The sequence below is a fragment of the Vitis vinifera genome, chromosome 15, assembly GCF_030704535.1.
Source record: "Vitis vinifera cultivar Pinot Noir 40024 chromosome 15, ASM3070453v1".
Taxonomy (NCBI): domain Eukaryota; kingdom Viridiplantae; phylum Streptophyta; class Magnoliopsida; order Vitales; family Vitaceae; genus Vitis; species Vitis vinifera.
Genome location: NC_081819.1, coordinates 6,472,934 through 6,542,640, shown reverse-complemented (window position 1 = coordinate 6,542,640; position 69,707 = coordinate 6,472,934). Strand labels below are relative to the sequence as shown.

The window sequence follows — 69,707 nt, the reverse complement described above, 5'->3', positions numbered from 1 at the left end:
AAATTTATTTTTTTAAAATTTTCTTTCATGAATTATTTATTATATAAGTTAAAAATATATATTATTTAATTCATTTTAACTGACTTATATATATATTGGAAATGTGTCTCAAATTCCTATTTTGAATATGTAATTAGTTTCCTTATAGAATAAGAAAAGTTAGTAGGAATATCTCTATAAATATTATAGGTTATGAAGGGAAAAAGATATGAGACAGAGAGAGAGATGAGATAAAGATGTGAGGAAGAGCGAGAGACACTCGATGAAGTAAAGGGCTCATTAGGGTGTAATGAAAGGCACTATAAAAAAAAATAGATTTTTAACGAAAAATCTTTAGTCACGACCACAAAATATCTTGACCAAATATATTCTTTTGTCACGACTCGGACAAAATTATGACAATATGTGTGTGAGAAAAAAAAACATATTTAGTCGCGGTGATTTTATCAACCGTCACTAAAAGTATTGATGAAAGGGTATTTTAGTCACATTTATATTTGAAACCATGACTATTTGTAAATTTATGGAAGGAAATTTTGGCGCCAATAATTTTAGTCATGGTAGTTTTATCATTCGTGACAAAAAGTGTAACGAAAGGATGTTTTATATATATATATATATTGTGACTTTTAGTCATGCCGTTGATTGATCGTGACTGTATGGTAACCATAGTCACAAATTTCACATTTGACTATGACCAAATGCACAAATGTTTATTTTAAATATTTTGAACCTATGGTCACGAGGTTCACACAATCATGACCAAAGTCTATTATTTATTTTAAATGATTTTTGGGTTACCTATTATAATATTTTTAGAAAATCTTATATATATATATATATGTATGTATGTATGTATGTATATCATAGAAACTATCATTAATAGTAATAATAATAGTTCTTATTAATTATAAAAAGTTCAAAGTTATATTATTATATTTTTTAGTTAAGAAACAAATTGGTGTGTTACCTATTTTTCTTTAGTTAAAATTATTTAATATCCTTGTAATGATTAATGTTTTAATAAGAAGTAAAATAAAGTTTAATATATTAGTTTAAAAATATGATGGTTTAATTTGATATTATTTGATAAAAAGTTTAAATACAAGTGAGTTAGCAAATTAAAAAACCAATTTTGATTTTATATATGATAAATAATTCTTATTGTATTTAAAGTACCAACAAAAGTGATAACTAAATTTTACTATTAACAATTAAGATCAAAATAATCTTCATAATAGGTTTATTAATAATAGGGTTAATGATAATAGGTTTTATATTGTTAATAATAGGTTTTATATGAAGTACCTATTTTTCTTATTGTATGATTGTTAATAATAGGTTTTATATAAAGACATTAAGAATTTGATATTCAATTGATATGTTTTTTTAATTAGGATGATAATAAGAACAATTATTATAAGAACATTTTATTAAATTTTATCATCATTAATATTATTTATCAATTTATAATAATTCAATTCAAATTTATCTCTCTATGTAGTTACTTCTTTTTTTAGTAAACTTAAATTTATTAAACATTGTAGACCCCCTTGGATGGGGGAGATAATTATTTTTCTTTATTTTTTTTCTTTTTTTTCTTCTTCTCCATCAACCCGAGAATGAGTTGTTCTTGAGCAGCCAAGAGAACAGGCTGTATTGGGCGGCTAGATAGGACTGGAAGCGAAAGAAAGCAGCTGATGAGTGAGCTGTCCTTGAGTAGCCAAGAAGACGACGGCTGGAAGTGAAAAGAAAGCAGCTGAGGAAAATGGGGGACACAATTGTTTGGAAAAAGAGGCACAACAAAGCAAAAAATAGACAACTGTTCGGAAAAGAGGGAGCATGTCTATTACTGAGAGGGTAAGGAGCATTTTTGGGACTCGAGAGAAAAAGGCTTGAGCTTAGGGGGGATAGAGGGGAGATAGCTAGAGATGAGGAGAGGGATAACCAGAGAGTGAGAGAGGGGAAGAAGGAGGTTCATTAGTTTTTCGTTGGCTTTGGAAGAGGATAGAGGGCGTTTGAAGTTGATCGGGATTTTACTGGAGAAGGGCATTCTCAGGTATAGATGCATCATATTTATTGTTTGATTCGGATTTTTATTACTCCTCTACGTTTCCTATTGATGTTTGAATGTTTGTAGATTTTTTTGGGGTGGATAAGAAATGCCACTTGATTGCTTGTTGAAATATGATTCAGAATTCCCATTTGCTGAAAATCTTAGATTGCTTTGCCTCTATTGTGAAATACCTGAGGATTATACCCATGGTTGCATTTGATGTGTTTTTTTCTCACCTAATCAGAAGGCTCACTGATAACTCATGAAGTGAAGCCTCTGAAGTTTTTTTTATTTTTTTTATTTTTTTATTTTTATTTGTTTTCCTTTGTGTTCTGTTTTTCCATCTTTCCCTGTTTTTGGTACCTGTTCATGCAATGCATCCTTTTTTTCTCATCTCTGTCCGTGGGAGCAAGGAATTACAAAGGACATATTCTCGGTAGGTGAATGTTTGGTGATTATCTAAACACAAAAGTGACCTATTTGTCACGGTAAGAGGATTTTGAGTGTGTAGTTACTGGGTTGGTGCACTGTTTGAGACTACTGCCATGTAATACAAGAAAAGCTATCTCATCATTTGAAGGGAACCTTGTTGGGTAAAGGAGTTTGCATGCTTTTGAGCCTAGTTTGTCTAAAGACCCTGTAGGGTTTGATCTCATCATTAAGAAGTTAAAGAACCTCGTGCCAGTTTTAATCAATTGTTTTCATGAGTTCCTTCCATTGGTTTGTGCCACCATGCATCTTGATGTTCAATCTTTTGCCTGTATGCTATATACACTTCAGAGCATAGGCTTTGCAATCAGGTTCTTTGACTATGGGACTGGCGAGTCTCGACCAAGGTTATGCTCATCTATACACCTTCATGAAAGACCAGATATGACCGTGTAATATCAAGGTGTCTCACTTGTGGTATTGAAGAAGTTGGAAGTGGGGATATTCAAAGCTTATGAGCAGGTCACTCTTTAAACTATTTGAGTGAGCCATGCTTATGATGTTGGTGGATATAGAGTGTTGAAAGAACCAAAGCCAACAGCTCACTCTACCAATAATGTCCTTCATACCCATTTTTCTCTTACTACCTGTGGCTATACTTCACACCCCTCCCATGTGCATGGTCATCTTCATGCCCACCATACCCATTTCCGGCTCATGCACACACTAGAATCATGCTTCCATCACTATACCCATCACCGTTCACTTCTCACACTACCCACTTCACCCATGATGTCTACACTCTTGATGCCCACCATATCCAAAATCACTCATATCTATCATCTTTCATACCTATGCAATGCCCACCATACTCATTTTTCCCCACCAAACACCCTTCATACATATTTTCCAATACCCATTAAACCCATTCCTCCCACCATTGCATAGCCATGCATGGCCACACAAACCTTGGAAAATGCCTCCACCATTCCCCTCCATTCCTCATATTCCATTTTGCCCATCACCATGCCCGTAACCATACCCACACCTAGGCTCACCACCTCATCATTCCTAACCTTCCATGCATATTAATACTCTCTAACCCACTTCATCCTTCATCTCTCATCCATCCTATCCTCCATCAAACCCATCGCTTCACACCCACCGAATTCTTCATACCCGCTTTCTCTCTTTACATTATCACCTATACCCATTAAACTCATTTTCCTCCCACGTCCCTCTCGCTCAATTTCCCATTCATTCCCTCGCATATTTCCTTCCTTTTCTCCCCATGCATGAAGCTCCACGCATGCATGGCCATATTTCAAATACCCTTTTTTCTCACTAACCCACTCATTTCATACCCCCCATGCCCACACCGCTCTCACCTCCATTAACCTAACCATTTTCTCATACCTATCAATGGCATTGCATTCAATGACGCCATTGATTACTTCATTCAGAAGTCGAAGACGTTGTTTCCAGGTGAGGTACCATTTAGATTTTAAAATAACACTTTGAAAATAACAATTTAAAATATAAAACTTGGTAAATTTGTCATATATAATTATAAAACTTGATAAGCTTGATAAATTTTTTAAAATAACACTTTGAAAATAACAATTTTAAAATATAGAACTTGATAAATTTCTCATATATAATTATAAAATTTAAAATTTTAAAACTTGAAAAAAAAAATTTAAATAAAAATTTTAAAATCTAAAACTTGATAAATTTCTAATATAAAATTTTGAAATTTTAAACTTGATAATTTTAAAACTTGAAAAACTTGATAAAACTTAATAAAAATTTTAAAATAACACTTTGAAAATAACTTCCAATATAAAATTTTTGAACTTTCAAAATTAATAGTTCTAGTTACATTTTAGTAAACATTTTAACCATAAATATTTAAAATACATTGCATAAATGTAAAACAAATTCTCATTGCATTTATAAAGCCTTTATACTATTAATACTTTCAAAATATTTTACACTTGATTACTTTTTGTAACTCATTAATAGTTGTACCCAACCAAACAAAACAAAACCCACTCTTTCTCCCTTCCCAAAATCCACGACCATACAAAAATAAGGCACCATTTCTTCCCCACAAAACCTACCCACAACTGCCATTGCCGGAAAAGCTTATGGAAGTCATGCCCGAAGAAGCCCCATGGAAGCTATGGTCGGTAAAACCGAAACCACCTCCAAGAAACTCCCTTAAAAATCATTTCTCTTTAGGTTTTGGTGAGTTTTGGGAATTTTTTTGTTTTAGGTTTTGTTAGTTGGTATTTTGGAAATGTTTGTTATTAGGTTTGAGATTTCATTGTTATTGAGTTTATTTCTTAGTTGGTGCTTTTGGAAAAATTGAAAATAATATATGTTGTGAGTGTTTGTGGAAATGATTATGGGTTTATCTCAAATGGAAATGTTTTGACAATAACCTCCCTCACCATTTTGATTTTATTCTCATTTAACCTTATATCTTCCACTATTTGGTTGCCTAGAAAAAAAAAGGAAAATGGGTGAAAATCTACGATCTTTGAAAACCCATTCTATCATTTTCTTGCAACTTTTCAGTAACTCCTTTAGAAATACAAAATAATATGTAACATGCACATTTGACTCAATATCCTTTTCCTTTAATTTTTCATTTTCCATAATTGAGGATAAATAATTTCAATTTGAAGTGAACATCAGGCTACCAAAGAATTTTTATAATGATATATGGGGAAAAATAAGTATTATTTTCCATAATTAAGTATTAGTTTTATAGGATAAATAATACATAAATTGATTTGTTATTTTTGTTTTGTTTTTAAAATTGGAATGTAATTTGGAATCATGATATGTATAGGAGCCCACACCACACATTCACATTGTTGGAATCATAATTTGCATATATTTTCTATTTTTATTATAAGCAAACAATAATAAATTATATATTAAATGTAAGAATTCTTTTATAAAACTATGAATTTATTTTATGTTCTTAAAAATTGGTTTTAAAATTTTTTAAATTTGATGTAGTAAAAATGATTTGCTACCTTAATTTTTTTAAGATAAGTCTTTCAAAGTTTATATTTTATGTTAGCATTAATATTTTTTTAAAAATAATAAGCTTATTTAAATAATGCCTTCAAGATTAATTTTAAATTTTTTTATTAGCATATGATGGTTGAATTTAGTGAAATATTTACATTTTTAATTATTGTCAAAAGTAAAAAATAAAAAATAAAAATTTTAAAAGTGATACAAGTAAAATCTATTCTCAAATTTACATCTTTCTTTTTATGAGTTAATTTATAAGTTGTCTTTTTTCTTTTTATTTAAAATAAAGTAATTAGTTTTTAAAGTTTAAAGATAGTAAACTTATATAATATTTTTAATTAAATATGTTCTCAAATAATATTCTACTTCCAAAACAACTTCTCAACAAAAACTAATTTTTATTAAAAGAAAAAAAACAATATCAAACCTATTCTTGAAAAAGAATAGGATTTTTTTTTTTTAAGACTAGTTTCAAAACATCTTCTAATATTTTAAGATTTAGAAAATTTTTGTTTTGTACCCAAATTATAAAATTATGAAATTTCCAATACTTACAATTTTGTGCATATTGAAAATTTGAAAAATACTTATAACTTTGTACATTTTTCACAATTCAATTTTAAATAAAAATTATTGAAAAAAAGAAAAGAGAATAATACCTAAATATAATTTTGATTCCTGAAACTACTTGGGGTGTAATAAAGAGTTAGGATTTTAAGTCCAAATTTTAATTTTGTTCACCCTTAGGATTAGAATTTCTCATTTGGTATTTTATTTAGACTAATTTTTATGAGTGCATACTTGTTAGCCAACTTTGAATTTTTAAGCATGTTTATTGTATTTTGTTTCATCTTATTCATACCTTACCTTTTCGTTACTTCATGATCTAAGATATGCATATGTTGTATCTATTGTGAGGCCTTATCTATGATTTTATATTTTATTAATGTTATCTATGAACCAACCTTCATTGATTTTATGCAATAGAAATGTTATTAATTCATTTCTATAAATTTTCAAATATGTTTAGTCTCATTGTGTGTTTTTATCTATTTCTTTTTCAATATTATGTGTCATTAATTTTATCATTTACTCATTTTCATTTTAAGAAACCCTAGAAATCTCGTTCAAGTATCCTTGTTTGACAAATGTCTCTTTTATCATATACTGAAAACATATAAGTTGTAGAAGTGTGGATATGATTATTTATTATGGTCATATTCAAGTTTTCAACCTATATGTTTTGTATATGATTGGTAGAATTGTCTATGAATGATGCTTGAATTGTCCGTTTAAACAGTTTAGAAATACATCATATTTATGAAATTACATGCTTATGCTTTAGCATATTGATAAGTTTTGACAGTAATTCCCCTTGTTCACTGGGTGCATATTTGGACAAGGTGACATATTGTTAGCAACTTAGTTAAGCTAACTAATAGTATGTTTATACCTTAGCCAATTTGTGTATTTGGAGAACTATGGGGAAATGCCGCTGAAATTTTATCAAAATGAAACTAAGCATGTTAGTGATTGATTCGTAGGGATTATGTATTTCTAAATGGGATAGGAACCACTACCAAATATAGGAATATGAGATGATAAAAAGCATATCACGTTCATTATAAGTTGATATGAAGATTCATTGTTATGTGATTGAAGGGTTTAATTTGTGGAAGTACGAGAAAAATGCCAATAGATAAGAGTTGGGTGTAGAAGTCAAGAGAAGTAGTGAATATCATAAAGGAGTTTTAGAGTTCTTAGACTTTGCCTTTAGCAATGCACCGGGAAAAAAAATGCTCCCATGTCCTTGCATTTGTTGCAATAATTGTCTTATGTAGAAATGAGAAATCATGTATGACCATTTTTTGGACAATGAGATAGCTAGAAATTATGTGCGATGGTTGATGCATGAGGAACATGAGTTTTGCAAACCTACAAATACTAGCACTCATGAGTCGGATATGCATGATGAGATATAAGAAATCTTAAATGATGCATTTGGAATGTCAATGCTAAATGAGGAATCTGAAAGAAGTCTACATGTGCATGAGGAGCTTGAAAAACCAAATGAGGATGCAAACAAATTTTATAATTTGTTAAGGGAAGCAGAGCATAGACTATATCCAGGGTGTAAAAAATTCACAAAGTTGTCTTTTATCATAAGATTATTTCATATGAAGTGTCTTAATGGATGGAGCAATAAGTCCTTTACAATGTTGTTTGAATTGTTGAAGGAGACATTTCTTGAGGGTGAGACATTGCTAAGCAACTATTATGAAGCAAAAAAATTACTTCGTGACCTTGGCCTTCATTATATTAAGATTGATGCATGCCTCTCAAATTGCATGTCGTATTCAAAAGAGCATGCAAATGCAAATGAGTGTGTTGTTTGTGGTGTCTTTAGATGGAAATCAAGTGATGATCATTCTACAGATGAGTTCACTAAGTCATCAAAGAAAAAGAAAATTCCTGCTAAGGTCTTGCGTTATTTTACCTTAAAACCAAGGCTTCAAAGGTTATATATGCCATTTAAAACAACTTCTCACATGAAATGGCATGTTGATGGTCGCATGGAAGGTGAGATGATGAGGCATCCACTGGACTCTTTGGCTTGGAAAAACTTCGATAGCATACACCCTTCATTTGCACTAGAACCTTGAAATGTTAGGCTTGATTTAGCAAGTAACGGGTTTAATATTTCAGGAATATGTCAATTTCATGCAGCATGTGACCTGTGGTTCTTATTCCATATAACTTACCACCTTGGATGTGTATGAAACAAACTTTCGTCATGTTGTCACTACTTATTCCTGGTCCAACTGCACCTGGGAATGGCATTGACATATACTTACAATCATTGATAGATGAGTTGAATGACTTATGGGAGATTGGAGTTGAAACATATGATGCTTCAATAAAACAAAATTTTTGTATACATGCAGCTATATTATGGACCATAAATGATTTTCTTGCATATGCAAATTTTCAGGTTGGAGCACTAAAGGGAAATTTGCTTGTCCTATTTGTAATAAGGATTGTTCTTCATATCGATTACAAAACGGATGGAAATGGTGTTACGTGGGTCATCATCAATTTTTGCTAATTAATCATAAATTTCGACATGATAAAAAGTCATTTGATAGAAATGAAGAGCATAGAGCAACACCTAAACAGTTGTTTGGGGAAGATGTTCTATATCAATTAGATGGAATGGAACATATTACTTTAGGGAAGACATCAAAAAATAAGATGTCAACAAAAAGAAAAAGAGAACATGCTGAACTTGAGCACAACTGGAAAAAAAAGAAAGTATTTTTGTCCAATTGCCATATTGGAAAACCCTCATTTTGCATCGCAATTTGGATGTAATGCATATTGAAAAAAAAATATATGTGACATTATAGTTGGCACTTTGTTGAGTATCGATGGTAAATCAAAGGATAACATCAATAGTCATCTTGACTTGCTAGATATAGGTATTAGAGATCAACTTCACCCCATACAAGAAGGGAGAAGGATTATATTGCTTGCTGCATGTTATTCACTAACTTTAAATGAGAAAAAGGAATTTTGTAAATTTTTGAAAGAAATGAAGGTTCCAGATGATTATACTTTTAACATCTCTCGGTGTGTATAAGTGAATGAAAGAAAAATATTTGGATTGAAGTCTTATGATTGTCATGTTCTCATGCAACAACTCATTCCACTTGCAATTCAAGGAGTTCTACATAAGAATGTTTGTGCTGTTATAGTTGAATTATGTAATTTCTTCAAACAGTTGTGTTCTAAAGTGTTAAAGACTAATCAATTAGAGTACCTTGAGAATGACATAATAGTCACACTTTTCAAATTAGAAAGAATATTTCCTCCATCATTCTTTGATATTATGGTGCATTTACCTATTCATCTTGCAAGTGAGGCAAAGGTCACTGGACCAGTGCAATATCGATGGATGTATCCTATCGAGTGGTATGTTCTCATTTAATTAATCTTATGTATATTAGGTTTAATATGGTTCATAAAACAAATCTATCATGTTGTGGAATGATAGGTATTTACACACATTAAAGTCTTATATATGTAATAAGAGTCGTTTAGAAGGTTCTATTGTAGAGGGGTACATAGAAGAAAAATGTGCAACCTTTTGTTTAAGATATTTGCATGATGTTGAAACAAAGCATGACTGTGAAGAAAGAAATTATGTCATTGAAAATAACATAACAAATGGAGGATTAACCATTTTCAAATGCATGGGATGTATAATAGGAAAGTCAACATCTCGTCTTCTTAGCACAAAAGAATGGTCCCAAACACATTATATGTGTTGACTAATTGTGAGGAAGTGATGTCATTTATTAAGACATTTGAATAAAACTTTATAATAATTCTCATGCAAAAATTTAATTTTGGTCTTTGTGAGCATTATAATAATTATTATTTTTTTATCAGAGAGCATAAGCAATTTATAAGAACTAAGTCTCATATTCGTGCACGAGATGTAGATTTGATTCACACAAGAGAATTCATTAGTTGGTTTGAAGAACGTGTAAGTACATTCATTACATAAATTGTTCTATTATCTAATAAACATGTATGTATTAACATTGTATATTTGAATATATAGATTATACAAATGCGACATGAAGATCCAATTTCTGAACACATACTATCATTATCTCATGGACCAAGTACATTAGTTACATGTTATAGATGATACATCATTAATGGGTTCATATTTCACACAAGAGAACGAGAAAAAGGAAAAAAAACTCAAAATAGTGAAGTTGTTGTGACCGTAGAGGTATTAAGCTTTGCAAGTGCAAGATATATGAACTCAATTTTTGGTCATGTTTCTTATTATGGTGTGCTAACTGATGTAATTGAGTTACATTATCTTAGTGAAAATAGAGTTATTTTATTTAAGTGTGGCTGGTGGGATGTAATCAATATTGGAAAAGAGATAAAGAATGATGAATATGGGTTCACGTGTTTGAATTTTGAATGTAACATATGCATAATTGAACCATTCATGCTTGTATCTCAAGCAAAACAAGTCTTCTATGTTCAAAATTCAAATGAAGAAAATTGGCACACTGTTGTAGAGATACAAACTCGAGGGGTTTATGATATGAATAAGAAAGTATCTACTAATGATCGAGAGCCATATCAACAACCTATTACACCTCATAGTCAACGTGATGTGCATGAGTTGGTCGAGAATGATTTAATCAATTAGGATAGAAATGATATTGCAGGAGAAACTGTCGATGGGGATGTTCTACTATCACGACAAGGAAACATTGTTGAAAAAGATAATGAATTTATTCATGATGATGATATAGATTCTGTGTAGCTAATAATATTGGTAAGCACATAAATATATGTTATTTGAAATACAAATTGTAATTTATTTCATATTATTTATGTAACTTATTTTATATTATATTTTCTAATTTACTTTATTATGTAAGAAATGTCACATCAAAGAGGAAGAGTACAAACAATGTCTTCAGAAGATGAGTTGGACAATCTACAACAACTCATAGACATACAACCCGTTGCAACTACTACTCCTAGTTGTTTTGGTCCTTCTGATTCTACAGATCTTTCTATTGTTGGTATGATTAAGAAGATTATGTTTAACTTTACATATGATAAACGTGTTTACATAAGTTTAATTTCTTGAATGATAGGTTTTTAATGTTTAATTTTATATAAGATAAATAAATTATGTTTCTTTTAATTTCATTATTACTCTAAATAGGTTCCTCCTCTAGCAAAAAAAGGACGTGTGGCCCAACACGCAACTTAGATTTACTTAGCATGAAACCGAGGAAAAAAAACACTACACAATTCAATACCAGAGGGCAAGTTGTTTATGATGGAAAAAGGGAAAAATTGTCAAGCTATATGGGGACATTGGTGCGATCTCAACACAATATACCCATCCAATTTCAAGATTGGAATCATGTTAGTGAAAATGCGAAGGAAAAGATTTGGGCCTTAGTATCGGTATATGCTAGTTACTATTCAATCTAAATTGTAATGCTATTATTTAAAAATGATACCTCTTATTTATACATGACATTTTAAGGCAATACAGGAAAAATATGAACTAGAAGAAACATGTAAGAGCTACATACTCCAATGTTGTGGAAATTTGTTTAGAAGCTATAGAAATAAAATGAAAGTCAAGTATTATAACCCTTATAATACAGATGAGGAGAGATTGCGCCATCGACCTCCACACTTATCGGATGATGATTGGAGGTGGCTCATCCACTTTTGGGGTACACCTGAGGCCAAGGTAAATGTAATGATCTTTTCTTGATAGTGTATCTTATGATACTCATATTCACATAAAAATGATATTTATTAGTTATATCTAACCTAATACTTCATTTATATAACTTTTATTATGCTTCTATTACCTATATAGGTGACATGCTATTTTTTAATTAATGTAGGATGTCTCAGAAAAAAAACAAGGCAAATAGGGCAGAGCAAGTGATAAAGCATACATCGGGATAAAAAAGTTATGCTCAAATTCGATATGAACAGTTTGGAAATTTATTATTAATATGATTTGTTTGTACATAAATAATTCATCATAAATAACTTAATTGTTTTACTTGTAAGAACAGACACAAAAGAAGAAGGATCAAAGTGAGCCTAATAGAATTAAGATGTTTACTTTGACACACAAAAAAAAAAAATGAGACGTTTGTTAATGATCATTCTAAGGAGATTATGGTAATGAAGTAAATAAATTTTATATACTTGTATTTCAATCATAGCCACATACTAAAATTATTTTAAAAGACTAATACTTATTTTTGTTTTTTATAATTTCAGGATCAATTTCAAAAATTATTATCCCAACTTGATGGGACATCTTCTTTTGCATCATCTGGAGCATCTACATCTGTAGATGAGATATATACTCAAGTCATGGGTCCAGAGAGGCATGACCATGTTCGAGGGTATGGATTTGGTCCTACCCCCACCTCAGTCTTTGGTTCTACTAGTAGAAGGCGATCAAGAACTATTCTTTCAACACAACTTGAAAATGCCCAAGAGATGCTAATAGTTACAGAACAAAAGTTTAAAACTGCAACTGAAGAACTCTTAAATGTGAAAGAGGAACTCTCACATGTGAAAGAAACATTTGAAGAGAGGTTGATAGAAGTTCAAAGGAAAACACGAGAACAAGTGAAAGAAGAGTTTGAAGAAAAAATGATGGAAATGCGAAGAAAAATGCAAGCACAAATTCAAGAACAAATGATGCAAATGATGCAACAAGTTCAACAAAGGCAGTAAAAATTTGAAGATTATGTTACATCTTTATATGATAGATTCTCTTAACTTTTTTTGAAGATTATGCTATTTATTTATATGATAGATTCTCCTAACTTTTTTTTTTTTTTTTTTGCATTCTATGACTATTATGTGATGTTTGGTTGGTTGATTTGTTATATTATGTTAGAATGTGAAACTAAATTTGAATCTCCTTTTTGGTTTTTTTGTTATATTATATTTTTGTTATTTAATGACCTATATTGATATATAAGTTCTTAACTAGCTTAGGATAATTGATTGTAATATATTGTACTATATTGAGATTTTGAATTTTGAAATTGTTTAATTTCTTAATTGTATATACAAGTTTAAAATGAGTTTTTTCATGTTTATAAAAGGTTTGGAAAATCTGAATTTATAAAATACCAATGTCTAAATATAACAAATTTTAGTCACGCCCATTAAAAACTTGTGCCCATAAGTTTACTTTTAGTCACAATTCGTAATGAACCATGACCAAAATTTAGTGATTTGGAGGACATCATATGATTAATTTTAGTCATAGTCATTAACAGTTGTGACCATAAGTGTATATTTCATCACAATCACTTAATTAACCGCGACCATAGACCTAACATTTAGTCACAATCACTTAGTTAATCGTGACCATAGACGTACATTTACTCATGATTAACAAATTGACCATGACCATAAGATTACATTTAGTCATAGTCACTTAATTAACCGTGACTATAGACCTACGTTTAGTCATGATTAAGGAATTGATTGTGACCCTAAGATTACATATAGTCCTGGTCACTCATGTAGCCATAATCATAAGTTTACATTTAATCCATAAGTTGACATTTAGTCATTGTAACTTACTTGACCATGACCATAAGCTTACATATAGTCACAGTTGCTAACTTAACCCGTGACTATAACTGTACATGTAGTCACGGTTTATTACTTGACCATGACTATAGGTTAACATATAGTCACGGTTGATTACTTAATCGTGACTAAATCAGTTATAAAACAACAAAATATTCCTAACTTTTGGTCACATTTTTTGTATAACCATCAAAAAAATATATATATATATATATATATATATCATATGGTCACGATCACTTAGGAAACTGTGACCAATATCTTTACCTGTGCCTCCTATTGTGACGCTTAGTCACAGTTTCATAAAACAATGACAATAGGTTTAGGTCATAGATTGATAAGATTTGGTGACGGTTGCTAACCGTCACCTAAAATCCTATTTCTTGTAGTGAAGGCTCATGGTTCAGGGTGGAGATATAAATGGACCAATAGTTATATCTAATTTTTTATTTCCATAATATTCTCTATCATATAATGAAATGTTCTTTCTCATTTGTGGAGTAGACATGATTGTCCGAACTACATTAAAACCTTATATAGCTTTTGTGTGATTTGCTTTATTTTTATATTATTCTTTTAATATGTTTACATTAACACTTCCACTAGTACAACAAGTGGTATCAGAGATTCCACATACTCAACAAGTGGTATTAGAGTTGTGGTGTGAAGATTGTGGGAGAATTGCTTTGAAGATGATGTCAAGGATAGAATATAATATTGACCCTTTTGATGAGAAGAATAATTTTAGTATTTAGCAGAGTACTGTTAAAGATATTTTGGTGTAACAAGAACTTAAAACATTACACGACAAGAAACTTGAGAGGATGATAAATGAAGAATGAGAATAATTAGAAGTAAAATCAATAGGTATTATTCGTTTAAATCTAGATCCAAAAATAAAGTATAGTATTTTGAATGGGAAGTCTCCCTATGATTTATGAGAGAAGCTAGAAAAAAGTTATATGTCAGAATCCTTTACAAATAAGCTATATTTGAAGAAACAACTATTTGAGTTAAAGATGGATGCAAGAATGGATGTTAAGGATCATATAAATAAATTTAATTAATGTATCACCAAAGTATTAAGTGTATAATTTAAGATTGATGAAAAGAATCAAACCATTATTTTATTGGCATCTCTACCAAAATCATGTGAGATAGTGGTGACCACGTTGTTAGAAAAATTAGGTTAATCCAACCTAAGATAATCATCTTAGAGGGGGGGTTGAATAGAGTGATAATCTCTTTTTGCAAATTTAAAATATGTGAATTCAAAATACAATTATATGCAATATCTAATAAAACAATATAAAAACAATTACATATAAAGTAAAAGAGTAGGGAATAAAGAATGCAAACACAAAGTTTTTATAGTGGTTCGACATAATCCACAGCCTACGTCTACTCTCCTCTAGTTTCAATCCCAAGTTTGAGGTTTCACTAATTCAATACTTCCAAACTAAGCTTTCAAGCAATACAATTGGATTATGGTTCCAATCCATCCTCTTGAACTTTTGGCTCCAAGAACCCTTTACAATTCTCAAGAGATACCCCACTCTTGAACAACCCTTTAAGTGATACCCCACACTTGAGAATCCCTAAGTGATATCTCACACTTAGATTCTTCATCTCAAAGATATACAAATAATTTCACAAAATCCTAGTACAAAACTTTAGGCTCAAATCATACAAGAAAACTAGGATTGAATGGTGCACTAAAATTATGCAAGTTTTAGAATAATGACGCTGTAAAAAACACTCTCCCAAGGCTCAAACATATTCAAGAAATGTTTAGAAAGTTTAAGCTCTTGAAACAATGAAGATTTGAGCCTTTTTATAGAGGAGAAAAGACAAACTAGTCGTTAGGGGTTCGACCAGTCAATTTAGGGGTCGACTGGTTGACTAACCGTTAGCATTTAATTGCTTCCTAAGTGACCGTTAGACCTTGACCGTCCCTTGACCGATCCTCGATCAAACCTCGATTGATTGAGGTTCAACCTTGACTGGTTGAACAAGCATTTTGGAATAGAGAGAATGTTTTTACACTCCTTGATTGGTTGAGCTAAACAAGTCGATCGGTTCCTCATTTGGTTCAACTGGTTGAGCCGTTTTTGGATCAACAACTTTCTTTTTCAACTTTAAAATATTTTAAACAAGTTTGGAAAATATTTGACACAAGGTTTTAGTTGAAAACATGAAATCATCAAATTTGAAAGGATTTAAAACAAAATTTACTTTTGGATGATTTTGGTACATAAATTAATAATGTAATGCATGAAAGACCTAGTGCACCAACAACCTTACAAAGAGATCCTTGAAGCTTAAGTCTTGAAAAATACTTCTCTTTGAGGTCTTCTTCGTCTTATTGATTTTTCTTTGACTTGATTTTTTTCTTTGTGATTGCTACTTTGGAAATCTTCTTGCCTAATCACACTTGAAATATAATCATTAGCTCCGAACCTTGTTTTGTTATCATCAAAACCGAGATTAATCAAACCTTGGTTTCACACACGCTTTTAGTTGGAAAGACAACATAAACAGTGGTGACTATGCTTTTAGTTGGAAAAACAATGTTGACAGTGGATGAGGTGTCAACCACTCTTTTAGAAACTGAAAATATTAACCAACCAAGTAGTTTGTCTCATACTTGACAAACTCTTGTGATGAATTTTGAGCCACATTATGGTAGGAGTAAATCATGAGGGAGGAATCATGATAGAAGAGATGATCGTTCCTAATCATGCATATAGAAGGATATGAAGTGTTATTACTACCATAAAAAGGGACATATTGAAGGTATTGTGAAGAATTGACAAAACACTTAGAAATAAGGAAAAATATTGAATCCCAAGAGATTTCAAATTCTACTAATATTGTTGGTGAAGAGTTTGATAAGGAAAGTGATATTTTTTATGTTATAGTTTATGAAAATTTTGCTAACATTTGGATTTCGGATTTTGGATGTTCCTTTCATAAATGCCCATATAAGAAGTGGTTTGATACTTATAAGGAATGTGATGCCAGTACTATTTGAATGAGCAATGATTCAAACTCTAAATTCATTGGGATTGGTTCCATAAAGGTGAGGATGTTTGATGGTGTTGTGAGGACATTGAATAATGCTAATTATGTTCCTAAGTTGAGGAAAACCTTAATTTATTTGGGTCTTTGGACAATTTGGGCTATGATTTTTCTACAATGAAGGGTATTATGAAGATAAAAAAAAAGGTGCTTTGGTAGTTATGAAAGCGAAAAAGGTAAAAAAAACTTATACATTTTGATTGGAATTTTAGTTGAAGCTATGAAAGTGGAGTCACGCTATGAAGAGTCTTTCGTTAGTGTTAAAGAAGTTGTCAAAGTAGAAAAACAAAACAAGATGATCAAGACTCTATTTTTGGTTAAGAGTACTCATTGGCACAAGGAAGAGACTAATTGCAAAAGAAATGAAGTCATGAAGAAGACAAAGATGATTTCTCAAGTAAAGTATGATAAAAGTTTAAATTTGACACATGTTTATTCTCATTAACTGTATAAGCTTGAGATAATTTGAGTCAAGGTGGAGTTTGTTGTGATTTGACTCAAATTACTTATTTTTTACTTTTAGGAAAGCTAATATTTATAGAATTTGTGTTTTGGTAAATTACATTTTTAAATTTGGTTAAAATTAGGAAATAATTGTTTTAGGGGTTAACTCATAGGGCTTTATAACTATGTGGTTTTATATTATATTGATAGAGAGAGAAAAAAAAAAGGAAAAGAAAAAAAAGTAAGAAAAAAGTGAAAAGAGATAGGTAAAGAGTCTATTGGGTTTTGGGTAGAGAAAGGTTGAGAGAGTTTAAAGTGTGTAATCTTGAAGGTAATAATAAATTTGATCTCCCTTTCCCGTGAATGTAGGTGATTACATTGGACAATGTAAATAGTTTGTTTTCTCTATTTTATTTTATTTTTCCTTGTTATGTTTGAGTGTTGTGATTTTTCCCAACAAGTGGTATCAGAGCTTTGGTTGAAGATGTTTAGGAGAGCTGTGGTTGAAAATGTTTGGGAGAGCTTTGCTTGAAGATGTTGGGGAGAGCCTTGGGTGAAGATATCTAGAAGAACCTTGATTAAAGATATCTTAGAGAATCTTATTTGAAGATTTTAGGAAAAGCAAAGAAATTAGAGCATAAAAGAACATTACAATTTTTAAAAAAAAAATTGAAAGTGGAGTCAATTTTTCTATCATCAATAATACAAGAAACAAGAAAATTTTGGCATATGACAAGAACATGGTGCATGAAAGGAACAGTGACACACAAAGAGAGCAACACACACAAGGAAATGATAGATCATGGAGATATGGAAGATTACCTCAATGGAATTTGATTCAGGATGGAGATTGTTGGGAAGGTGTCTCAAATCCCTATTTAGAATATACGTTTTTTTGTAAAAAAAATAATAAATATATTATATAGAACATTTCCTAACTTTATATGTGATTGTAATTAGATTCCTTATAGAATAAGGAAAACTAGTTGAAATTCCTATAAATATTCTAGGTTATAAGGGGAAAAATATATGAGAGAGAAAGAGAGGATAGAAATGTGACGAAGAAAGAGAGACACCTAGTGGAGTAAAGGGATCACTAAGGTGTAGATGTGAGGAAAAGTGAGAAACACCTGGTGGAGCAAAAGGGTTCATGATTCAGGGTACGTGGAGATACAAAGGGACCTAGTAATTGTATCTAATTTTTGTTCTCTATAATATTCTTTATCATATAATGGAATATTCTTTCTTATTCGTGAAGGTAGACATAATTAATCGAATCATGTTAAAACCTTATGTATCTTTTGTGTGATTTGATTATATTTTTTGTGTGAATGTGCACTTGATGGTTTTCCAATTGCGTTTGCAACAATGCGATTTCTTGCCTTAGTAATTTCGTTTGAGCTAGAATTGATTCCATTCTCCTTTCTTGTTCCAACTATTGGCTCTCAAACTTTGCACGGAGCTCATCCATGTTGTTAGTTTTGCATAAAGCAGATGTACTAGAAGGTAGGTGACCATACGGGAGGTTTTTAACCATTTCTTGAGGCTTGAATTTTAAGGGTGTTTACGCTTGAAAAGAAAAAAAAAAGTTTTGTCATTCCCATAGATGACGCTAATTGTTGGAAGTTGGAATTCTTTCCTCTTCGAGGTGTCGACCACCTTATGTACCTACAAGCAAGGTTCGCCTAGGTAATTCCGAGCAGACCCCTTCGATGCTTAAGTCAGTAAACTAGAGTGAAATGAATCAATCTCCTTTCTTTGATTCACACTTTTTACCCTCTTTTTCCTATGCAGGGGCTTTTATATTTATCACTATCAATGGCTGGTGTGAAGCAAATGGGATTTGCTCCATGTCGTATCCACACTCGTTCACTTTCATACATCTCCTTATTTTCAGGCAATCCATCCTCACACTATCCAGGGTAGCTGCATGTCACTCCCTACTAGCCCCTTTATTCGGTATTCCACCACTATCAACTATTTGATCAAGTTGCCATGTGGTACCCACAACATCTCTTTCTCGCATGAGTCCTTCTATTTTCTAAAATTAATAACCATCTCTTATTTCTTAGAGCCTCTTAGACCTCTATGTATTAACTTGTTATTACATCCTGATTACTACTCAAAACATGCTATTTTGTAGCTTGTAATTAGCTCTTTTAAACACTCTTGAGTAGTAATTATTACCTTTTAACTCAATTGACATGTTAAGGACCCTTGTAATCGTTTCTAATCAAATTGTGTTAAGTTTTGGTGCTTTTTGTTAGCTTTAGGCTCACCAAAGCAATTTAAGAATGAGGGAGAGCTATATATAGTTCATGGCAAAGATTTTGGAAGCTCAAAATCATAAAGAAACCAAGCTTTGGAGCCTCATAGTCTTTTGCCTTAGTCGTTCAAAGTATGCAAGGAAAAAGCAATGGAGAGAGGAAAACAGAGTAAGGAAAACAGAGGACGACAGCTGCAGTCTTCCTTCGCACTTTGGAGCACTTCCCAAAGTCCATTTTCTACATTCTATATACCATTTCAAATATCAGGAAGTCAAGAATCCAACGCTTCAAACCGTGTACGATTTGGAGCTGAAATGAGGAAGATATGACATTTGAAAGAAAACTACATCAAGCTGAGGGACAATTTCGCACCTTACGAAATTGGAACTTCAACGTGCGAAATTTAAAGTGGATGGCAGTTGTGTAGTCGCGGTGAAGCCTAGCATTCGAAGTTGATTTTGCAACTTGCGAAAGTGGATCTCAACTTGCAAAAGTGGATCTCAACTTGCGAAAGTGGATTCTAAGTTGCGAAATCAACTTGCGAAATTTTCGCAAGTCACCATGCAACGTGCGAAACTGGGATATTTATGCCGACTCTTTTTCTTCTGATATTTTTTGTGTCTAAATTTCCATTTTCTCCTTGTATTCAGCCACTCATGTAATTCCTTAGCTAGGAAGTATCCAAGGAAGGGTAAATTACCTTCCTATATAAACTCTCTTGTAATCACTGAAAAGGGACTCTCGGGGAGCTTTTTCCAAGAGACCAACTTATATATATTTTACACTTAAGAAAATACAGAGATCTCTTTTGCTTTACTTTTTCTCTACTATTTTCTTGGAAGCCAAACAACCTCTGAGGATGTTTTCCCAGAGGATGAGAGGCTAACTTTTTGGTTTCTTGGAGTGAAGGAAGCTAGGTGAAAAGTCCAGATGCTAAAGTGGAAAACTCTCGTGCATTAAATACAGGTAGTTGGAATTTATAAATGGCTTCTAAATCTAAATTTTTGCTTTAAACCCCTTAGAATCACTTTGAATGGCCAATACATGGTAAGCTTCAGGTCTCTGTGGATGCTTATTGCTAGATCCATATCAGTCCATTAGTTATCATGTACGAGCCATTGGAAAGTGATTCAAGGTGAAGACCCATAGTGTCTAAAGCCATTAATGGAACTTGACTACCATTTCTATTGACTTTTTATGGATTAAATCTTCATTGTTAAACCTATTCCGGTTCGGGAAATAACTATAGGTTAAATCCTCAATGCGAGGAGAAGAATCCAGTATTTCCACTTTGCATTCTGAACATGATCCTAGTAACCCTTAGCTCCGGGAGCCTTTCTTTCTTCCATTTTTACTTAGTTCTATGTTAGTTTAATTTCAGTCACCACTTTCAAAACAAATTTTATTCTCTTTTAAACTTTAAGTTTATGATAAAGGAAATCATCAGACTCAATTTCTAATTTAGAGTTTATCACTGGTAGAGTGAAAACCCATCCCTGAGTTCGACCCTAGAGCTGCTATACTATAATAGCTTTGCTACGCCAGTATAAGGTCATAGGATTTATAAATATTTTTGGTTAAAATACTCAACTGGGCATGAATCAAATGGCGCCATTGCCGGGGATGGTGCCACAATACAGTGATACAACCTTTTAGAGGCTACTTGTGATTTTCATCACAAGTTTGGTGAATTCCTTTTTCACTAACTTCATTTCCTTTCATTTTCCTTTTGTTAAGTTTATTTTCGTTTTCTTTCTAACTTTAACCTTTTTTCTAGTTTTCTTTTGTTTTTGTTGTTTTTGTTTTATTTCAGGTAAGTTGTAACTTGTGCATGCCCTATTGGATTCGGGACCAAGAGGGAAAATTAGTAAGGATTGAGAATCCTCAAGACATAGAGTTGGATATCTGTGTAAACATCATGGACCCTCCACAAGAGGATCAGAATTCTCAACAAGGTTAAGGGGGTAATCCAAATGCATATCTATCCATGAGGGATAGAATGCACCCACCAAGGATGAGTGCACCCTCATGCATCGTACCTCCTCTTGAGCAGCTGATTATAAGGCCCCATATTGTGCCCCTCCTACCAAATTTCCATGGAATGGAGAGTGAGAATCCATATGCCCACATCAAGGAGTTTGAGGAGGTGTGCAATACCTTTAGAGAGGGAGGAGCTTCAATAGACTTGATGAGACTCAAGCTATTCCCTTTTACTTTGAAGGACAAGGCAAAAATATGGCTTAATTCGTTAAGGCCAAGGAGCATAAGGAATTGGATTGATCTTCAGGCTTAATTTTTGAAGAAATTTTTCCCCACCCATAGGACCAATGGGTTGAAGAGACAAATCTCAAACTTTTCTGCTAAAGAAAATGAGAAGTTCTATGAATGTTGGGAAAGGTATATGGAGGCCATCAATGCTTGTCCTCATCATGGCTTTGATACATGGCTCTTGGTGAGCTATTTTTATGATGGGATGTCTTCCTCCATGAAGCAAATTCTTGAAACCATGTGTGGGGGAGATTTTATGAGTAAGAATCCGGAAGAAGCTATGGACTTTTTAAGTTATGTGTCTGAGGTGTCAAGAGGATGGGATAAGCCCAACTCAAAAGAGAAAGGAAAGTTTCCCTCTCAACCAACCCAAAATCCAAAGGCTGGAATGTACATGTTAAGTGAAGACATGGACATGAAAGCTAAAGTGGCAACAATGGCAAGGAGGTTGGAAGAACTTGAGTTGAAAAAAATGCATGAAGTCCAAGCCATTTCTGAGACACAAGCCCATGTCATGCCATGCACCATTTGCCAATCATGTGATCATGTAGTAGATGAGTGTCCAACCATCCCAGCTGTGAGGGAGATGTTAGGTGATCAAGCCAATGTTGTGGGGCAATTTAGGCCCAACAACAATACACCTTATGGAAACACCTATAATTCAAACTGGAGAAACCATCCAAATTTTTCTTGGAAACCAAGGCCACCCCCATACCAACCACCAGCCCAAACCCAAGCACCTCAACAAACCTCTTCAGTGGAGCAAGCCATTGTGAACCTGAGTAAAGTCATGGGAGACTTTGTGGGTGAACAAAAGGCAATCAACTCCCAATTGCACCAAAAGATTGAGAATGTTGAGAGTTCTCAAATTAAGAGAATGGATGGGATGCAAAATGATCTATCTCAGAAGATAGAAAATATTCAATACTTCATCTCTAGGCTTACCAACCTCAACACAGTGAATGAGAAAGGAAAGTTTCCCTCTCAACCAAGCCAAAATCCAAAGGGTGTTCATGAAGTTGAAACCCAAGATGGGGAGTCTTCAAATTTGAGGGAGGTCAAAGTTGTGATCACTTTGAGGAGTGGGAAGGAGGTTGATCAACCCTTGCCTAAGGTGGGGCAAGATGAAGAACAAATGACAAAAAGACTCTTGGTTAAAGAGAGCAATAACCAAGAAGATAAGAGTGGGAAGAATAATGCATCTAAATCAAGCATTGAAGGTGAGCCAAGGATAGTGATTAAGGAGGATATGATGAAAAAACATATGCCTCCCCCTTTTCCTCAAGCTTTACATGGAAAGAAGGAAATCAAGAATTCATCAGAAATTCTTGAGGTTTTGAGACAAGTGAAGGTGAATATACCCTTACTTGATATGATCAAGCAAGTCCCCACATATGCAAAATTTTTAAAGGATTTGTACACGGTTAAGAGAGGGTTAAATGTGACAAAGAAGGCATTCCTCACTGAGCAAGTAAGTGCCATCATTTAGTGTAAGTCTCCAGTTAAGTACAAAGATCTGGGATGTCCCACCATTTCAGTCAACATTGGAGGGACACATGTGGAGAAGGCTTTACTAGACTTGGGGGCAAGTGTGAATTTGCTCCCATACTCTGTGTATAAGCAATTGGGACTTGGAGGATTGAAGCCCACAACCATAACTCTCTCCTTAGCTGATAGGTCAGTCAAAATCCTAAGAGGGGTGATAGAGGATGTTCTAGTTCAAGTGGACAAATTCTACTATCCTGTGGATTTTGTGGTGCTTGATACTGATTCCACTGCCAAGGAAGAAAATTATGTGCCAATCATCCTTGGGAGGCCTTTCCTAGCTACCTCCAATGCCATCGTTAATTGTAGGAATGGGGTGATGCAGCTCACATTTGGAAACATGACCTTGGAATTAAACATATTCCACCTATGTAAGAGACATCTTCACCCCGAAGAGGAGGAAGGATTTGAGGAGGTGTGCTTGATCAACACATTGGTTGAAGAGCATTGTGACAAGAATTTAGAAGAGAGCTTGAACGAAAGCCTGGAAGTGCTTGAAGAGGGGTTACCTGAACCCTCTGATGTGCTAGCCATCATGTCTCCTTGGAGGAGACGGGAAGAGATCTTACCACTGTTTAATAAGAAGGACTCACAAGGAGCAGCTATGGAGGACCCTCCAAAGCTTGTTTTGAAGCCGCTTCCTGTTGATTTGAAGTATGCATATTTGGAGGAAGATGAGAAATGTCCAGTGGTGGTTTCTTCAACTCTCACTAGTGATCAAGAGGATAGCCTTTTGGGAGTCCTCAGAAAATGCAAGAAAGCCATTGGATGGCAAATTTCTGATCTGAAAGGGATTAGCCCTTTGGTGTGCACCCACCATATCTATATGGACGAAGATGCAAAACCAGTGAGGCAACCCCAAAGGAGGTTGAACCCTCACATGCAAGAGGTGGTGAGGGGTGAAGTTCTTAAGCTACTTCAAGCTGGGATCATATATCCCATTTCAGACAGCTTGTGGGTGAGCCCAACCCAAGTAGTCCCAAAGAAATCTGGAGTTACTGTGGTCCAGAATGAGAAAGGGGAGGAAGTCTCTACACGTCCTACCTCAGGATGAAAGGTGTGTATAGACTACAGGAGGTTGAATTCAGTAACTAGGAAGGACCATTTCCCATTGCCTTTCATGGATCAAGTCCTTGAGAGAGTCTCAGGACATCCTTTCTACTGTTTTTTGGATGGATACTCAGGGTACTTCCAAATAGAGATTGATTTGGAAGATCAAGAAAAGACAACCTTCACTTGCCCCTTTGGTACTTTTGCGTATAGGAGGATGCCCTTTGGTCTATGTAATGTTCCTGCAACTTTCCAAAGATGTATGCTAAGCATCTTCAGTGATATGGTGGAACGCATCATGGAAGTCTTCATGGATGACATCACTGTATATGGAGATTCTTATGAGGAATGTTTGTTGCATTTAGAAGCTGTTCTCCAAAGATGTATTGAGAAAGACCTAGTGCTAAATTAGGAGAAGTGCCATTTTATGGTACAACAAGGAATTGTCTTAGGACATATAATCTTCAAGAATGGCATTGAGGTAGATAAGGCAAAGGTGGAGCTAATTGTTAAGTTACCACATCCCATAAATGTTAAAGGAATTAGGCAATTCCTAGGACATGTTGGGTTCTATAGGAGGTTCATTAAGGATTTCTCAAAAATCTCAAAACCTCTTTGTGAACTCTTGGTAAAGGATGCCAAGTTCGTGTGGGATGAGAAATGTCAAAAAAGTTTTGAGGAGTTGAAGCAATTCCTTACAACTGCACCAATAGTGAGAGCCCCAAATTGGAAATTACCTTTTGAGGTAATGTGTGATGCAAGTGATCTTGCTATGGGGGCTGTTTTGGGGCAAAGAGAAGATGGAAGACCCTATGTGATTTATTATGCAAGCAAAACTTTGAATGAGGCTTAAAGGAACTACACAACTACGGAGAAGGAGTTGTTGGCAGTAGTTTTTGCCTTGGATAAGTTTCGTGCTTATTTGGTAGGGTCCAATATAATGGTGTTCACTGACCATTCTGCTTTGAAGTACTTGCTAACCAAGCAAGATGCCAAGGCAAGATTGATAAGATGGATTCTTTTGCTTCAAGAATTCAATCTCCAAATCCGAGATAAAAAGGGAGTTGAAAATGTGGTAGCTGACCACTTGTCAAGACTTGTGATAGCACATGACTCACATGGTTTGCCTATCAATGATGACTTCCCTGAGGAGTCTCTCATGTCAATAGAGGTAGCTCCATGGTATTCTCATGTCGCAAATTACTTGGTCACTGGAGAAGTTCCAAGTGAGTGGAGTGCCCAAGACAAGAAGCATTTCTTTGCTAAGATCCATGCCTATTATTGGGAGGAGTCTTTTCTCTTCAAATATTGTGCGGATCAAATCATAAGGAAATGTGTTCCTGAACAAGAGCAATCAGGAATTCTTTCCCATTGCCATGATAATGCATGTGGAGGTCATTTTGCCTCCCAGAAAACAGCTATGAAAGTGATCCAATCAGGTTTTTAGTGGCCCTCTCTTTTCAAGGATGCCCACTCTATGTGCAAGGGATGTGATCGGTGTCAAAGGCTTGGTAAGCTAAAATGCCGGAATATGATGCCCTTGAACCCCATATTGATAGTGGATGTCTTTGATGTTTGGGGGATAGACTTCATGGGGCCATTTCCAATGTCATTTGGACACTCCTACATTTTGGTGGGAGTGGATTATGTCTCTAAGTGGGTAGAAGCAATCCCATGTAGGAGCAATGATCATAAGGTGGTTCTCAAATTTCTCAAGGAGAACATCTTTTCAAGATTTGGAGTACATAAGGCCATTATCAGTGATGGAGGAACCCACTTTTGCAATAAGCCTTTTGAGACTCTTCTAGCCAAATATGGGGTTAAGCACAAGGTAGCTACACCTTATCACCCTCAAACGAGTGGCCAAGTTGAGTTAGCTAACCGAGAAATCAAGAATATATTGATGAAGGTAGTGAATGTGAATAGGAATGATTGGTCTATTAAGCTCCTGGATTCATTATGGGCTTATAGGACTGCTTATAAGACCATTCTTGGTATGTCTCCTTATCGCCTTGTTTATGGAAAAACATGTCATCTCCTAGTGGAGATTGAATATAAAGCATGGTGGGCAATCAAGAAGCTTAACATGGATTTGACAAGAGCCGGGTTAAAGAGATGTTTGGATTTGAATGAATTGGAGGAAATGAGGAATGATGCTTACCTCAATTCAAAAATTGCAAAAGCAAGGTTGAAAAAATGGCATGATCAGTTGGTAAATCAGAAGAATTTTACCAAGGGACAAAGAGTCTTGCTTTATGACTCTAAACTTCATCTTTTTCCAGGAAAATTGAAATCCAGGTGGACGGGTCCTTTCATAATTCGTGAAGTGTATCCCAATGGAGTGGTGGAAGTATTCAATCCCAAAGGCAATCAAACCTTCAAAGTCAATGGCCATCGTCTCAAGCCATTCTTAGAGCCTTACAATACAGACAAGGAGGAGATCAACCTCCTTGAACCACAACAACTTTGAGGGAAAGCACGGTTTCATGGACTATATAAGTCCATGAATTTTTATAGTTTTATAGCTGTATTATTTTTTTTTTTATTTCTATTTCTTTTGATTTTAATTCTTACTCAAACTTAGTTTATTTTGTCTTAATTCAAGTCAATTTTGATGTTAAATTTCAGAAAAAAAAAATCAAGAAAAATGTGGAGAAGCCTTCAAAAGCAAGACAGGGGAACAAAGCAAAGGAAACAGAGCACTGCAATTCAAGGTGCGAAAATTTCGCACGATGGAAACCAACATGCGAAAATGCATTTCAAGGTGTGAATTCCCTAAACGAAAATTTTGCACACCACTGTTCAAGGTACGAAACTCCCTCCTGGCACACGAGTGTCATTTCGCACACCTCAAGGCCATTTTCGCACCGTGCGAATCAAGGTGCGAAAATTTCGCACACCTCAATCCAAGGTGCAAAATTCATTCCAGTGTGCGAATCAAGGTACGAATTCCCTAAATGGCAATTTCGCACACCACTGTTCAAGGTGCGAAAATTTTTGCATCGTGCGAAACTCCCTCTTGGCACACGAGTGCCATTTCGCACACCTCAAGCCACTTTTCGCACCGTGCGAAACAAGGTGCGAAATTTTCGCACAGTGCGAAATTGAGTGCGAAATGCAATCCAAGGTGCGAAATTCTCAGTTTAAAGTGCGAAAATTTCGCACGATGCAATCCAAGGTGCGAAATTCTCAGTTCAAGGTGCGAAAATTTCCCACGGTGAAATTTAAAGTTGCAAAAACTCCTAACTGACTTTTAAACTCAAATTTTACCCCCGGGATTTTGCCTAACGTCCAAAAACGACTTTTCGGTTGCCTTGGAAATTTTTAAACATCAAAACCCCCCCAAACCCCATCTCTATATAAAACCTTGAAGGCGAGAAGTTGAAGAGACCATCCCGCGCACCAACTGTGAGCCTCTGGAACTCACGAACAGCCATCTCGCTCCATTTCGGCCATGGCAAAGACTAGGGGAGGTCTTTCCGTATCCCCGTCCTCGCCGATGCCTCGACCCGAGCAGTCCGCCATTGGAGGCGCCCCTTCGCCACCTACTCAGGACCCTACCGTTCCCCCATCTGAGGGTGGAACGCCTTCTCAGCGCCGGTATCCCACCAGGAGGCCACCCTCTGACCCTGTGCCACCCGCCGCCAAAGCCAAGAGGCCTGCTTCTCGGCCACCTGCGAAGAGGACCAAGTTCTCGGGTCCTGGAGAGCCATCCCAGACAGCTCAGGTAGAGCCGCCTACAGAGGACTCTCAGATTCCCGTGGGGATTCCTCTCGAGACCGTCATCAGGCGTCCTATGATCGCAGGACCGCCCATAGAGGGCAACCTGGATTGCAGAGATCGATCCTTCCACTCAGAGACCTGGTTTGATGTCGAGGCTCTCAGACAGCAGCCAGAGCTCAAGGATTCATTCCGTTTGCTGCAGAGGTATTACATGGAGCATCTTCTCACCCTTAGGCAATTCTATTATCCTAGAGTAGTTCTAGACTTTTATCAGTCTATGACTACTCGAGGCGTCCAGAATCCTACTCTCATCCATTTGACCACAGATGGACGCCAGGGTGCCATTGGAGCTCGTCACATTGCTGAGGCCCTCCATATACCTTATGAGCCTGTGACTCACGCAGACTTCAGGGAGTGGTCCTCATTCTCTTAGAGGGACATGGTTCGTATCTTGTCCAGGGGGACTTCTACAACCTCAGTGTTGACTAGGAGAGAGCTTCCATCTGGGATGCTCCTTATTAATGTGCTCCTGCGTGCCAACATCTTCCCACTTCAGCATAAAGTTCAGAGGAGATGAGCTATACTTGAGGCATTATTTAGGATTTCTGAGGGATATTACTTCGGCCCTCATCATTTGATTATGACTTCTCTTCTTCATTTTGAAGAGAAAGTCCATTAGAAGAAGCTTTAGAGGGCAGATGTCATCCCATTATTATTTCCGAGGCTCCTTTGCCAGATTTTAGAGCACTTGGGCTATCCTGGAGAGCCCCGCCTTGAGAGGCGCCGCCATTGCCGAGAGGACTTCTCTCTCGACAAATGGCATCACTTGGCAGCCTACTTTGCACCTCAGGGAGCCCCAGATATGCCCCCACCTCCAGAGATACCCCAAGTTGAGCAGCTACCTCAGGCCCAGCAGGATGAGATTCTCACTGACACTACACCTCCTGCCCCTGCACCACACACCTCAGTACACATGTCTGAGGCTACACTTTCTGCTTCTCCTATCACTTAGGGTGCTCCACCAGTCATGCCAGCTACCTCAGCACCTCCTCCTTCATCTGAGCCCACTGTCACCGTTTCTCTTACGGAATTCAGAGGCTTAGTGCACTCATTGCAAACACTGAGCACCGCTTAGGATTCTCTTATCCAGCAGATGGCCACTATTCGTGCACACCAGGATCAGATCATTGCTACTCAGACCCAGCACACCACGATCCTTCATCAGATCCAACAGCATTTGAGTATGCAGACACCTCTTGGGCATGATAGGTCTGGACCAACCGAGCCTCTAGTGCCAGATGAGGAGATCATACCAGCTGAGCAGCCCATACCAGATGAGGAGATCAGAGCAGAGCCATCACATGATCCCACTACTATCTGATCTTTTTATATTTTTCTTACTTACTTTTTATATTAGACTTGTAAATCCCATCTTTTTGATGTTTTATATACTGGGATTGGTTGTATTACTTGAACATCATGCATAATGTATTTCTTTTCCAAGTAATACATATATATATATATATATATATATATATATATATATATATATATATATATATATATATATATATATATATATCATTTTGGATTATATTCCCTTTTCTCATCACTCTTTTATCTTTGAAACATGTGGTTTCTCCTATACGACTCAAACTCCATGCCACTCAGGAGGTACCACTTCCTCCCTTTATTTTTTAATTGCTCTTGAAACATTAAGGACAATGTTCAGCTTGGTTGGGGGGAGAGTTGAGGAAGGAAGTTTTGTTATTAATGCTAAGTTATTTTGGTAATTTAGTTGCTTTTTGCTTAATTTTTAAAAATTTTTAAAAGTTTTTTTTAATACTCTCCATGGTTATTAAGAAAAAATTTCAAAATGAAATGGGAGAAATTAAATTTTTGTCTTTTTACTTGAAACTTAGAGTTTGTATTATGTTTATTAAAGTTGATGAATTATTGAACTCCTATTGATTTCAACCTTATTTCTTCCACTTTAAGCTTATCACACATCGTGCACACTAGGTTCCGTTTATAAGATGAAAAACTATTTTCCCCCTTGACTTAGGAAAATTTAGACTTGGTACCTTTGACCTCATTTTAATAGTGTTGAGACACCTTATAAAAGGCCAATGAGCCTTTGGAAAAAGAAAGAAAAAGAAAAATGTTTTACTTGCCTTGAAACCCGAGCAAGGTCTGAGGGGTATATGGTGAAAATCTTTAAAACCTGGTGCCCTAAGCCTTCAATGGTTGGGAGTCACTGACCTCAATGCTCGTTACATGGGTGAATAGGTGGAGTTTAGCATACTGTAGGTGCTTGGGTATTTAAAAATTCATTCTCAAAAGTCCGGGGTGAAATCCGAGGAGTTAGTGGTTGAAAAATCCTTAAAGCTTGATGCCCTAAACCTTGATTGGTTGGGAGTCATCGATGGACCCCCGTTACATGGAAAATTTAGAAAAGAATGCCTTTAAGCTTTGCACTCCTACAAGAAAAAAATTGTGAAAGAAAAGAGGTGCGTTCTTAGCCTATTGGAGGTTGATTAGTTTGCTAAGCTTTGAAAAGAACTAGGTTGAGGGGAGAGATTAGTTTGACATACTATATCCGGAAACTAATAAATAACACATAGATTTTTGTGGAAGAGTAAGGATTGGACCTTTGGGAGTGGAAATTATTTTGAAGCTTAAATTTGCATAATGCCTACTCTTTATGAATTGTAACTAGGCAAATTATGCAAGGAAAAAGCAATGGAGAGAGGAAAACAGAGTAGGGAAAACAGAGGACGACAGCTGCAGTCTTCCTTTGCACTTTTGGAGCACTTCCCGAAGTCTATTTTCTACATACTATATACCATTTCAAAGCTCAGGAAGTCAAGAATCCAACGCTTCAAACCGTGTATGATTTGGAGCTGAAATGAGGAAGATATGACCTTTGAAAGAAAACTACATCAAGTTGAGGGACAATTTCGCACCTTGCGAAATTGGAACTTCAACGTGCGAAAATTAAAGTGGATGGCAGCTGTGTAGTTGCGGTGAAGCCTAGCATTCGAAGTTGATTTTGCAACTTGTGAAAGTGGATCTCAACTTGCAAAAGTGGATCTCAACTTGCGAAAGTGGATTCTAAGTTGCGAAATCAACTTGCGAAATTTTCGCAAGTCACCATGCAACGTGCGAAACTGGGATATTTATGCCGACTCTTTTTCTTCTGATATTTTTTGTGTCTAAATTTCCATTTTCTCCTTGTATTCAGCCACTCATGTAATTCCTTAGCTAGGAAGTATCCAAGGAAGGGTAAATTACCTTCCTATATAAACTCTCTTGTAATCACTGAAAAAGGACTCTCGGGGAGCTTTTTCCAGGAGACCAACTTATGTATATTTTACACTTAAGAAAATATAGAGATCTCTTTTGCTTTACTTTTTCTCTACTATTTTCTTGGAAGCCAAACAACCTCTGAGGATGTTTTCCCAGAGGATGAGAGGTTAACTTTTTGGTTTCTTGGAGTGAAGGAAGCTAGGTGAAAAGTCCAGATGCTAAAGTGGAAAACTCTCGTGCATTAAATACAGGTAGTTGGAATTCATAAATGGCTTCTAAATCTAAATTTTTGCTTTAAACCCCTTAGAATCACTTTGAATGGCCAATACATGGTAAGCTTCAGGTCTCTATGGATGCTTATTGCTAGATCCATATCAGTCCATTAGTTATCATGTACAAGCCATTGGAAAGTGATTCAAGGTGAAGACCCATAGTGTCTAAAGCCATTAATGGAACTTGACTACCATTTCTATTGACTTTTTATGGATTAAATCTTCATTGTTAAACCTATTCCGATTTGGGAAATAATTATAGGTTAAATCCCCAATGCGAGGAGAAGAATCCAGTATTTCCACTTTGCATTCTGAACTTGATCCTAGTAACCCTTAGCTCCGGGAGCCTTTCTTTCTTCCATTTTTACTTAGTTCTATGTTAGTTTAATTTCAATCACCACTTTCAAAACAAATTTTATTCTCTTTTAAACTTTAAGTTTATGATAAAGGAAATCATCAGACTCAATTTCTAATCTAGAGTTTATCACTGGTAGAGTGAAAACCCATCCCTGAGTTCGACCCTAGAGCTGCTATACTATAGTAGCTTTGCTACGCCAGTATAAGGTCATAGGATTTATAAATATTTTTGGTTAAAATACTCAATTGGGCATGAATCACATCCATTGTTTTTTAATAAGCCATATATTGTACATGTACTATACAACATAAACATACTACTCTTTTTAAATTAACAAATATTTATTTATTGATAAATTAATAAATTAATAAATTATTTATTTACTAATAATAAATCAATGACTCCGTTAAGACAATAATTTCTCTTGGTCCAAGGGTGTTATTGTATAGAGGTTTTACAATACCTTTATTGATGTTAAATAATGAAATCATGGATAAAAATAAAGAAAGAATGAAATATGGACTACTAAGGTAATTGTTGTAACAAATTTATAAATAGTCAGAGCCTATTTGAACATGTGATTAAGAATTAGTTTTTTATTTTTAAAAATAGAAAGTTATTTTTAAAAATTCATAAGACTTGGTTGTGGTTCTCGATTTTTTTTTATTTATAAATAAAGTGAATAGAAAACAGTTTTTAATAAACAAGCAAAAGTTGTTTTCACCGGTTCTTAAAAATAAAAATAAAAACAAGAAGAAAATTTGAAAAAACATTAGAAACAAATAAAATTAAATATGATATCATTCTTTTTCTCTTTTTATAATTCAATACTGATACTGAAAATCTTCATATTTGAAATTCTTTTAAATTATACTTACTTTTATGAATTTCTTTTAACTTTTCTAAAGTTTTTCATTAAGTAAATAAATTTCAAATAAAACTATACTTGATACATAAAATTTATTAATTTTTAAAAATAATTTGAAACTCAAAAACTGATTTAATTAATACTAGAAAGTTATAGAACTAAATAACATTAAAAAAAATCACTGATTTTACTTTAAATATTTTGTTAGTTTCTTTTTTACACACACTTGAAAATCACCGATTTTATTTTAAATAACTTTGATAGTTTCTTTTTTACACACACATATATAGACACATGCAAATAAATTTCAAATTGAGCAAGATTTAATGCTTTAGATTTATTAATGAGTTTAGTAATTTTAAAAAATAATTTGAAACTCAAATAGCAAATCCATTAATACTAGAAAATTATAGATAAAAATTGATTTACAATAGTTTTACTATTTCTTTTCTACACATAATTATATTTTTATAAATTTTTCTCACTAAAAAAATTAACTTGAAATCAAACGATACCCTGTATTGAATTTATAGACGACTTTAATAATTTCAAAAAATAATTTGAAATTCAAAAAATAGATTTAATCACTATAAAAAACAATAAACCAGAACGGATATATTGTGACTGATGACTTTATTGCTTCTTCTGTATATATAATTTTTTTACTAGGTAAATAGATTTTAAATTAAATAAGACATAATTCATAATTTAAATTCTTTAATAAACCTTTTAATTTTTAAGAATAATTTGAAATTCAAAAAACCGATTCAATTAATAGTATATTAAATAAAAACATTCTAAAATGTTATATTTGTAATTGAATATTAAATGTGTCCATGCAATGAAAACTTTGACACATTTCCATATTAAAAAAATACTTTATTTGTTATTCATTTTAAATAAATCTTATTAACAATGATTATTTTTAAATTATTATTATTCATTTTAAACAAAAAATTTCAATTATGCTTTATTAATGTGTTAATAATTTATGATATTTTACTAAAATGATTTTTTTTTTTTACAAAAAAATATAATTTATGATTTTATTATAATATTACTATTTATATTTTACAAAGCTATTTATTTTTTAATTTATTTATAATTACAAATTTTTTTTATTTTTAATAAGACTTGAAGTAATTTTAACTAATATTTTATAAATCTACAATGTTTTTACAAAATCAAAAAAAAAAATATATTTTTTTAAAAAACAACTCATTCAAACAAATATTTTGTTTTTATTTTTAAAAATAACTTCCCAAACACCTTTATTCTTATAAAATAATAATAAAATTATTTTTTTATTCTTTAACTTAAAACCAGTTTTTTTAAACAAATCAAAGAGCCCTTAATTATTTTCAATCATTTTTAACTTTTAAGTTGATGATTTTAAGTTATTGTATCAAACATATTTAATGTACTTAATATCTTAAATTAAGTCAATTAAGTGATATTAAGTTATTAAGTCCTTTAAATTTATTTAGATAAAACACATTTTAAAGCAAGTTTAGAACTTGGACTTGAATTTCATGAGGAAATAATGGCAATAAGCATAGTCATCGTCACAAGAAATGATATGATTGGAGTAGGGTAGACACTATATTCAATAAATGAAGAATCTGAGTAACAACCCAAAAAACATCCATAATTTTAAAATCTTGAGTGTCAAATATGAATTCAACTCAAAGTTAAGTTCAAGACCAACTTGATTGAATGAATTTTTCTGTCACCTCATTCAAGTACACTCTGAACCCTGATCCTTCTTTGATAGCTAAGAGAATGAAACCGAGACTAAAACTGTATCTGTTGGTTAAAAACAGGGGAATTATGCAGAGATTACAAGGTTCAGACAGAATATGGATCTGATTTGCACTGCTAATTGCATTGATTAGTTTAAACACTTCACACATCACTAATTTTGAAAGAAGGGTCATCAGCACACCATTTCAATTACTTCTCCTGCGAATTCTTCATGCAGAAAGGCAAAGGAGGCAGGCAACAGCACAGCTTCTGAAGGAGTAATCACCATTTGAACACTCAAAGGAGATTGTTTTTGGGTTTAATTTCTTTTTATTCTATGGGGGAGGAGAAAGGGGATCCAAGGGAAAAAGGTACAACAAGCACACTAGATTGCTGTCATCTTACAAGTTTTAATAGTCAAAGGAACCCTTCACACCATCGAGGCTCTCTCCCAATGATAACCTGCAATGAAACAAATTGAGCTAGTCACCACCAGATATTCTATGCAGGGTGATTCATTATGTTTGGGATTAATAATGATTAAGTGAAAAAACAAGACGAAACAGAACGGATAGATCAAGATGACTTGAAAAGGATCCACAGCTGTCATGATAGGTGGGGGAAAAGAAGGGGCCCATGGCAGCTGCCCACCTGGGGTTAGATGTCTTCTAAAGCAAATCTTTTTGCTTCCACCATTATTATCCTAGTGGTCCCAGATGAAAATTAAGAACCTGGAATCTCATAAAAGTGAAAGACGGGATTTCCAAATAGGGGTACTTCTCTAACATGAAGATTTTAGAGCAACTCCTTGTCTGAGCAAGAAAATAATTCAAGCAATGCTCTCATGAATCATAGCCACAGAACTGCTCCACCCATAAGGAAAGAATTATAACGCTGTCCTGATCCTCAAACTAAGACCCTTTTATCAGATTTTTCTCCCCACCTAGTAAAGCATTGTCTTGCCAGTGGGAGGACTCAGGAGAAGTGGGGCTATTGGGGCAAAAAAAGGAACACCCAAAAACCCATAATTTCCAATTGCAAAACCTTGTTACAAAGTCAGCATTGATTGCTAGTACATTGCCTCCAGGTTTGATATGCTGGAAGGCAATGTCAATACTTTGGCACATTTGATGCCCCGTCTGCCTTTTTGGTTGGCTTGGTAATTTTACCCCATCCAAACAAACACAATTTTCCTTCCACGACAAATGGGCCAGAAGGGAGGTAGGATTCCTTAACTTTTTGTTGTAATGAGTGAGTGAGTGGGGCCTGAATAATTCATTATTAACTTGTCCAATTTATCACTTCAATGATGTGAAGCATAATGAAAGGAAGAGGGAAATTGGGTTTACTAGAGATTTTTTACATTACAAATACTACAAAGACATACAATATATATGAGAATTACTTGGTGTCCATTTGAATACACTTCCTGTTTCTGTTTTTAAAAACAAAAAGTGGCAGGAACTTTTATATAAAACACAAGAATTTTAGAGACTTATATTGGACATGTAATGGTTTTTTAAACTGAATAAAAAATTGAGGTATTAAAAAAATTTTATAATCTCGAAATTTTAAATTCTTGAAAGTAATTTTTAAGGAGATGAGATAAATCAATACTTTTTGTATAAACGTTTCCACTTTTTATATGGAAGTTCTCATTTTTAAAAATAGAAAATAGGAAGTGTATCCAAATGAAGCCTTACTTTAATAATTATTAATTAGGTATTCGATATTATAGTTCCAGCAATTTAGTGAATAATTAATGTAGTGGTAACATAGTAAAGTAGTAGAAGTGCAGTTCCAGCTGCACTAATGTGGTTGCTGGGTACATTATTGTAGCAGAACTGTTCACTTACACTGCTGCTGTAAGAAAGAATTATTATTATTTATTATTTTTATTTGCATTTAATTGAGTTTCTAATTTGAGTTTAGTTTTGGGTGGCAAATCCAGTCTATCAGATGTTTTAAAACTTCCTCTTTTTTTTTTTTTTTTCCTTTTTCTTTTTTCCCACAAAAAATTTGAGTCCTAGTTAGTTAGAAGTTAAAATTATTATTATTTTCATATACTAGTCAGTTACCAACTACGGACTACCATGTTGCTTGTCTTGTTTTGGAAGTCCTTTAATCAGCCAGAAAGTCTTTTATGGACTATAAACATGTTTCAACATGTTTAAGCATACAAATATAGTGCTGCAATGGGTAAAAGCCAAATCCATTTCTAAAAGTTTTTTATCTTGGAAATCCTATTGGCTCCTTAAATAGTTTTCCCTTTCTCTCCTTTCTCAACTTCTTTCTCCATTTTTTCTGTTTTTCAAGAACCCCCATAACTTATCCATACTTTTAAACCTCACAACCTCCTTCCTTTACAGGACAGGCCTTGGACAAAAAGTTTCAAAGACCCACCTTTTTTTTTTTCTTGCATCTTATGCATCAAAATATTTCATTTCAATATAAAAGTCTTATGTAGTGTTATTTCTAACTGCCCAGCATTCAATGCATGGCTGCAATCATCTTTTGTGAGTCAGTCTGAAAGAATTTATCAACTACATCCATCCTACTGTTATTCTTAGGGCTGCAATCAGATGTTCGGGTTAGCTTGGACAAGGTTTGAACTGGTTAAAGTTAGGCTTGGGATAGAAAAATGGCAACCCGAAAATATTAGGGTTCGCTTGGCTTGAAGGTCAGGTAAAGCATTGAAATGCAAATCAACACAGTATTTATTTATTTATAATTATAATATATATTATTTTATATAAAAAAGAGTTCTAACCTTTCTTTTAATTATATTATATTAATGATTTTATTATTTTTCTTTAATTGTTTAAATATTTTTGATAATTGAAGTTTGAGTTTATGAGTAGTTATTTATATTAACTTAGCAACTAATGATTTATCTTATGATTTAAAGATATTTAGCTTTTAATATCTTATTTCATAATATGACCTATATTTTATAGGCTCTAAAATAATTGTTTTGTTTGACAACTCATAAGAACTCATAATAACCTGTGCTAAACCAGATTGCCCATGGACTAAGCATGGGTTAAGAATTTCCAACCCAATATCAGGTTGGGATTGGCGCAAGTTGGACATATTCATAAGCAGGTTTGGTGCGGGTTAATATTTTTTGGGCTGAACCTGCCCAAGTTGCAGAGCCATAGTTATTCTATGGGGAGACCAAGCTTCAAGCATTTGCATCTATGAATAAAGGATGTCATAAATTTTCATTATTCACTTGAATCTACTGCTACTTAAACTAAAATAGGCTCAATATATTCGATCTTGCTCCTGACTACCAAACTCTCTTCTCCCAATTATCATAATCAGGTATGATAGAGCAAACATTTGCAAGAATAATAGCTATGGTTCATAAATTCAATCAAAGCTTGTTAAGATTAAGTTGCATCATGGAAAAACACAAACCATTAATATGAAAATAAACGTGTATGGGAGAAACAATAGAAGCATGGAATCCCAGTAATTACCTGTGCATACAATACTTGTACTCTTGGCTCCTGGTAAAATCTTTCTCCCCTTCTTCAAGCTGAAAAAAGAACACATCCAATATATATATACTTTCTAGGACAGACAAACAAAGGATATGTTAAACCCCTGAACAGTTTATGGTCCAGTCCAGTCTCACCGGATCACTCTCGTAGACAAGCTCATAACAAGGTGGAGAAAGGCATTGTAAAACACAGTTCTCCTTCGCTATCACTGAAGACTTGCATTGCCAACCCCACAATCCACTTTTTTCCATCACAGCAGAAGAAGAGAACAATTAGTCAAGGAAAAAGAAACGGAAGAAAACCCTTTCTTCCGTTTTCTAGAAATGAGAAAAGGAAAGGAAAGGAAAATTAACTTCTGCATCTTAACAGTTTGTTCAGAGCAGATTTTTTTTTGCAGAAGAAGGAATTTCATTAATAGAAAGTTTCATTTCCTTTCTCTTGTTTTCCAGTGAAAAGAATTTAAACATAAAGACTTTTCCATTGACAACTTCTGCCTCAATGTTTGGGAAAACAAGAGAATTTTTTATAAATTCGTTTAAATGAATTCAAATCCCTCCAAATCCTTGCCCAATTCCTTCAATTTACAAATTTCATTAGTTCCAAACATTAAAATTTGGCAATTAAAATACAATTCTTTTCCCTTTCCCCACATCCTGCATTCGAAACTATGGTTTCTGCTACCCTCTTTCCCAAAAATTTGATGTCATTAGGCCCTAGATACTGAAAAATCGAAGATTCAAAATTCCAATTTGTATATTTTCTCAGAGAACAAAAGAAGGAAAAATACCCATAATGTCAACATAACACTGGTTTCTTGATACCATACCAATAAAGCAGACAAACATTCCCTTCTTAAAAACCCAAGCAAAGGAAACAAAACAATCTGGCTTGGGAAGGAAAAGAAAAGGAAACTAACCATAGAGTCTTGGGTTTTTATCCTCAAAAGTTGTATTGAGGCTCAATTAATAGTATTAGAAAGGGTTTCTCTTGACAGAAACCAATGAAAACAAACGAAACAATTGTGTTGTTTGTTTGCCGAGTGTGAGTGTTTAGCAGGGTTGGCAATTCCGGACAAAATTCCTAAGTGTCCCCTAACTCGGCTTTCCAATTCTTCTTCGAACTACCTGACTTGAAGATTAAGACTTTGCTAAGAGGTATGCAGTCGAGTGTGTGGTGATTGAATGTGAATCAATCCTGTTTTTCATCTTTAAATGAGTTAAGAAGGTTGAGAGAAATAGTTTTTGGTGTAAGGCTTTTATTCCCCTATTTCTAGATCGATCCAAGTGCAAGGGCAGATCGATTCAACTAACTTGTTTTTAAGATCAAATTTCAGCCATTAGATTAAGGGCTTCTTTTTATACTTTAAAAACAAACTTTTCTCATTTTTTGGGTAGAGACTGTAGCAACCGTGGAGATAGTTGCAGCCACTCCATGTGTTCTTCATTTTCTCCTCTCTTTTCCTAATTTGGGGGTTTTTGGTTGCAAAGAAAATCCAATTCTCTTAATGTTTTCCAAACTAGTTTTTAATAGATTTTCTTGAGCAATAAATGGGTTGATTCATTCCTTCATTCATATCTCAATCTCTCATTCTATTTGAGTTTGGTTACAAACCCATTTTCTTTTTGTGTGGATTCAAGAAGAGGCTGAGATCGAGCTTAATGTGGACTTCAAGTGTGCTCCAGAAGAAGGTGAGAAGCTGAGAGTGAAAGGTACTAGTCAAGTGGTCCGGGAAGGATTGGTGGGCTTAAGCTAGGTAAAACCTTGTATTTAGCTTTTATTCTTCATAGTGGATGTTTTTTATCGTTGGTAGGCTCGTGGTTTTTTATCTCTTCGGAGGTTTTCCATGTTAAAATTCGGTGTTAATTGTCTCTTTCTCTCAATCTACACTTTGATTTATTTTCTGTTTTGATATCAATGATTACTTGGGCATATATGTTGAATGGAAGAAATATAAGGTGATATAAGTGTGATGATCCATGGAATATCCTTAATAATTTTTCTACTCATTTTGGTTAATAATATCATGTAGTAAATTGATACGAGTTGAAGAGATAATTGTTCTTTTGATTTATTTTTTATGATTGTTGAAGCATTTGCATGTGTATTGCATTTATAAATTGTTGGGAGAGTGTTGGTGCATACATTCTTGCTTGTGGATGTTATGCTTTGTTCAAAAGTTGTTGGAAGAAAAGTTTTTTGACATTGAGAAAGTCTAAGGTTAGGTAATCTTTGTTGGGAGGATTTTTAAATTGTTCTACAATACCTATTCACCCCCCCCTCTAGGTGTAGTCCATTATTGAGATTCACCTTTTCAATTGGTATCAAAGTGGGTTTTTAAAGAAAAAAAAAATCATTTTCGATCCTTGAATCTCAATTATGGAACCTCATCAAGAGGGAGCTTCCATTGGGAGACCACCATTTTTAACCGGCGAAAATTATTCTCATTGGAAAGTGAGAATGCAATATTTTCTCAAAATGCAAAGTGAAAAAATTTGGAACGCTATTGAATTTGGTTGGTCTCCACCTAAGGTGTTGGATAGAGAAGGTAGACCAACTAATGTTATCAAGCCTAAGTTGGAATGGGATAGAGGTGATAATGAAGCTAGTGAGAACAATGCTAGAGCCATGTATTCCATCTTAAATGCCATTAGCATGGATGAATTCCGTAGGATAGCCACATGTACTTTGACTAAGGAGGCTTGGGATATCCTCCAAGTGACTCATGAAGGCACTAATGCTATGAAAGTGTCCAAACTTCAAATGTTAACCTCTAGGTTTGAGACAATTAGGATAGAAGATCATGAGAACTTTAGAGAGTTTTATGCAAAACTGATAGACATTGTGAATTCTAGATTTAATATAGGTGAGCCCATCCCTAATTCCAAAGTGGTTAGAAAAATTCTAAGATCTCTTTCAGAGAGATTTAGAGCAAAAGTCACCGCCATTGAAGAGTCCAAGGATGTGGATTCCTTGAAAGTGGTAGGTTCACTCCAAACCTTTGAAATGACTCTTGGATCACCTAGGAAATCAAAGGGCATTGCCTTGAATGCCATTAAAGAGGAGTCCTTAGGTTCCGAAGGTGAGGGTGATGAGAAAATGTCGGATAGAAAGTTTGGAGAAGAAGGAATTTCATCAATAGAAAGTTTCATTTCTTTTCTCTTGTTTTCCAGTGAAAAGGATTTAAACATAAAGACTTTTCCATTGACAACTTCTGCCTCAATGTTTGGGAAAACAAGAGATTTTTTTATAAATTTGTTTAAATGAATTCAAATCCCTCCAAATCCTTGCCCAATTCCTTCAATTTACAAATTTCATTAGTTCCAAACATTAAAATTTTCCAATTAAAATACAATTCTTTTCCCTTTCCCCACATCCTGCATTCGAAACTATGGTTTCTGCTACCCTCTTTCCCAAAAATTTGATGTCATTAGGCCCTAGATACTGAAAAATCGAAGATTCAAAATTCCAATTTGTATATTTTCTCAGAGAACAAAAGAAGGACAAATACCCATAATGTCGACATAACACTGGTTTCTTGATACCATACCAATAAAGCAGACAAACATTCCCTTCTTAAAAACCCAAGAAAAGGAAACAAAACAATCTGACTTGGGAAGGAAAAGAAAAAGGAAACTAACCATAGAGTCTTGCGTTTTTATGCTCAAAAGTTGCATTGAGGCTCAATTAATAGTATTGGAAAGGGTTTCTCTTGACAGAAACCAATGAAAAGAAATGAAACAATTGTGTAGTTTGTTTGCAGAGGAAACTCAGGAAAGGGAAAAAAGAATAGAAAATTAAATTCAGGCCCATGGTATTTGGCCTGCAAATAGCTGTATTTGAGGCTTAATTGATGGTACTCAAAGGGGCTTCCCATCTCACAAACCAAAGAAAAGAAGAGAACTTTTGCCTGCTTGGTTGCCGAGATAACTTAGGAAAGGAAATTCTTAAGTTTAAGGGCTTAGGTTTTGGCCGCCAATAGTTGAATTGAGGCTCAGTTGAAAGTATTTAAAACGGTTCTCCTTCCCAAATAAACCAAAGAAAAGAAACAAAGCAAGTTATATTGTTTGGTTGCCCAGCAAATATAGGAAAGAGAAGAAGAGAAAATTAAATTAAATTTTGAGTTATAGGTCTTTTCTGATAGGCAAATTTTGAGTTATAGGTCTTGCTCCCCAACCATTGCATTGCCGCACAATTGACTGAAAAGGGTTTTGTTTTCCGTGGACGTCCCAAACAGAAACCAAAAATTAACGCTAACACAACAGAAATATCTGCAATATTTATCGGGAAACAAACGGAGAAGGATACAATACCTCTCGATATCAGCATAGCACTCGTTCTTCTTTTCTCTAATCTCAGAATCCTGTGACAAACATCAGAAAAAACAAAACAATAAAATTAGCAAAAAAATTAACAAAAAAATAAAAATAAAAATGAAAATAATGAAATCAAAAAGAGAAAAAGTAGTGAGAATCGAGAGAAGAGAAGAGGGTTTACAGAGATGGGGCGGCGAGATTTGGAGAGAACAGGACTTGGAGCAAATGATAGTAATACTGCTAATAGTAATAAAAATGAAAAAATTAGGGTTTTAGAATCGAAGGGTTTAGAGTTAGAATTTGCCATTTTCAGATCAATTCCACAATCTCTACTCTCAAAACTCCTCTGTTTTCTTGTTGGCTTTTTCACGCTCTGATGCCGTTGGAGGTTAAAGACAATATTTTAATGGGAAAGGAAAGCTACTCTGAAACGGATGATAGAAGTTATTAATTTACAAGCAGAAAATGACTGATTTTGTGAATTTACATAATCCCTTATTGGATTCACCAATGTGCTCATATTGATTGTTTTAAAAGAAATCCCACCAGAAAAAAAAAATTATAATAATAAAAAGAGAAATTATAAATCCATCTTTCAAAACTTTTTTGGCATCCGCCCTTCAATGAATTTTGTTAAGACACAAATGCTCCTCGTTGAAATCCTTAAAATACCCTTTTAACACAAAATACTAATGTTTTCACAATCGAATCAATTTTTAAATCGAAAAATTAATGGTTCATTGGACAGTTAAACTAGCCATATCATAAATATATATTTTATATATTATTAAAATTATAAATTTTTTTAATAATATCTATTATGTTTGTTGAGTTTTTTTAGTTACTTTGTGAAGTAAAAATATTAAATCTTTAATTTGGAAATTTATATTTTTAATTTTTAATTATTAGTATTGTTAATAAAGGAATAAAAATATTTATTAAAAATAAGTTATAAAGATATTTTTTTAAAATAATACTAAATATGAGAGAGATTTTATTTTTTAATATTAAATATTATATTTTTATTTTTTAAATAATTTTATTTCAATTTCCGTTCATTTCACAAATCAAATAATAATATGGTATAAATATTAGTATATATTTAATAGAAAACAAAGGCCTATTGTGAGGAATAAATATAGGAATAGTTTGAATTAAAAAGAAAAAAGAAAAATAAATAAATTGCAAGATTCTCAATGGGAGATTTGGAATCCAATGGGGTCCTCATCGGCCTACAGAGGCGGTGACTTCGACAATATGGATGCTGCTTTGACGTGGTGCAGTAGGAGGTGTGTAGGGTGGGGGACGAAGCAATGATAACGACTAGGCTTGTTGAGAAGAAGAGGGTGGGGCATACATACAGAGCAAAATGATATTGTTTCGATGCTAGATGCATCAAAACGACGTCGTTTTGATGGCCAAAAAATAATAAAACTATGAATCATTCAGTTCAAGGGAATAGTCCAACCCCTGGGCAGTTCAAATCATCGAACTGAACCAAAATGGTGACCGGTTGGTAATCAGATTGGCTCGTCCGATCCAATTTTTAAAACCATGCAGAATACAAATATTTCCCTAGCATTTTTCCTTCATTCGTTCTCTTTGAATCTCTTCATAATTCTCATCAAATTTAGTAAGATAGTTATGCTTCTCACCAATGGATAAACAAATAATCATATCCAATGATGTTACAAGTCCACAAGTATGATTTTTATACATTTTTTTTTGCATTTTTTATTGCGTCTTTTTGGTTGGAAGAAGGAGGTGTCATGGTTATTGTTCGGAGTTCCAAGACCGAACATTTTGTAGTTATCCGATCTTATACCTCTGGACATTGGTTGTCTATGTTGACATCTTAGATCTAAGCAACAAAAGCAATACCAATTTTTTTAAAATTGATTTTTTAGGGTTAAGTACTAAACTTTAGGTTTGGATGTTCCCAAACCTTAAATTCCATGTGTTGAAGACAACTTTGAAGTTGTTGGAAGTCTCATAAACCCACGATCTTCCACCCGATGACTCAACCTTATTCTTAGCACACCTTCGGTGATGAGGAAAGGAGGGTGGAGGCTATGACTCTTTTTCTCTTTGGATGGTGGAAGACCAAAAGTGATGGAAACCCTAACTTCTATGGGGTATTTATAGGGTTCTTAACTAGGCTTAAGTGACTTGAGCCTATATGAACTTGGGTCACTTAATCTAACCTAAAATGGATCTTAATTGATTAATTAATCCAATAGAACCTACTAATTAATCAATTAGCTCAATCCAAAGACCTTGTTCACTTACCTTGTGCAACCTTTCGCAATTATCAAAATGCCCTTATGCATATAAGTGAACCTAGAACCAATTTAACCCTCATAATCCGTGCCAATAAGGTATATGAGCCAAGAATAGGGACCACTATGACTCATAGGAGTATTGGCTTCCTTAAAATCCAATTCTGAAGTTGATTCAACATCCCAATATAGAGAATCAACTAAACTCCAATATCTATATAAGTAACAACGAGACACTACGTGTTCGGGTCTGTGACCTATTATCCATTGCATTCAGTCTCCCTATGAACTAGTGTTTGTAGTTTAACATAGTGAAAACTATTAACCTTTCAAGATTACTTCTATTATCCTTGAGTTACAGATCCTTCTATTATGTATTCAACTAACATGTCTTAACTCTTAAAGAGCTTATGTCAAGTTCCACTTAAGGAACTATTATGACCATAATTTCCATTAAAACCCCTCCTTAAGATCACCTAAGGGGACACACTGTCTCAATTCCATGAGATATCATGGTATCTCTATTGAGAATATCTATTGCTACCGGCTTCCATCAACAGTGACCCAATCCATAAGGAATATATGATCAACTTATGATCTCACTCGTAGGTCAAAGTCACTGCTAATTTTAGCACAAACTCTATTTTCTCAAGGTTGAGAGACAACACAATGAAACAACTTGGTGAGGTCATGACTACTTGATAACCATAAGTTGTGACTTACTGCAGGTCTTGTCCAATGCGTAACCATATGTAGTAACGCACTCACCATGGCAAGCCCATCTTGATATCTAAGATCAACCATCCTTCAAATTAGGAGGTGGTGCACTACAACCTCTAATGGGTTGCCTAGACCCACGAATCGGTTGTGAACAAGTCATCTATTAGCAAAGAACCCATGACTTAGATCTTTTGTGCAAGTCTTAATGCATCCAAGTCATGTACAATGCAAAATATGTAGACAAGAATGCTAATAAAATATAATATATGAATTAAAATAGATAAAAGTGAAACTGGAATATCATTAAATGAATAATGAATTCCAAATCTATTACATCATGTCATGTTTTTAAGAGCTCTATCACAACAGTTTGACCATATACTTGCGGACAATCTTAAGGTTGTCTGATCATATACTTCTTAGCACTCTTAAAGGTGTCCGATCGTATGCCTTTAAACACTTTTCAGAGTGTCCAATAGTATACATCTAGACATCCTAGGAATGTTCAGTTGTGCAATGTTAGACAACTATAAAACTATCTAACTTTGTATAATCGGACAACATCTTTTATTTAAAAAATTAATTTAATTAAAATATTAATACATGATGATGTATCTATACTAGAAGCTCTGCAAATGATAGACTACATAACTATGTTCACAATGAATACCATTCATCGTAGTGGGGAGACATTAATTTAATGGGTATGAGAAACCGGTAAAATGAATGAAATGGCTATTATCTTTTGTAAAGGATATTACTTTTATTACAATCAATATATGGGTACTTTGTGGACAAAAACCTAGAATTACTTTTACTTGTGAAAGAAGTGAAGTATACAGTGGCTCATTGAAGGTTACTATTGAAAATGAGTAAAAAAGAAAAGGAAAAGAAGATTGACAAGGACAAAGAAATGTGGGTGTCCATTTACTCTTAAGGGTGTGAAACTGACAATTGATGATGATTAGATATTGGTTGTTAAATGTGGAAGACATAATCACATTAACGCACAACATCTTGAAGGACATTCTTTTGTTGGTTGTTTAAGTTAAGAAGAAATGAGTATATTAGTTGAAATGTCAAAAAACAACATTGAGCCGAAAGAAATATTAAATAGTTTAAAGCAAAAGGATGAGCTGAATTGTAGCATGTTGATGGGGAACTTGCTCTTATGAATGTATTACATACTGCATTCCCAACCTCCTCACATCTTTTATGTAGATGATATATATGAACAAAATTTTTTTTTTGCCCTATCTTATTTGTAATAAAAAATGCCATTTTATTTTAATTATATATGCACTACTTTTTTATAATAAAATTAGAATTAAAAAAAACTATTAAATAATTAATATTTTATGTTTAATAATTTATAAACATATTATATAAAATAATCATTACTTATAAAAAATAATCTTTTTTTAAGGTATAAAAAAAGTTCAGTGTTGATCAAAGGTAAAAAAAAAATAGTTATTTGATCTTTTTTTATGTGGGTTTAATAATTCTAATTTTAAAGATATAAATGAAAATGATATAATTTAATAAAAATACATAAATTTTGAAGCATGCATGTTATTTTGAAATATTCTACTGGATCAAATAAGAAAAAAAAAATAAAGCTAAAAAAAAAAATTGTTTCTCCTTCTTGAGATAGACTATTTTTTTTTTTACTTTTAATTTTTTTTCTTTTCATTTATAAAACTATTACATTCCAAAGATTCATTATTAAGAATTATATATATATATATATATATATCAAAACTTTTTATTTTTTTAAGTCTCATTTTTTAATTTTTAAAAAAATTTATTTCTTTGAATATTTTTAAAGAAGAATTATGTAGGTAAGTGTTGATAATTTTGTAAAGTTTGTTTTGAAATCTTTAATTTTTTTTTCTTATTTAAGTTTTCACTCTTATCATAAATATAAGAATACTGTTGAACTTAATTAAATGTTTGTTATACTATGGATCAACATTTTCCAGGTGTGTTCCCACTTGTCGACGAGACTCGCTTTTTAATGGTGAAAAATTATTTTTTGGAAAGTTGGAGTTGCCACTTATTTTATTTTATTTCAAAAGGGAAAATAAAATAAGAAAGAAAACCCTAAAGAAATGACTCCATAGTTTTGGAAAAACGTGTCTTTGAAAAACCTGAGTCTAGGTCTAGGGATCAGGTCATATATTGGGAAGGTACCTCAAAGAGGTGACACCCCTCTAAGCCCTAAAGAGGTCTCTATTGGCTAAGTTGACGGAAATGTGAAAATTAATCAATTGATTGAAGGTACCTAGGTAGACTAGGCGATTTCAAGATTCTATTAATGCTAGCATGCCAAATAAAAAATTCAAATCACAATCATAAAAGAGAGTTAGGGTGTGTACTTGAACTGCTTCTCAAGCGTTATCACAAGATATCAAAGTTAGTTCAGGAATATGACGTACAACATGATATGATCCACACCACGAAATTGAGAAACTTTGGATCAAGAATGGCTCCAAGATCGTTTAGAAACATATTTGTATGAAACCACGACCCGTTGCTTATATGGAAGCAAGAACCTTGGTATAATGAAGACACCATAATCAATTATGGAAGGATTGATTGATTAGTTGAAGGAGAACACAACAGAAATCTTTTTGATAAGTTCAAAGAGTTCTAAAAGAACCAAAAAGAATTTTCTCTCACAAAATTATGAATCAAATCTGTATTATTTTTCAATAAGTTGATGCCTATTTAAATACAAAGAGGTCAACGAATTTGGTAGTTAGAAAATCCCCAAATATTCTGCCTAAGATTCGTAGATAGCTAGAAAAGGGGAAACTAAAATATCTTGAGTTGGATTTTGAAAATTGAATTCATTATTTTCTAAAATCATGCCTACCCCAAAGTAAAAAGGAAACAAGGAAATTTCTAATTTATTACTTCCTCGTAAAATTCAAAAAATAAAATATAATAATAAATAAGAAAGGTAATTTAGCAATCTTAAAAGATTGCCTTAGATTGCACTAGCCAATCTCCTTGATGAGTAAAAAATTGGGCAATCACCAATTTAGAAAACGCCATTCAATCCATGCAATTTGTAACATGTTCTCTTTGATGGATTCCTCTAGATTATTCCAAAGCTTGAATCATGGAAATCCAACCTTGTGGAACATGTAAAGCATCTTCCTTGGGCTTCCACAAATTCACCTTAGAACTTTTTAGCTTGAGCCCTTGTAATCAGACCAACTAGAAATTGAATAAGATCTGCATTCCATTTGTTAGTTGTGCCCTCATCATTTCTTTTCTCTTGGAAATGATTTGTCCTCAAATCATCACCTACATCAAAAGGACTTAAATCAGTAACATTGAAAGTGGCACTAACATTGTACTCACCCAAAAAATCCAACATATATGCATTGTCATTGATGCACTCAAGGACTTGAAAAGGTCTATCTCCTCTCGAAAGCAACTTGGATCGTCTTTGTGCTGAAAATCTTTCTTTCTGCATGTGCAACTAAACCCAATCTCCGGGTTCAAAAATCAATTGTTAATGCCCTTTATTAGCTTGTTTTTCATAGTGCTCCGTCCTCTTTTCAATGTTGAGTCTTGCTTTCTCATGTATCTGCTTAACAAATTCAACTTTTTTCTTTCCATCTAAGTTAACACTCTTCCCAAGTTTTTATATTCCTTTTAAAATAACCCTGAACAAAGTAGACAAAGTCCTATTCACTACTTCGGTTTGACCATCAGTTTATGGATGACGAGTTGTAGAAAATAACAACTTAGTTCCTAACTTACACCATAAAGTCTTCCAAAAGTAACTCAAGAGCTTAGCATCTCTATTTGAAACTATTGTCCTAGGCATACCATGTAATCTTATAATTTCTCTAAAGAATAAATCAACAACATGTGAAACATTATCAATTTTGTGACATGGAATGAAATGTGTCATCATAGAAAATCTATCCACAACCACAAAAATTGAATCCCTACCACATTTAGACCTAGGTAAACCTAACACAAAGTCTATCGAAATATCAATCCAAGGCTCACTAGGAATAGGCAGTGGCGTGTATAAACCATGGGGTTGCACTCGGGATTTTGCTTGCCTACATGTGACACATCTACCACAAATTCTCTCAACATCTCTTTTCATGTGTGACCAATAGAAATGTTCTTGCAAAATGGCTAAGGTCTTAGAAACTCCAAAGTCTCCCATTAACCCTTCACCATGGGATTCTCTTACTAACAATTCACGTGAAGAGCATTTCGGCACACATAATTTATTTTCTCGAAACAAGAAACCCTCGTGCCTAAAGAACTTATCCACTGCGTTTTTCTCACAAGCCCGAAAGTCCTCACAAAAATTGTGGTCTAAAGGATACGATTCTTTAATGTGCTCAAAATCAAGTAATTTTGCATCAAGAATAGAAATTAATATGTATATTCGAGAAAGTGCATCGACAATGATGTTTTCCTTACCTTGCTTGTATCGGATGACATATGGAAATGTTCCCATGAATTCCACCCATCGTGCATGTCTCATGTTCAATTTGTATTGGCTTTTTAAATGCTTTAAGGACTCATGATTGGTGTGAATCACGAACTCCTTAGGCCAAAGATAGTGTTGCAACGCTCGAACCAACACATGCAATTCTTTATCATAAGTAGGGTAGTTTAAGGTTGGCCCACTTAACTTCTCACTGAAATTTGTTATTGGACTTCTTCTTTGCATAAGAACTGCGCTTATACTTGTACCTAAATCATCACATTCAATTTCAAACATTTTAGTAAAATTAGGCAAAATAAGTAAAGGAGCATGAGTTAATTTTTCCTTGATCAATTGGAACGCCTTCTCTTGTTCATCTCCCCATTAGAATCCAATTGATGACCTTGGTAAGTGGTGCGGTGATGCTACTAAAGTCTTTCACGAACCTCCTATAAAAATTAGTGAGTCCATGAAACCTACGAATATGACCTACACTCGTGGGACTTGACCAGTCTTGAATTGCACAGATTTTTTCTTCATCAACTTGTATTCCTTATGCACTTACAACAAAACCAAGAAACACAAGCTTATCAATGCACTTCTTCAAGTTAGCAAATAACTTCTCTTTTCTAAGTACATTTAGAACTGAATTTAAGTGCTCAACATGATCATCCAAGTTTTTGCTATAAATGAGAATATCATCAAAATAAACTACAACAAATCTGCCTATGAAAGCACGCAAGACATGGTTCATTAATTGCATGAAAGTACTTGATGCATTAGTTAATCCAAATGGCATAACTAACCACTCATATAAACCATATTTTGTTTTAAAAGCAGTTTTCCATTCATCACTCTCTCATTCTTATTTGATGATACCCACTATTTAGATCAATCTTAGAAAATACACAAGTTCCATGTAATTCATCTAACATATCATCTAAGCGAGGAATAGAATGATGATACTTTATCGTTATGTTGTTGACTACTCAGCAATCAACGCACATTCTCCACGTCCCATCCTTTTTAGGAACCAAAATCACCGGCACAACGCATAGACTCATACTTTCCCTTATGTACCCCTTTTCCATCAATTCACTAACCTACCTTTGTAGTTCCTTTGTCTCCTCGAGATTGCTTTGATAGGTCGGTTGGTTTGGAATGGAAGCATTGAGCACGAAATCGATTTGGTGTTCAATTCCTCAAATAGCAGGTAAACCATGTGGAACCTCCTCGGAAAAGACATCATCAAACTCCTATAAAAGAGAAACAACAACTGAACTAGGCAAAGACGCGTCAAGTTTGTTAGTGTTTAAATATGCCTCTTTGTACAAAAGTACAATCATTGGTAGATTAAAAAACGTCGCTCTTTTTATTTCACTCACTTTTGCATAGAAATTTGTTTTTCTCTCTGCTTTTCTCTCAATGGCTGAATCTGTCATCTTGTTTTCTCTTTCATATTTCTCGGCCTCTCTTTTATTTTCTTTATGATTTTCACTTGTTTTCCTTTTTCTCATTTTTTTTCTTTAGATCACTCTTTTTGTAACCTCACTTGATCTTCATAGACCTCATTTGGTGACAAAAAAGACTAGAGTGATTGTCATTTGATTAAGCACAAATGAGTTTTTGTTGGTGAAACCATTATGCTTAACATGCCGATGAAATTGCCATGATCGGTCTAGTAACAAGTGTCTAACTTGCATTAGAACTACATTACACAAAACTTTGTCTTCATATTTCCCGATGCGAAAGGATACTAACACCTGTTTAGTAACCCTCACCTCACCACTATCATTAAGCCATTGCAACTTGTAAGGCCGAGGATGTTTAATTGTTGACAACCCTAATTTCTCCTCCATTGTAGTGCTAGCAACGTTAGTATCACTACCTTCATTAATAATCATATTACATACCTTGTTTTGCACGTGACATCTAGTATGAAAGATGTTTTCTCGCTACACTTTGTCATCTTCTTTAACCTCATACTTAGAGCTCTCCTTGCAACCAATAATTCTCCTTGGACAATGTATTCCTCATCATCCATGTCCTCCAATAGTAGCATAGATTCCATGTTATCTTCGTGATCGAACTCAATCTCACCATTATCTCTTAATATCATAACTCTTTTGTTTGGACATTGGCTTGCTATGTGACCCATGCCTTGGCATTTAAAACACTTAATATCACGATTCCGAGTGGTGGAGGAATCAGATTTACCTTGATTTCCATGGTTGGTTGCTTCTTGTTTTTGCTTGATTTTGGGCTTGGTAGTGGCTTGCTTATTCTCTTTCTTCACAAAATTCGACCTCCATGATGATCCTAAGTTAAGGTTTTGCCGTGTACTGATGCCTTTCCTCTTGAGTTGGTTCTCAATTTTGATAGCCATGTGCACCATATCTTCCAACTCCACATAATGTAGTAATTTCACCAAATTAGAAATTTCCCGGTTCAAACCAACTAAGAACCTAGCCATAGTAGCCTCTCAATCCTCCTCTACATTTGCTCAGATCATAGTAATTTCCATCTCCTTATAATAATCTTCCACACTTCGATTACCTTGTGTAAGACTTTACAATTTTTGGTACAACTCATGGTAGTAATGGCTTGGAACAAATCATCTCATCATCACAGTTTTCATCTCCTCCCACATTTCTATTGGACATTCTCTATTTCTCATCCTATTTAATACTAGTTGATCCCACCAAATAATCACATAATCGAAAAATTCAATGGCTGCAAGTTTTACTCTTTTAAGCTCGGAATAATTATGACAATCAAATATTAATTCTATTTTTTTTTTCTCCCACTCAAGGTAAGCTTCGAGATCGTTTTTTCCTTGAAACGATGGAATCTTCATCTTAATACTACCCAAGTTATTATCTTCCCGATTCTTAGCCTATCTAAATCGGCCACCATATCTCCTATTGCCAACAATTGAATCTCAATCATCTTCTTCATCAAAACTGCCTCCATAATACTCATCATCTTCAACTCTCACTTCCCTAGGTTGAACTTTCTGTCTCCTACGCACATTAGGAGCGTTTTGTGGCTACTCCACATGTGCATTCTCTACTCGATCTATCCGTTTATGAACCTACTCCATCTATGCTCTCAACACTCTTCTCATCTCACCCATTAAAGCTTCCGTGAGAAAATTCAGATCAACCCTTCTGATGCATTCCCGAAAGTATTTTTGTTCAAGTATGACACGTTTGCTACAAAACAAAGTTAGAAAAGAAAAGAACCTCACACATTCCCTCATGTGTTTCACTCAAAGAATGATTCACTCAACTTTCACTCGTGTTTTCACATAAAATTAGATTGGTTTTTACCCTTTTATGTGCTCACTGCTCTTGGCTTTTGCCATTTGTAGTAATCCTCTATAGGTTCTTATCAAACTAATCAAACAAATATCAAGATTTGTAGCAACAATTCACCAAGGATTCACCAAGAGAAATTCGGATTTAAGGGCTTAGCAAAGCAAGGTTGTCTCACAGATTTAAGGATTTCAAACTTCGCACTAAAGAATCAATTCTTTTAAGCCTACGTATTTAGAGTTTGTTTGGAGCAAGAAATTCGGATTTGTAGAATTGAAAACAATACAAAGATTTAAAATTTAAAAATAATAATTATAAGACTTGAATTCGAATATCATTTTAAAAAATAAAATAAAAAAATAGGCAAACCTAAAACTAGTGCCAAGCTTTAATACCAAATGATATGATCCACACCACTAAATTGAGAAACTTTGAATCAATAATTGCTCCAAGATCGTCTAGAAATAGATTTGTATGAAACTGCAACTTGTTGCTTATATGGAAGCAAGAACCTTGGTATAATGAAGATGTTACAATCAATTATGGAAGGATTGATTGATAAGTCGAAGGAGAACACCATAAAAATCTTTCCGATAAGTTCAAAGAGTTCTAAAAGAACCAAAGAGAATTTTATCTCACTAAATTATAAATGAAATCTGTATTATTTTTCAATAAGTTGATGGCTATTTAAATACAAAGACGTCAACGAATTTGGTAATTAGAAAATTCCTAAATATTTTGCCTAAGATTCGCAGTTAGCTAGAAAAGGGAAACTAAAATATCCTGAGTTGGATTTTGAAAATTGAATCCATTATTTCCTAAAATCATGCCTACCCCAAAGTAAAAAAGAAACAAGAGAATTTCTAATTTATTACTTTCCCATAAAATTCAAAAATTAAAATATAATAATAAATAAGAAAGGTAATTTAGCAATCTTAAAAGATTGCTTTAGATTGCACCAACCAATCTCCTTGATGAGTCAAAAATTGGGTAATCACCAATTTAGAAAACTCCATTCAATCCATGCAATTTGTGACATGTTCTCTTTGATGGATTCTTCTAGATTATTCCAAAGCTTGAATCATGGAAATCCAACCTTGTGGAACATGTAGAGCATCTTCTTGGGCCTCCACAAATTCACCTCAACCCAAATTTTTTGAATCAGTCCATTAAGAGTTTCCTTGAACTTTTTAGCTCGAGCCCTTGTAACTGAACCAACTGGAACTTGAATAGGATCTGCATTCCATTTATTCGTTGTGCCCTCATCACAACATGTATTCTTGCTAAAGATAATCAAACAAATACTAAGAAATAATCAAACAAATATCAAGATAGTCAAGTATGACACTAAACAAGGGCAATGACACGCATATTCATGAGATTTTGAAATTAAGGTGGTGGAGAGCGCATCTGGTTAGCAAGCATCAACACTTCTATGGAAAACGAGGTTAGCTCAATAATAATTGTAAAACAATCTTATGTATCACAACGAAGTTCAATATCAATCAAATATAAAACAAACACCCCATTTGAATCAATATCAAAGAAGATGTCAAGAATGTTGGACCCCCCACCAAGGTCCGCATTATTTTTGCATGAATTGGTTCAATGAGTTCCCTTATTTGGAATCATGAAGTTTGTTCATGCTTATTAAAAAAAACGAGAAACCAGAAAATTATTTGGAAACAGTGAAAATGCATATCAAAAGGAAAATGGTAGCAAAAGTTTATGGAAAATGAGGATTTTTATTGCCTAGAAGAAGTCTAAAGATGGATTTTTAAAATTGGAATTATTCAATTGAAAATGGATTTGAAAAATTAACTCAAAAACTGTAAATTCTCAATCATAGAAACAAAACGAGGAAGAGGTGTGCACCAAGGTGGCCATGAAACAATGTCTCTTTAAGGTATCGTTTAAAGCATTTCTTCAGTCTTCTCAAAGCTTTCACAACTTCGAACAGAGTAACCACTCGCAGCGTTCCACCAGGCTATAACTTGTCCAACTTCCCATTAACCGTAAATCAGGCATCTTTTGTAGAGACTCCACAGCAGGTCAGCAATTTCAGCGTTTGAAGATTGACCCTCTTCCAGACATCTTAATTCCTAATTGCAATAGTCATTAACACCATCTCTGTTGTTCTGGTCATTAACTTTCAATGATTAACAGGCAATTTCCTAGTCTTTAATTCGCAGTTGTTAGGTTCTGGGTAGGTTTACTCTTCTCATGAGACATGTATGGGTTGCCATGCGGGTAGAGACAATGCAGGGCAGGTTGAAGGGAGTTGATTTCCGATCAGACTGCAGTCTTCAATGGCTTCCTTATCGACTATGGATTTCTACTTTCTTCAGTTTCAACTTCTATGATAAGAGCTGATTATGCTCTTTTGTACAGTGGGGATAACTTTCTGCATTCAGTCTTCCAAGTATGGCAGCATAACCGTCTTGGGATTGATCAACCAAACTTTAGAGTTTAATCGGCTTGACATCTATTTTGATCCTTGGCGAATTTGCGGTGGGGGATGAAAAGTTTCAGTAGCTCTGAAGCCAGTTTCCTCACGGTGACTCCAGAAAAGATAACCAGATCGCATTTGGTTCTGGCTGAAGTCGGCTGGAAGAGATAACAATCTGGAGGGATTCTGGAATCCAGTAGCTTTTCTCAAGCAAACGCTTTGAGGATATGTGCTCTGTCGCTGCAATAGATGGTGAAAGCTTCACCGTGGGAGACAAGCCTGTCACCAACTGTTCTTGATGTACGCTACTATTTCAACAAACTCACTATGGCTGTCGACAGAATTAAGATTTATAAAATCTTAAAATCAAAACAGAAACTGGGTGATTCGGCTTCAATGCAGAAAATGCTAAATTTCCCAACATGAGGAAAATGAGAAGAAATGCAGGATCTGGAAATGATTTGAAGCAGCTGAGGAACTCGAGCACATATACAATCTGAGGTCAACATTCTCCAAACCCGTGGTTATTTGTCCATTCCCTGACCGGATGTTCGTAAGTTTCTTTAATCACACAATTTCAGCAACTTGATCAAAAGCTGTGTATATGCAGTTTTCTGTCCACAATTTCATGAATCTCGTATTCAATCAAATTCAGAGAGCCACCTCAATTAAGACAACTCGAACAAATTAAAAAGGCATAAACAGAGGAAGAGTCAAGTAAGAGAATCTCATCTAAATTCAAGTTCTGTGATGAGAGGTGCCAACTGCAGCTTGGGGTGAGAAACCAATGCATGTATACAGCTTATTGAAAGCTCCTCATGCCAAGGCCTTTCCCATGTAGGTAAATTTATTCAGAAACAACTTATCCTCTAGCTTACCGAGCTTTCAGGTAAAAGAGCATTCTGTGTAGCTATCAAAACAGCCCCTGCATCTTTATTCTCAGATTTTCAACCAGTTTCATCTGAAGCCTAATCCCAGATCCGAAGGTAGAGCTTTTGTCTTTCTTTCTGCAATTGAAGGTGCGGATTCTGTGAGTTCTGGGGAAACATCTCAGCTTGAGCGAACTGTAGACATTCATTCTGTGCACGAATTTGGATTTGCTCCAATTTTTCCTACTTCTTGGCGAGCTTGACAGTGTTGAAGGAGTTCTTGAAAAAAATCTGAAGTATATCTATGAACAATCACAGGAGCATTCAAACAATCTACAGGTTCTCCATCTGCTCTCGTTGCTGAACTACCACATTCCTTCAGATAAATGGACCTGCCACCTCTGATTTATTAAAGACTGAAACAATTTCTGTTGAATGAGTCTTTTCAGAAACCTTCTTTGGGGCTGCCAAATCGGAGATTGATGTGGAGTGTACTTAAGTCGTTTTTAGATCAGTATTTGAATTGACATTCTCAGGGGTGCCAAGTGCAATTCACCAAAAACCCAAACTGGAATTAGTCCATCTCCCATTTCCTCTGAAATACCCAATAATTCAGTTTCTTTTTCTATCAAATTTGCCTTCAACTCTCTTTAATATCAGCCTACATTTTCTCTAGTTCCGTCTGTGATTCAGCTTGTCTTGGACTGGGTCCAGATTTCACGTGATCTTCATGCTCACGTGTTCTGAACATATTCTTTCTGATATTTGACCTTGGCATCAAGAGCAGATTTTAAATGTCTCATCTTTAAGATCGGATTATGATAGGTATCTAATGGAGATTTATTATTGAATTTCAAGAATTTCAAGAAACAAGAGTCCCAACTGGTCCTCAAATCCCTACCAGATCCACAATCTTCTCCCTCCCCTGTAATTCCCCCTCTTTTTCTATTTAAACCTTCCCCTCAGCCCATATCCAACTGTGACCTAACCTCCACTCAAGCTGTTACAACTAACTGCCAGGTGGCAGTCCATTCCTCTTCCCTTTTCTATTATACACATAACGTATAGGAGGCCTATCATTACCCCCCTCAATGAGAGACACCTTGTCCTCAAGGTGGAAGTCAGGAAAGTGCTCTTTAATTGTGTCAACTGATTCCCATGAAGCTTCAAACTGAGGAAGTCCTTTCTACTGAATAAGTACTTCAGTACCAAGCTGATTGTTATTGGAAGATTGGCGAATATCTAAGACCTGATCAGGCTCCACAAGCCATTCCAAATCCTCAGTAAGAATAGGGGAAAGTGGCTGACACAAATCAGCTGAACCAAGAGCCCGCTTGAGCTGGGAAACATGAAACACTGGATGAATAGATGTCGAAGAAGGAAGCTTTAACCTGTACGCCACTGGACCAATTTGCTGCACTACTTTGTAAGGGCCAAAATATCGTGGGGAGAGCTTCTCATTTGGTCGCTTGGCAAGGGAACGAAGTCGATACGGACGAAGCTTTATATAGACAAAATCCCCAACTTCAAATTGGACTGCACGTCGATGAGCATCTGCAGATGACTTCATTTTGGATTGGGCACAGCAGAGATGATCCTTCAATTCATTTAAAATTAGATCACGCTCTTGCAATAACTGATCCACTGCCAGAACAGAGGTGGAATCTGATCCAAAACGTATCAACGGTGGTGGGTCTCGCCCGTAAACTGCTCGAAACGGTGTCGTATTAGTGGAGGAGTGGAATGTGGTATTATACCAGTATTCTGCCCATGAAATCCATGTAGACCAACGTCTAGGCTTGTTATATGAAAAACATCGAAGGTATGTCTCCACACAACGGTTGACCACTTCCGTTTGTCCATCCGTTTGCGGATGATATGCGGTACTATGGCAGAGAGAAGTACCCTGCAACCGAAATAGCTCTGTCCAAAATCGGCTAAGAAATACCTTGTCACGATCACTAATAATGGAACGGGGAAATCCATGTAATTTGACAACATCCTGAACAAAGATAGCAGCCACCGTTTGAGCTGTGAAAGGATGCTTGAGCAGTGAGAAGTGAGCATATTTGCTCAATCGATCCACAACAACTAAAATGGAGTTATAACCCTCAGACTTAGGAAGCCCCTCAATAAAGTCAATTGTCACATCGTCCCATATTTTGTCTGGAATAGGCAGTGGTTGTAGTAACCCCGCAGGCGACAAAGTTAGGGTCTTATTTTGTTGACATACTAGACACTTCTCCACAAACTCTTTGATATCATTTTTCATGCCAACCCAAAAGAAGTCTCTTGTGAGTCGTTTGTAAGTCTGCAAGAACCCGGAATGCCCTCCAACCACACTAGCATGGCCCTCTTGAAGAAGTGCTGGAACAAGGGGTGAGGCCTTGGGAAGGACTAGGCGCCCCTTGTAAAGGAGAATGCCATGGTCCAAGGAATACCTAGGATAAGCATCCGGATCAGCCAGTAGCCTCTGTTTAATCTTAACAAGGTGCGGGTCAGCTTCAACTTGTGAACTGATCAACGAAGTGTCTATGCGACTAGGAACCATGAGGGCAGCTAACTCCATAGAAATGGGGATGCGAGATAAGGCATCAGCTGCTTTATTCTCCAGTCCTGGCCGAAACTGAATTTCAAAATCATACCCAAACAGTTTTGCGACCCACTTTTGATATGACTCATTCACTATTCTTTGCTCTAGTAGAAACTTCAAGCTACTTTGATCCGTTCGCACAATAAAGTGGCGACCAAGCAGGTAATGACGCCACTTCTGAACTGCTAAGACAATAGCCATTAACTCTCTTTCATATATGGATTTTTGTCGTTCCCTTGCTGTGAGGACTTGACTAAAATAAGCTACTGGTCTATGACTTTGCATCAAAACGGTACCCAAACCATACCCCGAGGCATCCATCTCTACAATGAAGAGTTGGCTGAAATTGGGCAAAGCTAAAACCGGTATTGTTGTCATAGTTGTTTTCAATTTTTGGAAGGCTACCTCAGCCTCTAAGTTCCAATTAAAAGCATCTTTTTTGAGTTCCTGAGTGAGAGGCCAAGAAATAGCTCCATATCCCTCTACAAATCGACGGTAGTATCCAGTCAATCCAAGAAATCCTCGTAATTCTTTAAGGGATTTGGGTGTGGGCCACTCTACCATGGCTGAAATCTTGTTGGGATCAGCAGCAACCCCCTTGGCAGAAACCAAATGGCCTAGGTATTCCAATTGTAGTTTAGCAAAGAGACATTTCTTTCCATTGACGTGCAGTTGGTGGTTCGCCAAAATGGACAGCACAGTTTGCAAATGGTCACAATGCTCCTTCAAGTCTTTGCTGTAGACCAATATGTCATAAAAAAATACGAGCACAAATTTCCAAAGATGTGGCCAAAATATACGGTTCATTAACGATTGGAAAGTCGCTGGTGCATTGGTTAGCCCAAAAGGCATCACCAAGAACTCGTAGTGACCTTCATGGGTGCGAAATGCCGTTTTGGGGATGTCTTGTTGCCGGACTCGAATCTGGTGGTAACCTGATTTGAGGTCTAGTTTGGAAAAAATGGTCGCACCATGAAGTTTGTCAAGTAACTCATCAATCACCGGAATGGGAAACCGATCCGGGACTGTAACTTTGTTGAGGGCGCGGTAATCTATGCAAAACCTCCATCCTCCATCTTTTTTTTTCACCAACAACACTGGACTAGAGAATGGGCTTAAGCTAGGCCGAACAATTCCTGCCTCCAGCATCTCTTGCACCAATCTCTTTATTTCATTCTTTAGAATATGTGGATACCGGTAGGGTCGGACATTAACCGGAGATGCTCCCAGAATTAATTGAATGGCATGATCAATATCACGACTTGGTGGTAACCCTGTTATCGGCTCAAAAATTTGCTGATGTTGAGCTAATACTTCTTTAACTGTTTTCGGGACCTCTTGTACTCCTTCACTCAAATCCGAAGTGGTGGAAGTCTAACAGAGTTCCACCCATACCCCTTGGCTATGGTGCTGCAGTGCTCTAGCCATTGCTTTAAGAGATACCTCAGTCCGACTAAGGCTCGGGTCTCCCTTTAACACCATCACTGCCTTCCCCATTTTGATCTTCATTGTTAGCATCTTCCAGTTTACCTTCACGTCTCCTAAGGTCCCCAACCAAGGCATTCCTAGAATCACATCAGTGTTGCCTAATTCGAGTGGAAGAAAATCTTCCACTACAGTGAGCCCCTGCATTGAAATACAAACTCCTCTACAAATGCCCTTCCCTTTCACGGATATCCCGGTTCCCATCATCACCCCGTAACTCGTTGTTGTAGTTAATGGAAGTGTTAATTGTTGAACCAATTCAAGGGATAAAAAATTGTGGGTAGCCCCACTGTCTACAAGGATGATTACCTCTTTTGACCCAATCGTCCCTTTGATCTTCATAGTTCCCGGCGTAGTTAAACCGACCACGGAATTTAGAGATAATTCCACAGCGTCTTTCAGCTCGATGAGTGCAGGTTCTTCGGTTGCTCTGTCGTCAAACTGGTTATCGTCTTCCTCCTCATCTTCGTGCACCAATAAAACCCGTAATTCTTTCTTACAGCGATGACCAGGGGAGAACTTTTCTTCACACTTAAACCAGAGCCCCTTCTCTCTACGGGCTTGAAGCTCCGATTCCGTCAGTCTCTTTATCGGAATCTCACGTCGCTGGCTCATCGTCTTCTCGCCGACAGCCACTGCCCTAGTCTGAAAATTTTCCCCAATCTTCCACTCACCTCGATTTGCAGTTGACAACATTTTGGTGCTCTTTGGGCCATTTGGTTCACGGGCTGCTCTCATGGCTAAATTCCTGTCTTCAACTCTTTGGGCCATTTCCATTAAGTGGCCCAGCCCATATGGTTGCAATAGACGTTGCTCAGCCCGGATCTCAGGAAGCAGCCCATTCATAAACGTGCTTTCCATTACCTCCTCTGAAATCCCTTTCAATGGAGTCTCTAGAATCTCGAATTCCCGCCAGTATGCTGCCACTGTCCCTTGTTGTCGCACCGCCAAAAACTGCTCACAAAGGCTCCCTTCTTGAGTCAGACGAAAGCGAAGCAACAACCGCCTCTTCAAATTTTCCCAACTCCCAAACACCTCTCTCGAATCAGTCCATTGGTACCAAGAGAGTGCGTCCCCATCTAAACTCATCGCGGCGGCGACTAATTTCTCTTCTTCAGTGAGTCCGTACGTTGCAAAGTATCGATCGGCCCGGAAGATCCAGCCGTCCGGGTTCTCTCCCGTAAATACAGGCATCTCCACCCTTCGGCTGCCGCGCCATTCTCCATTTCCACCTCGCCTCATCTCATCCGACGCCATCCCCCCCCCACTGGGTTCCCAAACTCCAGGGATCCATCCAGCCCGATCTTCTCGTTGAGCAGCAGTCGTCGTGTTCCGCCCTAATGACAACGCCGCCACTGCCTTCTGCGTCTCTTCCAGCGACTGCAGAAACTCGCATTACATTCTGAGCAAGGTCCATAACCGTCTTTTCCATTCTTGGTAAGCGTTGCATCTCCTCTCTGATTTCTCCAACTTCCTTCTCTAGACAATCCACGCGACCTTCATTCCTTTTCTGAGCCATCTGGATCGATGCTCTGATACCAAATTGATAGGTATCTAATGGAGATTTATTATTGAATTTCAAGAATTTCAAGAAACAAGAGTCCCAACTGGTCCTCAAATCCCTACCAGATCCACAATCTTCTCCCTCCCCTGTAATTCCCCCTCTTTTTCTATTTAAACCTTCCTCTCAGCCCGTATCCAACTGTGACCTAACCTCCACTCAAGCTGTTACAACTAACTGCCAGGTGGCAGTCCATTCCTCTTCCCTTTTCTATTATACACATAACGTATAGGAGGCCTATCAGATTACTACTTATGAAGTAGTCTAGGCTCTCCTTCAAACGGCTGAGACAGTAAGCATTGTAACCACTGCCAAATACTTTGTTAGCTACTGAAAGAAAGCTTGAGTTCCTATTTGAAATTAGAACCACATGATGATCCATCAGAAAAGACTTCAGATGCTCAAGGAACCACAACAAGTTTTCTTCATTATCAGTATTAACCATCCCATAAGCTAGAGGATATATTTCATCATCTGCATCTAAGGCAGATGCAGGCAACAAAGTGTCTTTATATGGCCCACAAACAGCAACTCCCTGGAATTGACTTCATAAGTCGCTTGCACATCAATGGAATTAGCTTGTAGGAGTCCTCTGGCTTTCCAAAATTCGGTGTGCTGAAGAAAGTCCAACAGTGAGGGCCGCTCCTGAGCGAATGCAATAGTTCTTTTTACATGCAGTTGAGTCACCAGCCTGTTAATTTCTCAGCTCATGGCATAGGTGAACATTAAGCTGCTGAAGATAGACTGGCTCCCCACATCAGTGAGCATTGATTTGCTTGGAGTTGCCCAATTTCTTTGACAAATCTTCATTTTAGTGTCTCAAACTGTGATTCAGTTTCCTCACTTCTTCTACCTCTGGACATTCTAGAACAAAACTTGCAAAGACTTGAATGGTTTCTAACCTTTCTACCAATTCAGAATTTTCTAACTGCAGGTTTACGTTAGAGTTCTTTAACTCTTCTGCTTCATTCTCTAAATCAAGTTTGGATATTACCAGACTTGTCCGCTCCTGCGTGTCAAAATCTATGTGGTAAGATGCTGTCAGCCATCTTGGAACACTGTCGTTAGCAAATATATACAGTTGATTTCCATCCCGTCTATACATTTCCTGGCAATCTTCCTTTCCCCAAATCATATAATCTGAGCATAGACCTTATTCTGGCAAGAAATCTTCCCTGGAGCTGGCATAAAGCAAGCGGAACATAATTATGAATATAACCCGCATCAAAAGATCTTTTGGGCCAAAACTGCGGCGACTTTGGTGTATCAACAGCTAAAAGAGTTCCATACTCTTTATCATGGAAATTCACAGTGCATATGCTAAATGCAGCCTCATTATCTTGAAGCTCCAGCAGACAAGTTGTGCATGCTGTCCTAGGATCAAGAATTCTGATGCAAGAGACCCACTTGTCAGACTCTGCCTTTGGATAACCATACTGCTCATCAGAGAGGGGATCATCCTTATCTTCATCCTCGCCACCATTCTCCATCTGATCCACATTACCGTTCCCATTCTCACCCATTCCAGCAGCCTCAAAGCATTCCTTCTTAGCGGCTTCATGCTCTTCCGTTGCAAATGCTCCTTGGTCACTCTCAATAACTACCAATAATTTTTTGCTTGGGTTGAAGAACAAACTTTCTCGGTGTATACCTTAAAGGAATCACAGTTTCATTAAATGGTTCACCCAGTCTTTCAATAATGAAGACCCTTAGCGCATCCCCAGCAACAACAACCACACCTTCAGCACACTGATCAGATGAAAACGAGGCAGCAAATTTAAGTGTCTCACAAGAAAGTAGTGTCAACAGAAAATGCCCTCGGTGAATATAACCAAGCCAAGGGCTGCTTGACAAGCATAGCATTGCACGTCGGCCTCTCACAATAACAGAGAATAGCTTTAGGTCTCTCAGTCCTAAGAATCGGGAACAAGAATCAGAGAGCTGACCTGCCACCATATCTACCACCGTTCTAAACAAAACACCATTCCGTGAACCAGCATTAAGAAAAAAAACTAGCAGGGTGATCAGCGCCATCCTCACCACCTACTAATGCCTGAACCTCAAGAAAGAGAAGAGATTCTGGAGGAGAAGAAACACTTTGCAAGCCCAAAATCTGCATACAGTCATCAGGATCCAAAGACAAGCTACGAATAGTGTTGTCACATGATCCAACTGCGAGAAAACGAGATCTCTGTCTTCCTTCAGCAACCAGGGCAATGTCCCAAACAAGCCTCATCTCCAGACATTTCATGCTTCTCAACCTCCATCAACTGACCAGTCATATCCATCTCAAAATATATAAGCTCCCCTCCACTCGGTGCAAAAGCCACTTGGAGCCTATTGGAACCAACTTTAACTATTGTCCTCTTTCCAGGAGTTCTCCACTCATTAATACGCCTGCCTTCCCTTATATGTCGGATACCACTATTGTGAATTTGCATCAAGGAATCATCACCTATCAAAGAAACAGCAAGGGATAGTGTAGTATCAAGAAACCCACTATCACTTACTTTTTCAACTTCGTCACCAATAGAAGGCATAAGAGTAGCATTTGCAAATGAAACAACATTGACATTCTTGCCATCGTCTCCAAATTCTAGGATCCGGAGGAAAGGAGCCCGAATCAATGCTAAATTCATTCAAAGCTTTCTTCAAACGATCTCTAAGAGAGGAGCAGAAGGCGTGCACCAGTAGAGCAAAGAAAATGCTGAGTAAAGCCCCTCTAGGCAAAATTAGGCCATGGCAGTAGCTTGAGTACAGTTTCTGATTTCTCCACTGATGACCAGCAAGTTTCGGAATTTTTAATATTCTGTAATCCAGAACAGATACATGAAAGATGAAAGTTGGACGAACTGCTCATTACTGATGTCAACTGCAGCTGAATCTATTGCATTGACCAGAACGCAATGACTACCATTTTCTTCGTCTTTAGAATCCATCCCTAACACAGCAGTCACAAGGGCCTTCAACAAAGCCATAATCCTGTATCCTTATAGATGCATCTTCTTTGCTAAAAGTTCTGCGCCCCTCAAGTCTTTAAATAGGGTAACTGCTGCACTACTGTAGTTCGAGTGAAATTTTCACAAGAAAAAAGATAGGATGCATAAGAGAAGGTGAGAATCAATCCTAAGCCCTTGATAACATCTCCAGAACCAGAGGAAGAAGGTATAACATGGAGTAAATAAACTTCAGAAATGTTTAAACAAAGGCAAGTGATGACGGGTTATTGGGGTTATTCAGTGACAAAACCGCTCCCTTCTCATCGTGGACATCATTAGATTGAGCATGAACAGTAACTGCAAGAGGGCAAATCCTGCTACACAAATTGCAAGGTTGACTATCACCATCCATCTGGACATCATGGCAGATCCAGAATCTTTAACCAGAGATGGTTCCCAATCCAATTAATAAATCTGACTGAAACAGGGAGAAAAACTTTTGAAGAAACTCAATCTTCCTTATAAACTCGCTGCAATATCTTAGCATCTACTACCCGGTATCTGAGCTTTTATCCACTAACACAAAACCTTCCGGAACTAGGCAAGCTGCAGTAGGATCCATAGAGACATAGAAATAGAACCACCAGAAATACACGGGAAAACACTGTGATTGCTGCACACCTTATCCCTCATATCAACACTTCCGTCATTCCCCCAACGTACACCCGAATACACAGACAAGGATTTGAACATCGCGTGGGAAAAGGAATAGAGAACAGACAAAAACAAAGTAAAACACAGGGAAGGAAAGAACAGAAGATGTCAATCAACAAACATGATAGCCTCATTTCAAGTGTTAGGCTAAGAACATAGGAACAATTCAAAATAGGGTCTAAATATAAACAGGGCATGATTTCTAGCATCAAATTCAAAGATGGACACATATACAAATTATTTTCAGATGGAATCAGTGGCATTAAAAAGAATGAAAACCAAAACATGGCAAACAAGCAAAGAACCAATCTCAACCGTACAACTTGTGGCCTTTACTGTCCACACCAACCAGCAAAATATTGAATGTCTAGAAACAACCAGAATGAGGAATCCAATATAAATAAGAATCCAGAGAGCCACAAAAAGCATACCTGGACGGTCTTGACCACAATCACTTGGTTTCCGGCTATGGTTCTTCTCCAAAATCCTTAAAAAAAAAAAATAAATAAAACAATCAAAAGGAATTCTCTCTGCTTCTTCCCGTCTCTTGCCTCCAATCTTTTTTGTTTGTTTTTTTTTTTTTGAGTATTCATCAGCCTCCTGAAACCCAATCTGCTGAAAAAATCATCCTTTCTCCTTTCTTCATTTTTCCTTCCTTTTTGTGTCCTTTGCATTTTGGAAAGGTTACTCTATGCTTGATGTAGAATCTCCTCCTTCCATATATGCAACCACATTGATCCCCTTTTCCCTCCAAAAATATTTTGCTTGCCTTCTTTGAGTGCACGTGCCTTGAGAGTTGATCAATAGCCCCAATTCTTTTGTAAAACAATAAAAAAAAAAAACAAAAAATAAAACAAAGTAAAAGAGGTAGAGATCTTGCAATATATAAAAAGAATAAAATAAAATAAAATAAATAAAATAAAATAAAATAATAAAATAAAACAAAATAAAATGGTCAATCCCATGCAATTTTTCTAAAAAAAGAAAAGAAAAGATAAATAAATGTGTAAATAAATAAATAAATAAATACCAAGCACATGCAAACCACACAAACTGTGAAGGCCATGCGGGCCATGCAAGTCATGTGACTATGCGAATCATGCAAGAAAGGAATGAGTCTAAAGGTGTATAAGTGAACTAGGGCGAACTAAGCAGAGTCTAACCTAAAGTGCGACCAAGCAAAGCCTAATATAACCCTGAAGATGGTCAAAGTCACAATGAGGGGCCAAACAAAATCTTCAACCAAAGTCTCCAAGGTGGCTCAAAGAGGGCAAATTGCATAGTAGTAATCAGCTACAACAGAACTACTATTAAATGTTGAGTGAGCCCTTAATAGAACATATGCTAAGAGGACAAAATAGAGGGTTTACATATACCTTCTTGAACCTCAATTGCTTTATAAAGGAGATGATGAAAGTCTTTTCAAGAAGTGGTGAATGATGAAAGATCATGGGTTTGAATTAAGGGGACCAAAATATCCTCCTTGAGAAGGATAGGTGTGGGGATGTCATCATGTTTCTAAAAATGGAACCATGGTCAAAACATTTCCAAATATATGAAAAATAAATTATTATTATTATTATTATAAAATTTTTTTGCCACCAACTTAGTTCACCGCTAAAGATATTATATTACCACGAAACGGTATTTGTCATAAAGAGAGACTTTTTGCCATAAAACTTACCTCAAGATAGAGATAGTTTTGTTATAGTGAGAAATGGATATTGCTCACATACCACTTGAATAATAACCGAAAGTCCAATACAGAACACCCAAAAGGGAAGGGAAAGGGGGGGGGGGGGGGTGCTGAATGAGTGATTTAAAATTTTTTAAATAATTTATTTATAAAATATGTCTAAACTTTATCTCAAGATTTCACCCTAAATAAAAACTAATTTTTATGGTTAATTGATATCCAAAGATTAACAATATATGTTGAAATATGTTATGGATAATAATAATAACCATTTGAATAACTAACCTAATAAACTCAACAATAATCTCAACAAATTAATCAATAATTGGTTATGGGTATAACCACTACAACCACCAAGATAACAAATCAACTAACTAAATAACTAATTAACCAATCTAACCAAGATATTCAAAGTCATCAACTAGAAAATAAGTACGAATAAATAGATATGCACTTTTTAGGAAAGCCTTGCAATATATTAGGATTAATCAAATTAACCTAATCTAGGCACTTCAAACATTATATCAAATATAAAGAAATCAACAACGAGGCACAAGATTTTTTACGTGGAAAACCCTCACAAACTTTTGGAGATAAAAAACCACGAGGTCTAAGACTTATTAATCTAAACCCACTATTTAAAATCAAGTTACACAGATTTACTTGATCGCTTTATCCTAAAGATTTACTATCCAATACCTACAACTTGATTCATGTTTGCGACGCAGCAACTCCCTATTGCTCCTTAGTAGATCCTTCATTCAATTCTTCCAATGGGATTTAGGTTTTCAATCAACAATTCAAAGATCCCAATCCTTGAATGAGAGATGGGGAATGGTGTGACAATAAGGCTTTCTCTCAAGGAGTCCCTCTATAGAATAAGAGGTCTCTAAGCTCTTAGATCTCTATGATCTCTTAGACCAAATCTCTAACCCTCGAGGACTTATTAGAGAGGTATATATAGGCACAAGCCAAAAGAGTTTTGGTATCTTAAGTTTCCAAATTAGAGTTTGAGTGAAATTAATCCAAATTATGTTTTTAAACTCGACATGACTGCTTCAGTGGACTTGGATCGCTTGAGTGCTCTACTTGAGCGTTCCATGCTGCTTGAGCGGGTTGATCACTTGAGTATTCCTTACTTTTTGAAAAATCATTTTATAAACATTTTATAGGACTATTATGAACACTAGGATTCATGTTATCTTAGAGATCTTACCAGATTCCTTTAGGATAGGTAAGAAGATTCTCAAAAAGTGGAAGGGTGTTCATATAGAAGTCAAAGTTCTTTAGGCTTTTCTACCAAGAATAAGAAGAACAACACCAAATAAGGAAAGTTCAAGAAAAGGAATGAGAAAACAAACTCATGGACAATAATTCCTTTGTGACCATTTAGGACAGTAGAAAAGGAATTCTTGGAGTGCCTAAGGATAGGCAAGTATACAACATGTTCTCCTTGTTAAACTCATAGTGGTGGATTTCACCAATTATGGTGGATAGATTTCAAGCCCATTATCAACAAGTGAGAAGGTCACATGATGGGATTGCACTTACCTTAGCTTTAGTTGCAAGGTTAGTCATGTAAGTTAGTGGGAGGTATTACCTCTTTTATGTGAGACTCCATTATCACTTTGCCAAGTAATGAGAGTAGTCAGATCTCACTAAAAGAAAGAACCTAGCATTAACCAAACATTTGGCTTTTAATGCCTAGGTCATGTTAGTCTAAACAGGATCCAAAGACTGATCAAGTTTGGACACTTTTATTCTAGAGGATCTTCTAGTTTGCGAATCTTGTAAGATGACCAAAAGACCCCTTTATTTTTAAAAGGACTTGGAACCAAGGAATGTTTAGAGTTAGTACATAATGACGTGTATGAAACTCTTTGTGTTTATGCATGGAAAACATGGGTATTTGATCATTTTACTGATAAATGCATTAGGTTTGGATATGTAGATGGGAAATTTGATGCCTTGGATAAATTCATTGAATTTATGGCGGAATCGGATAACCTATTGGGTAAACATTTCAAGGCACTTCGATTAGATCGAGGTGGTGTTTCTAGTAGGTTTGGTCCTTTCCATATGGAGCATGAGATGATATCCCAATTGTGTGCACCAAGGACTCCATTGTAAAA

The 69,707-nt window shown here is 35.3% G+C and overlaps 1 protein-coding gene and 1 pseudogene across 1 annotated transcript; both read right to left on the bottom strand.

Annotated features, from left to right (window-relative positions):
- Positions 1-34,599: 34,599 nt before the first annotated feature.
- LOC100248442 (uncharacterized) lies at positions 34,600-42,980 on the bottom strand. Its single transcript, XM_002264453.5, has 5 exons — positions 42,667-42,980; positions 42,483-42,532; positions 38,307-38,412; positions 38,149-38,207; positions 34,600-35,125 (listed from the first exon to the last, which is right to left on the bottom strand). The coding sequence occupies exons 1-5, from the start codon at positions 42,790-42,792 to the stop codon at positions 35,074-35,076; spliced, it is 393 nt and encodes a 130-aa protein (XP_002264489.1). The 5' UTR covers positions 42,793-42,980; the 3' UTR covers positions 34,600-35,073.
- A 19,394-nt stretch (positions 42,981-62,374) lies between these two features.
- Positions 62,375-65,204, bottom strand: LOC109124033 (spliceosome-associated protein 130 A-like; annotated as a pseudogene).
- Positions 65,205-69,707: the final 4,503 nt, after the last annotated feature.

What these genes read in the sequence shown, in the direction of transcription:
- LOC100248442 (XM_002264453.5), bottom strand. Translation starts at nt 42,792, where the DNA reads ATGGCAAATTCTAACTCTAAACCCTTCGATTCTAAAACCCTAATTTTT. An exon ending in TGCTATGCTGATATCGAGAG is followed by an intron (nt 38,413 to 42,482) that starts GTATTGTATCCT and finishes GATGGAAAAAAG; the next exon opens with TGGATTGTGGGGTTGGCAAT. An exon ending in TTGTCTACGAGAGTGATCCG is followed by an intron (nt 38,208 to 38,306) that starts GTGAGACTGGAC and finishes TTCTTTTTTCAG; the next exon opens with CTTGAAGAAGGGGAGAAAGA.